The following is a 60,600-nucleotide window of genomic DNA, read 5'->3' as shown; positions in this document are numbered from 1 at the left end:
CCGCGCTCCATGGTGTGCATGTTGGAGTGTGCGTTGGAGTGCGTGTTGCCCATCAGAGAGGAAGGGGAGGGCAGCTGCTCCAGGGCGGCGTGTGTAGATTTAACCCTGACCGTGGCCTCACGCAGCAGGTCGATGGCATGAGGCAGAGCAGGCAAGATGAACTGAAAACACTCCTGGAGAAAACAACACATGGAAAAAGCTAAACTTTAGAACTTTGTGATGATGAACAGGTGATAGTATTGTTGCACCTACAGGATGTGTGTATAACCGCCATAACACTGAAATCACAGACCAGCAACTGGTTTATATCATTGACCTCTGAACTTTTAGTTCCCTCAATTTTGATAACAAAAGACTAAAGATATACTCAGAACCTAGAGGTGGGACTGAACCCATATAATGCCCTTTTTGGGGTTCATATATTTAATCTATGTACCTACTGAAGTATGTTCACAATAGCTAAAGTTATAAAAAAGTGTCTGTTTTCATGTACTGCCGCTCCATGCACCGGCTCGCTTCTGACTCTCTCTCTAAGGCTCTGAAGTGCCCACGTTCAGAGTCCCCACGTGTGCCAAGTCTGATCTGATTGGTCGGCCTGTCGGCTCTGCCGTAATTGGTCAGTCGCTCAGCCACTCTGGCTCCGAGGGCCGGGGAGCAAAAACATTAGCACCTTAGCACTACTGTGCTACAGCAGGCTACGGCATATCGTGGGCGTGCTACAGAAGTTAACGGGCGTGCAACATGAGCTGCAGGGCTTGCCACAACGAGCCAATGGGCTTAGATCAGTGATCTCACACTGACAATGACGTCGGACTGACAACATTTTTTCGAGGGGGGCTAGAACCGAGCGTTACATGCGGCTAATGCTACAGCTAACAGGAGGAGGTAGGAGAAGCTGCGTTTCCGCGGACTTTGAATTTTTGCAAATAGATGTGTCTAAACATGCACAGGACACTTGGAAAACACACTAAAGAGCATAAAAAACCAGAAAAAGCAGAATATGGGACCTTTACATGCCATCTGAATATTAAACTGCTACTTGTACATAACCACCAGGTGCATGATGGGAAATAATCACAACAGGAATCTAACTGTTGTGTTGTAAATTGTTACCCTGCAAAAACTTGTGCTGTCTGAAAGTATTGTAAGTATTGAGTCTTTTCAAGTCCCGGGTAGGATAACATGAGTAGGCATGTATACTACTGAAGTCAGAATCCTACCTGAGAGCCCTTCTTGCTCCCTGGCAGGTTGATGATCAGAGTTTTACCACGGATACCACACACAGGCCTGGGGATGAAAGGAGATTAGATCAGGAGAGGATACCACACTCAATAATCTGGGTAGAACAAAACTGATTAAGAGATTACTGTAGTACTGCACCACATGCTGTAGACTGACTGACTGACTGTGAACGGTGCAGTGAAAATATTTAATCCTCACCTAGACAGCATGCCGAGAGGTGTAACGTTGAGTGATCCCATCAGCATGGCCAGAGCCATACCTGGAGCCTCCCGCTCGATCACCTCTCTGGTGGCCTACGACACAAACAGAGTCCATTAGTTAAATTATAAATCTTCAAAGCTAGTTTTTATCTTTAACAAGGGCTTGCTAATTCCCCCCCCCCCTTGAATAAGTGTAGAAGTCAGTGTCTCTTTGTGTTTGTACCTCAGGTGTAACATCTCGCGGGGCAAAGCCAGTTCCTCCAGTCGTGAGAATGAGATTCAGCTCTAGATCATCACACCACTCCAAAAGAGTATCCTGTACACAGAGATAAACACAAACAAAAAGAATAACTCAATCAAGTCCCCCCTGTGACTTGAATCAGACTGTCGGCTCCCTAACAACTCTAAGGTGCTCGTCTGAACATTTCACTTCATTCAGAGACAAGAAAAGCAGTGGAGTGAGGAATTACAACTGTCTTTTTTTTGGCTGATTGATGGATGGTTACTGCAAAAAACACTTGAGAGTAGGGCTTGACTGATATGAGATTTTTGAGACCAATAGGATACCAATTTCAGAGGGTAAAAACTTCATTATTGCTAATATGGGGGGCAGTAGCTCAGTCTATAGGGACCTGGGTTGGGAACGGGAGAGTCAGGTTTAAGTCCCGCTGCAGACCAAGAAAATACATTTGTCTGGTAGCTGGAGAGGTGGTAGTTGACTTCCTGAGCACTGCCGAGGTGTACTTGAGCAAGGCACTAAATCCCTCCACCAGCTCAGGAGCGCCCTCTGTGGGCCGTCACTCTGACATCTCTCCATTAGTGCATGTCTATAGGATCCTGTGTGTGCATGTGTGTGTAGCATGTTAAACAACAGAGTGTAAAATTGAATTTGCCCTTGTGGGATTGATAAAGTTTATCTTCTATGTCTTAGAAGGAAACTAACATTTCTGTGTGGCTTGCAAACTAATTTTGACAAGACCTTTGTCACAATATGACAAACCAAAGACTTGATCATGTAGCCTTGTTCTAGACAATGGTATGGCCATTTGCCTTAAATTGATAAGAAAGCTGGAGGTTGACAGGACATTTTAGGAAGAATGTGGGGATGACATGAGCTGTTTACACATATGCACTCCTGAAAATGTCTACAAAATGTCAGCCTGCCCCTGAAATCTTCAAAAGTTTTTATTCACACATGTCCCTCACAGCGTTAAAGTTTTCTGTGTTGAACCAGAGGTTGGGGATCCCAGTCGGCAGGCCAAGATGTTAAAAGGACACTGTGTTCATTATATTTAGATAAGATATCCAAGATGGTGGGCAAAGTGGAGTTCAACACTAATATTATAGTTTATCCACAGTATGAACCTAAGAGCCCGGTAGAATATACTGGCAAGCAGAAAAGATTATGAAGCAAATTTATTAAGTGCACAAGTAAGTAAGTGTCATTCGCACCATAACGTCATCCCCCCCACATGGTAATACAGTCGTGAATTTCCTGAATATTATCAGCCCATCCTGACTTAACGGTGAAATTTTACTAGGAGGGTGGCAGGAAAAAGTTGGGGTAAAGTTGGGGTAAGAAATTCATCCGTTTGAGTTCAAACATGCCGCTTAGAGTTTCTGTTCATGTGTGAAAAACAAAACAAAACACATACCTTGATTTCATCAATTTCATCTGGAACGATCTTGTAAGCTGATATGAATCCTCCCAGGCTGCAGGAGTTAAAAGAGTGATGTGAGTTTAATCAACCCATCATATGTGTATAACATAACTGGATGTGTCTGTGCAGACCATAGATGTTATGTAGACTTACAGTGAGGGATCATGGACCAGGTCCTTCAGGTTGACTCCACTCCTGTCCTCTGCCAAGTTCCTGTAGCAGCTGTCACTGACTGAAGAAGAGACAGAAACCGAAGACCGCACACAGGATCCATATGAGGATGATATTACTGATCACTTGTAGGAAATAGACTTGATCATTGAAACACCATGTCGACCAAACAGAGGAAACTCAGTTGATACAAATGAGCAAGTTGTAGCTGGGCAAACTGTAATTGAGCCCTTTTGGCTGCCAGGTATAACATTTCAGCCTTCACAGCCAGTTTGAGCGCTGCCACTGAAGCAATCTAAATGTTGAATGGACTGTAAGTCTGACAACTCAAATTGGATTTTACACTACAAGTCACATTCACCCATTCACACCACATCCACACACTGATGGCAGAGGATACTGTAAAGTGCCCATCAGTACTTACTGCTCCCATTCATACACATTCACAAGCTAATGCCACCAGGAACAAATTGGGGTTAAGTGTCTTTCACTTCAACACTTGGACTGCAGGAGCCGGGGATCAAACCTTCTGATGGAGATATACAAAGCAATATAAGCAATCAAAACATAACTAAGAGCAAATTACCCCATTCATTCCTCCCCAAAAATAAATCATGTTCATGTTAAACAACGTAAAACAAAACCAACAATCCACTTGTTTAATTCCACTCCTTCCCCCTTCTTCTCCTAGGCTTCAGTGTCAATAACAAACCCCCTTGTTTTACCGTTATCTTAACATAAAACGGCAGCTATTTCCATTTTTTTTGGAGAACCACAGCCAAAGAGGCTCAGCAATGGAGGTAGTCCTCCTCCGTGGCAAGCAACAGCAGCAACATCCCTGGTTTTTATTAGAGATTAACAACCTCAGTGGTACATGTGCCCCCAAGTGTTGTTAGTTGTGTAGACAGAAGCTTAAAGTGTCTGCTCCCTTCAGGTGGGTAAGTTTGACCACAGAGCCCATTTCAAAGTCCAGTCCAGCCGCCTCCATCATTTTTGCTCACTTGAATATTGTTTTAGGCTTTCTCTACCAGTAGTGTTCTCTTAGGAACCAGGTCCTAAATAGGTCCTTCCCCACAACAATTATCTTTATTGTGGAGAGCTTAGGGATCAATAAAGTAAATCTTGACCACCACACCATGGTCTGGTGTGGACCAGCTCCTAGTTATGCTGCTATAGGCTTAGACTACCGGGGGAACTGGCACCATGAGCTCCTAGCTCTCCCTCTCTCTCTTTGCATTCATAAGATATTACTGCATGTTGCTATCTGTAAATCTTAGTTACTAAACACATATTTGCATGGGAGCTCCTGAGCTCTCATGTCTTGTAGGTTCCTCGGGATCGGCATCCCCCCACCTCCCCGCCTCCTTCTATGTCAGTTGTGTTAGAAGTCCAGGAGGCCTTGTCCTGGCAGCAGAGGCCAGGCTCTCGAGTAGACGGAGCCGTGATCTGGCACTACTACCACTCGACGTTCCTGACGCCCAGCCACCACCATCGGACTGTGTCGTCCCCACAAACCACCGCCGTCCTCATTCATGCACGGCCTGCTCTGACCTCCACCTCAGCGGCAAGGAAGTGTGGACAACAGGAACGCAAGGAATACATCTTAGCCCATCTCCCCCTATCCCATCTTTCTTTACGAGTATGGTATTTCACCTGCTCTTTTTGTAAAGCGCCTCAAGATAACACTTGTTATGAATTGGCGCTTTACAAATAATGACTGATTGATGGATTGATGGTGACAAGTTGATGTACCCCTAAGCATAGTCACATGATGATCAGATACAGAAGTCTGTTTCCGGTGACACCAGGATGGGTGCAGACTTGTCGAGCTGGGTTTCGCTTGTTAACCTCACTCCATAAGAGGGAGATGGTCTTCTATAAAGGGAATATCCCCTCGTGATGTACCTTTGGTCAGGATCAATCTTGAAGCCGATGGACTCAAACACAGGGCACAGCATCATCACTGTTGAAGGTCCAGCCAATAACTGTCTCCTCCTCCTTAACCTGGAATACTACAATGTGCACAAGTGGTGGTCTATGGTACGACCTGTCCATCTTCATGTTGCACACTTGCAAGAATTCGATTCTTTCATATTCCTCAGTCTTCTGAATCTACTGAAGGAATTATTTTTGTCTACCTATTAATAATCTAGACGCCAAATTAAATTAAAAAGGGGACCAGGTTTTAAAATACTAGAAGCCCCCTTCATATATTAGGAAATTAAAGCATTTTCTTTTAGCGTACTGACAGCAGCAACATCCCCGTTGATTCATGGTTTATATTTTAAAAGACAACTGAATTGCTGAAGTAAAATGTTGAGATTGTCTAGATCCACTTCAAATACAAAGTGTAAACAGAGATTTTAAAAGCCTGCCGAGTGCGTTTAACCTTCCTTTAATCAGTCACAACTCAGACTCTGTTTGAATGTTTCACTGCCTGAAAGATTTAAGGGAATAGTTTGGCACGTTTGGAATAATTCTCCTTTGATTTCATGCCCCGAGTCAGATAGAAATGACACCACTTATTATGTCCATTCAGAAAATATGAAACTACAAACCAGTGTCTGGCTATATATGCTAAGCTATGTGAAGTGTTGCTGACCAGCTGCTGGAACATACTTGATGAATAGGACTGTTATCAACCTTCTCACCTTACAGTCAGTAAAATACCTTTTTAACAGGGATGTAAACCCATATCTCTGAATACATGAAACTTTTTTTTAAATGTAATAACTCAATATGGGAAAGGAATTAAAAAAAAAAAAAAAAAAAAGATAGCCTACTTATGGGTTCAAATCCGTTACACCTCTTATCTTAAACAAACACAGTACGCTGATTTCAAGAACACAAATATTTAGAGATCATCCAGGCTGTCTATGTCAGTCTTTAGGGGAAAGTTTGTGTTTCCTCTCCTACAGATACAATTTCATCTGGCTTTATAAATATGAACGTATAGATCCTCATGTTTGTATTTTACATCATTACCATATTAAAATAATTGACGAGTAACACGGCATGTGCAATAAGTAAAGCTTTTCACTCTCCAACAAGTTCTGTAAGTTTGTGTCTCAGCTTCCTGAGCAATTAGGCAGTTGTGACAAAAACTAGAATGTCTCCCAGTGTTGAAAGTCACATAGACAAAAAGATTGGATTATTAAGACATACAATTTATAAGAGACCCAAAATATGACAATTTATCTCAACTATCCTGCTCTTCATTTCTGTGTCATTAAACAATCCTTAACATACCTATTTTAGAGGGCGCAGGTAGCTTAGTGATTAGTCCGCGCGCACCCAATGTACAGAGGCTGTAGTCCTCTAAGCGGGTGGCCCGGGTTCAAATCCGACCTGCGGCCTCTTTCTTGAATCTCATTCCCCACTCTCTCTCTCCCCAATTTCTGACTTTATCCACTTTCCAATCTCTAAATAAAGGCATTAATTATTCAAATTTAAAACTCAACAACAAGATAATCAAGATAAGACAAATACTGTGCTGCTTGCTGTTTTGTCCAGAGGCCTTTTATTTTGGTAAATGATTCAAAGTGTTTGCCGTTTTATTTTGGCCACAGAATAAGTGCATGTGATGCAGAGGTTGTAAAATCAATGAGTAATCATGTCTAATAATCGTGATCTCAGTATCAATCAAAATAATCGGGATTGTGATTTTTGCAATAATCAAGCATCCGTTCTTAAACTCTGCAAAAGTATTTGTACAATTTAGACAGTATGCAGGAGTCTGCATGCAATTTTTGGTCATTGAAAACCAGAAATTACCCAATATAGAGCACACAGGACTTATATTTATGTTGCCGTGGTATTGAAACAGGTATAGTTTGATTTTTAGTGGTAGCATATCGAAGTTTTCAAATTCTGGTATCGTGACAACCCTAGATATATACGGTCGGCCCATTTTAAGCAATTATAACATTTAATTAATATATAGTTTGGGCGATAACATTTATGTGAACATCAAACACATTTTCTGGAAAAAATGAATTAACATTGTACTGTGCACTCAAAATAGATTAGGATTAGAAAAATATAGGCAAACAGTATTTTGCAATAGATAAATATTTGTTGTAACTTGTAGGTTTTTCAAAGGTTGATGTGGATTGATTGTTCTTGAGGACAGTTTCTGTGCTGCAATGCATACATTACTGAATGTATTATATGAGACAGGACTGTGTACCCACTGAAAGATGTAAATATCTTACACTTTTAATATAAGATAAAACATACTTCACGGTGCCCAACGGGAAATTAAGCTTGGGCAAACTATATACATATTTGATATCCCATAACAGCTGGGCAGTGGGCTTTTTCACACACCCTGCTTAGGCAGGAGAGAAAGTGCATTTGTTGGGAACTATTTTTGGCTGTGGATTAATTTCAAGATACATTTGGTGCACTAGTGGACTCGCATTTGAAGCAACATCATACCAAGTGCAGTGTGTAGCTTTAATCTAGTTCTTGCTAACCCTTGTCCTGAACCACAAGGTAAACAGATGTTTTGATAATATTACAATTTCACTAAGTACTCTATCAGCCTTTGATGCTTTGGTCAGTAGAAACAAAGGTTATGTGGTCATTCTAAAAATGATATCTGATGTCACTCCATTTGTAAAAACAAAAATGTATTTTTTAAGCATTTTGCAAAAATTAAAACCTTTTACATGTATGACCCCACACATGACCCAGCTCTCCTCCTCACACAAGATAAATCACACTGGATATATATGGTTCTGATCGTGTAATAACACATGACGGGAGGTTGTGGTTAACAGCTGGATGGTCACAGGGGTTATCTGCTGTCAGCTGAGGTGCTAGCTCATCAAAACCACGACAGACATCCCAGCAGCTGGCTCGCATCCTCTTAGCATTATTCTCACGTCTTCTCTTGCCTTGACAAGGAGGCAGCAGGGCTACTGGTGACAGTCACACGACTCTAAACTGGTTCCAGTACCCTCCTGCACGATTCACAGGCGATCATCCACCGAGCTAATGAGGAAAGCTGCTCAAACAAACCTGCACTACAGAATTAATTCCGCTTTGACGCTGCAGCCTCGCCATGTAACCAGATTTAATTGGCTACAAAACGCAAGATTTATTATTTATTAATGTATATCTCTGCACCGAGTGTAAACATGTTTGCGTAAATTCAATGACTGCCGAAACATCCATGAAAAAAAATGTTAATGGAAAGCATCCTCAGAAGCAGCTAACATATCGGATCTGCAAAGGGACATGAATAATGCAGCTGGTGTAGGCTCGGTAAAGCTACTTTGCTCGAAAATGTAAAGTGAAGTTAGCAGCAAAAAAGCATAGCTAAACCGGAAAAGAACATTGTCGTCTTCAAAATAAAACCGCCAATTCCAGTTATCAGCCCGTATTCGCTAGGAATAGCCCGTCTTATTTTGAAACTTTTAACCGGATGTTCTGTTTGACAGCAGTTATCTTGACGCTGATTAAAATATCTCGTTACACTGTCGATATCAATCAAAGTACAACACTAAATGTGACTGCTAGTTTTCACATGCAGTTATAAACGCTCCAAATATGTGTACAGAAATGCATATATGATCGTTTCGTAGCAATCTCCACATCTGTCCGACCTGTCAGGCAGCTAACGGTAGAGCAATGACAGTCAACGGAGCCGGTTAGCTTAGCATCCAGGCTAACGGGAGCTAGCTGGCTAGCTCGGCGGCGATGACAGTTTCGTATCGTGACAGCGACGCGCGCAAGCAACCGACGGAAAATGCAGCACAGGTGAACGACAGAGAAGGTTTGTGTCTTAAAATATCACACGGTGTCCTTACCCGTCAGAATCCCCACTCGGGTCTGATGGTCGTGGTTGGTGAGCACCATCCCGTCCGCCGCCATGTTTACAACCTCTGTCTGCACCGAGCCGGCACATACATAGAAACAGTGTGTGCACCTCTGGAGGACGGCAAGGTGTGTGTGTGTGTGTGTGTGCGCGCGCGCGCGCGTGTGCGTGTGTGTGTGTGTGTGTGTGTGTGTGTGTGTGTGTGTGTGTGTCCTCTGGTGGAAATGTCCTCCAAGTAATAAATATTTGGGATCACACATCTCATACTTTGAAACAGAACAAAATATCATTAGGTAGTTATTTTTTACTGTAAATCATGCACATACCTGCACAGTTCCTCTATTGCACATTTTGCACCTTTTGTGTTTTTACGTTTTCATATTCTATTTTTTATATTGATTTTTATATTTAAGTTTGCTGTCAGCTTGAGCACTCCTTTTTTTTTTTACATCTTACTGTTTTTGATTTAGTCCTTTGCTGATTGTTTTGCACCAAAACACAAAGTTAAATTCCTTGTAGGCTGTGGTGATCCTAGATTCTGTTGGGGGCCCAAAGCAAAAATTCATTTGGGAACCGGAGGGTCGCCGGTTCAAGTCCCGGTGCGGACCAAACATGGAAGTTGGTCTGGTAGCTGGAGAGGTGCCAGATCGCCTCCTGAGCACTGCCGAGGTGCCCTTGAGCAAGGTACCAAACCCCCTCCCCACCACCAGCTCAGGAGTGCCTGCCGGGGGCCGCTCCGTCACTCTGGCTTCTCTCCATTAGTGCATGTCCATAGGATCCTGTTTGTGCATGTGTGTATATTTCAGCCTATGTGTGTGTTCATGACTACAGAGTGTAAAAACAGAATTTCCCCTTGCAGGGATCAATAAAGTAAATCTTAATCTTGATTACCCAATGTCTGCCAGGGTCCAGACACTTACTGCTCTTCCTCTTTTTTCACTCCAAGACGGATAATTCCTCTTTGCAAACTTTGGTTTTCACAGCAAATAATGCATGGAACGCTTGGTATGGCAATGAGAGAGAGTGCTGTCCGATGGGGCCCCTTAGGGAGATTTCCTACTGTCATTGCAAAATGACAGAGCCGCTGCTGTGGGGCGGCCCCTATACTGTCCTGGAACTGCCTTGCCGATTGATAGGCAGCGACCTCTGCTTGTAGGCCTATGTGTAAATGTACTTGGTAATAAAAAAACTATTCTGATTCTGATTTCTAAATTGTGTTATTGGTATTAATGGTTCAATCTGAATCCTAATCAGAAATACTTTATTAATCCACAGAGGGAAATGTGGTCGTTACAGTTGCTTTTAGATACGATATAGCAGTAGAAATATAGTTACAGGAATAGAAATATGGATAAAATAAGGAATGTAAATAAGATAAAGCAATTAGTACGATAAAGAGTGTTAAAGAAATACAGCTATGTACCAAGCGCATGTTAATGAAGAATAAACTATGTATAAAGGGCAGGTTATTGAAGAAATTAGCAATGTTCGAAAGTGCATTGAAGAAATAAGCAATATATATAAAGAGCAGTATTACAGTAATATATTACAAGAGTATTGCACAGTATGTTTCAGTATTGTACATCGTGTTAATGGCCAGATAATGGACCAGTTTAGATTGAGAATTTTACACAGTTTAAATAAATAATGAATAACGGAGGAGTTTGCAGTTTTCAGTGTGAAATAGATCAAGGTCAGACAGACTCTTTGACACTCAGAGGGAGGAGTTGTTAAGTTTGATGGCATCGGACTTGAAACCTTTCTGCGTTCTAACCTCTCTCCATTTTTCAAAAGCCTCTCCAATAATGATCCTTGTGTTTCCACATTTGTGCTCGTGGAGCTTATTAGAAACATTTGAGGTTGAGTAGAATCTGTAATATCTAAACTAATGCGCTTCCTCGCTTCCATCTCTGCAACACTTGTTGGTTTACTGTTTGCCTGGCAAACCTAGGGGTGTCCACAACGGCCGTGTGGGGGTGCCTTAAAAACCGCCTACCTTCTCTGGTTAAAACAAACACAGACCATTTCAGGACCAGAATCTAAACTTAGAAGGAGGACATACTGGCTGCTGCATCAACATAGCATGTTCCCTTAATGTCTGATGATATGTACGGTCCTTTTATGATTTAATTCAGTAGCTTACATATGGCTCCATAATGAGAGAAGGCCTTAAAAATGAGCTGTTGTCAATGATATAGTTGACTCACTGATCGAGCTGATCTAGTGACCGATCTGTCTCGCACTGTGTGAATCCTGGTTTTGGTCCTGATCCACGCTGGTCTTGTTTTCCTCAATTTTGATTGGTGTTGCCTACAACACTTGTAAAGTGTAAAACTATATTTTGCACACATGATTGACAACATTACATTTAAAGCAGATTTTCATTGAATTTTAATGATAATGAGAGATTCAATTTTGATAACACATTACATACATACATGTACATTAGAGAAAAGACACAGAGAACCCTGTCGGCAGGATTAGAACTACACAGGAAACATCAAAAAACATTAGTATCATCCCGTGTTGCATAATCAAAGCGGTTACCAAGACAAAGGCACCGCTCAGCCAAAGCTCAGAATGCTCCTCATACTGTAGATGTCCTCAGGTATTTTTTATGTGAGGAGGGGACTAAGGGACGCCTCGAGTGTTTGCTATTCCCTCGCAAGGAAAACGTAGCCTCTGGTTCATTTCAGTGTCACAAGCTTCATTTCTGTCCGTGAGGAAGCAGCTGCAGTGCACAACATGAACCGACAGCCATCAACTCCACATTCTTCTTCTGGGTCGATTGTAGGTCACAGGTCAAGTGCTTAACCTTTGAGTGTGCTTCAGTGTATCAAGTAATACGTACACTGTTACAGTGTTGGGGAGACTGCGGGTCGTTACAGAAAGTCATTTTTCTCAAATCAGAAACACACAGTCTTGACGTTCATACTGCACATGCTCAGTTCGATCCCGTAGGATGACAGAAGATGCATCAAACATCTGCTTGTGAATTTTTGAGGAAAGTATTGATTCTATCAAGTGTACTTTTTTATACTGTTATTTTTCAATGAACAAATCAAAACTTACTTAGTCTGACTGCTTATTTGTTCACCTCTGAGTAACATGTGTCAGAGTGAGTGTGTTGTTCAGTCTCCACTGTAAACTATCTTTATGGTCCCTACATCTTGCTCCTCTGCTGGTTTCGACCGTCCTGGCTCGTCTTTTTCTGTTGAGAAGAGGCTGGAGTTGACTTTAAGGATCCACTCTGTGATCCTCTGCTCCGTGTAATACTCATCATCGTCATCAATATCACGGTCTTCCTGCAGCGTCTCCGGACGACCTTTGTCTACAGAGAGCTCAGATTCTGTTTCAATGGCGGAGTCATCGGAGCAGAACCGTCTTTGTTGCCTCTCTTTGCAGGGACTGGCATCATGTTTAGACTTCATCGTACACCCGTCATTGGCACCGGGATCACCGGCGTCGTTCTTTTGTCTTTCTGGAGGGTCCGCTGGTGCTGGAGAAGATGTTCTGCCTGGATGACCATGCCGAATCAGTCTGCTGCGAGTCTCTGAATCTTTAATGGCTGCTTTGTTTCCCGCTGTAAGAGCAACACTGATTTTATTGAATTTGTTTGACTCCTGATTTATTTTCCCACTCTGTTTAACCAACACATGGAACACCTGATGTTCTTTTGCTTCTTCCGACTTCTTTCTGTTTGCTTTTGCTGCGTCTGTTCCTTTTCTAGAGATGATTCTGGATCCCTTGATAGGTGGAAAATGGATGATTGTGGTTTGTCTTGGTTTTGAGAGTCCTGTGACAAATGTGGACCTGCTCAGGACATGTGCAGTATCAGCTAACTTTGCAGCAGCTTGAAGATAAACAGACGATCTCTTTTTGATGTCAATCACCGGTCTGTCAATCTGATGGACGCTGATCTCCAGAGCTCGACTTTTCCTTTCAGCAAAATTCAATCCCCACCGTCCGAACCTCCTGCTCCTGTTTGATTCCGACCACTCCGGCTTTACCTCTGTGTGACAGGTTTTCTTAACTTCAGCAGCAGCTTGTTGCATCCTCAGTCAGGCAAACACATCCATCTTTTGGGCGCATGGAACCACTTGACTGTCAAACGTCTTTTTATGCGCTCTGTTCATGCAAGACCCGGCCCACTCCACTCCATACCCACACACACCCTGAGCAGTCACTCGACCTGTAACATTACACTTTGTTTTCTGAAGGGAACCAAACTCTTTCACGGTTGATGCAGAGTCATAAATCAAGCGGAATAAAAACACACAAAGGTGACACTTGAGTCCTGACAGTGTAAATGTCAATAGAGAGGTTTATCTCCGACCCTTTGACGTCTTAGTCAACAGGAAGGTCAGTGGGACCAAACCCTCTCCCCCATTTCCACCTCCACCTTATCCTTTACATTGCAAACACATACATGTGTTCTCTTTTTTCAGATAAATCTATCATTTAAAGTATAAAGGAATACTTCATTTTGGGTCACACATCACTAAGCCGTCTGTTAAAGAGTGAAAGGTTATTAAACCTTAGGTCATAAACCCCCGGTCCAGTATAGGTCATTAATGTGTGTTTTCTTTAGTGGACTCTTGTTGCAAATTTGCAATATGTCAGCACCCGTCTCCGGGATTTTCTGGCTTCATCCTGTTCAACGGGAAGAGGCTGAGACATACTGTACATTTGTCTATGGTTTGTGCCAACTGTAGAAGTTAGAGTCTGGTCAGAGCCAGGCTAGCTGTTTCCCTCTGCTCACAGTCTTCATGCTAAGCTAGGCTAATCATGTCCTGACTCCAGCTCTGCACTAAACACACAGTCATGAGATGTGATCGTCTCCTCTTAATCCCTTGAAATAAAAGTTAATTAAGCTTTTTTTTTTTCAAGGGGGAACCATCAAGGTCATTCCCTTTGTTTCTGTTCTCTGTGTTTCGTTTCCTTCACCTGACCTGACAAGTCAGTCTTACAAATAAGCCTCCTGTAAAATATTCACCACTGATGGTATCTGATCTGTCACTGTGGATAAATGGGACCAGATCGTCAGAGCAGGAAATGACTGGTGTGTTCTGCAAACCTAAACCTGAGGTTTCAGTTTCAAGTCACGTTCTTTCTTTAAGAGCTCCTCAGTGACTCCTTCTTAATCCACTTCCTGGTTATTTAATTAAAACTCTGCTCAAATCGAACTGGAAGGGGGCGGGGGGATTATTTAGCAGCTGTAACACACTTTGCATTCATTGCAGCAAACACTGATGGGAATGAAGCAAAAATAATTGACAAGTCAAATATATTTTTGACAATAAACATGAGATGAATCCAGTTTTAAGAGAATCAAAATGTTTGAATATTAAAGCATCCTTTTTAAAGTATTTCTGATTCTGATTTGTCCAAAAGGCCCTGACAAATACTCAGAATGAAGGCCAATCAATCAGATATGATATGTCCCTGTGCTTTGTTTGGACGTATACATCACCAAACATGCTGTTGCTGTGTACAAAACAGATTCTGAGACAGGTTTCAGCTCTACAGTTGCAGTGGATGTATTCTGAGCTGTCTGTTTCAGTTTGTGACACCGAACACCGCCTGCACGCGCCAAACAGACGACCTGTCCAGGTGAGCTCACTTCTTCCACTGACAGTGATGACTGTATGAGTACTGAGTTTAAGTGACAGGAGGGGGCTAAAAACAGACCAGACATTTTTTGCTATTTGAGATATTTTTACAATTAAATGCGAATATTTAAAATATTTACTTTTTCTTTCTAAATTTGCTAATGGTGTGTGTTTACAGACCAATAATATAACTATTCTGCTAAAATGATTCCCATAGATTCAGGGATGATTAATTTGCTAACCAATATCTTATTTCGACTTTCTGTTTTTTCCGGTCAAAAATATGTTCATCTTGCAATCGAATTCCTGTTTTTCTTTCTAGATGTCAATATCCAGATCGTCTCCGTGCCGTTGGAGCTTCAGCATCCATTTGTTTGTTTTTTCCCCCAAAATTATTTTGAAATCTGATCTTAAGAACCTGTCCTCGATTAAGTCACATAACAGCTGGCTTTTAACCCAAATAAGTCCATAATCTAAATGTCTGTGTGCAGCACCTTGATAGTTGTGTGGGAACCAGGGGCAGGGTTAAAAATAAAAAAAAGGGCAACAGCTTCATGCTTTGGGATCAACAAGCAAAAAGTTTTCTAGCATGTGGGGCAGCTTGTCTGCACTGGAAGGGTAGTGTAGCGGTCTATTCGCTGTGTTTTCTCCATTTCAAGGGCAGGCCGGAGGGCATCCATTACATATTCTGCAGACAAAGGGCAGACTGGTAGGTCCTTTATATTATCTCCAGGAACAGGAGCATCCTGAAGGCCATCCCAGATGTCCCTCCAGTGTTTTAAAAAACATCTATTTTGAGTGTAGAGTGGATTTCCTTTCATTGCAAATAGAACTGGTGAGTGTTTAGATTCAGTTCTTGGGTCAAGTTATTTTTTATTTGATACATGCACATGTATTACAGTGAGCAATAATACTTCTAGTGTATTTTTTTTACAATGTTTTAAATGGAGTGTATTCACATCTAACTATCTCATGAAGTAGGTGCATATGACATCAAACTATCACGTTGAAAATAAAATATCCCGCAGACTACTCTTGCTTGGCATTCATTTAAAAAAAATAAAAATCACAATGTTTCGGTCCCTCTGAATTTGGTCAAGTTTGTTCTCTTGACACATACAACGGTTCAGAGGGACTGAAACGTGTTATTTTTTATCATGAATTTCAATGCCGAGCAAGAGTAGTGTGGGTTGCTGTTTCAATGTTGTATTTTAACAAATATCACAAAGTGTGATGTTGATCTAAACTTGTTGTCATAGATGCAGAAGACAGCGGTCACTAACACCAATTAACTTCTATAAAATAAACCACATAATTCAAAGAATATATTTATGATATGATATCATAACTCGGTGCATAAAAGTATAACAAGAAAAGCCCTGGTGCATATTTATTAACATTTTCAATATATTAGGGAAATTCACTGAGAATTTCTTGTAACAATTGTAAAATAATCTGTAGATTATTTCCTCAGTTATTTTTCAGCTACAAAATAAATTATAGGATTTATACATTTCTGTGAGTTACAGGAACAATAAAATCGATTAAAACCTCCACTGTTAAATTCAAGGTTACAATAAAGTCAAGGCCTGAAAACAGACTTTGATGCAATACCTCAGTGTTGACACTAGAGGGCAGTATTGCAATGCTCTAGATTAGGGGGATTAGCTGTATTAAGGCATACTGTATGTATATACCAACATACATCATCCATAATCGTTTCACATTGTATTTATGTGAAAATGAAGCACTTTGTCTTTGGTTTGTAAGTACAGAAGGTGAGCTCAGAGACCGAAAACTTTTATTTGAAGTTGTCGGACTTTTAAAAATGTCTGCCACAAAAAAAGAAAGATAAAACATAAAAAACGTTTTAACAGCCACAGTTTGTTTATACGAACATAAATCAACATTGAAGTTAATAAAGGCAGAAAAAGGCATTACAAGGATGCATATTGGGACATTTTGTCTGCTTTTTTTTTTTTTCGTTTACTGACATGTTATTCCTGTAGTTATTACACTAGATCACTAGAGGAAATTGTCCTCATGGTCACAAACATCCGGACGGAACTGCTTAAGCTGCCTTTTCCTTCCACACCCCACAACATTGGAATGAGCTGCCGGGCAAACTCGACCTGGATTCTTTCACTCCCTCTTTACATATATATTTAAAAAACTTTTTTTTCCCAGAATAATTGGGTGGTTTCTGTCTACTTTATATCTCTGTTTTTGTGCTTTTATATACTAATTCGCTTTGCTTTGTGTGTGTGTGTGTGTGTGTGTGTGTGTGTGTGTGTGTGTGTGTGTGTCTGTCTGTCTGTCTGTCTGTGTGTGTGTGTGTGTGTGTGTGTGTGTGTGTGTGTGTGAGGGGGGAGGAGTAATCTTGATCATGATTCCATGATTCCTTTATAATGAGGAGCATCCTAATATGACAATGATGTATGCTTAATTATTGCCATTATTTATCAATTTGATCACACAGTTGAGACAAAGTAATTCTTCATAGTCTGCTGATATATTTATCTCTCTGATTTTCTTTTAAAAAAACATTGGAAATCAATGCAGCACAAACCCATACCTAATCCAAATACAGAATAGCATCTGTCTTTTATATCTATCTGGTAAGTAAGGTGCAAAAACATGTGCCAAGATCATCCAGTAACTCTACAGTAAAAAACCTGTTCAGCTTGCCATTACACTTAATACCTCTATCCATTCTTTAAATGTGGTGGATGATTTCAAGTGTAGCGTTATCCTACACAAATCAACCATAAAAAGAAGAACGTTATCTGCTCTTTCGTAATAATCTGATAGTTTTGAGTTTTGAGTGGCATAGTAAGTTTTGAAATCTGTATTTTTCCTTCTTTGTTTTAAAACCGTATTAGTATGTTTTTCTGTCTTTGTTTTAGCTCAAATATTACTTTAATTGTTTCTTTGTTTAATGTGTTTTTCTCACATTTCTCTCTGAATTTGTGATGTGTTTACTTCCTGATCCTATTGTTGTTGTTCTTTAATGTTTTTTCTTCGTATGTGCAATAAAAAAAAATGTTTTAACATAAGAAAAGGTTAAAGTAGGGTAAGGATGTTATTGAGAAAAGGAAGGATCATGCTGCAAAGAGCTAATAGATGATAAACCCCCTTCATACCATCAAAACAGTGCATCTGCTGTTTAACATATAGGGAAGTTTAAAAAAAAGACATTTGCTGCACTAGAGTTACATTTGCCTGCTTATCTGCACTTCAATTGTTTTCCAAACTGGGTCATGCCCAGTCAGTCATACTGCGCATGCGCAGATTGTAGGCTGCCTCTCAGTGCCATAGCAACCAGAGCAGACATCGACCATCAACATGGTGAGTGTTTCTGTTGCCGGTGTTCATTTATCCGAGCTTTTTGTGCGTAAATAAGCTCATTTAAAACATCGTGAGTGTTATCACTTATTTCAGAATGCCGTGACTGCGGTTCTGAGAGTTGTCGATGACATTATGCGCAATATTGTTGTTGCTTTAAGCTAATAGGGGCTAACTTTAATTAGCTTGTTAGCTTGCGCTTAATGTGTAAGCTGGCGTTAAACAGCCCGCTGACATTAACTCAGTACTGTGTGAAAACAGCCGGTCCTATTTTGTATATTTTTCTGCTTCTAAATGGAGAACTGGGAAGAAAATGTCTACCAAGAATGTAGAGCCTGAATATGAGAATAATAATAAAGACAGAGTACATTGACAGCTGAGTAGAAAGTGTGTTTTGTGTTGTTTTCTGTACCTGTCTGCTGTTTGTCATCACAACATAAAGCTGTTTCCTGTCTCACTGAATGTTCTGTCTGCAGGCTAAAGCAACGACTGTGAAAGAGGCTCTGGCCAAATGGGTGAGTGAAATACAAATACTGTAATAAAATAAGAATCTGTAACTGAAATAAAATACAGAAAGAATACCATTTAACTCTGCTTTATACATATATTTACTTGTGCTGCATTTATTTCTTATTTAGTTTTAGTCATTCTGTTATAAAGATAAGTTACAATTCTCTTTTAAATGTGGATATTTTAATTAATTATTCTTTACTTCTCTATGATAGCTAACTGATTACATTTGGTTTGTGCTCAAAAAGTAGACACTTTTTTAAAATTTCTGACATTTTCTGCGTATTATAGAAAGTAATTCTTACACAAGTAGGCAATGGTTACTTGCAAATAAAATGTATGTCATATAAGTATGTAAAATTGATAGTAAAATAATAGATTGTAGTTGTATAATTGTGGCATTGGTGTTTTAAATGCATGTTTTATTTGTGTGTGTGTGTGTGTGTGTGTGTGTGTGTGTGTGTGTGTGTGTATGTGTAGGGCGAGAAGTCAGGGGAACAAGCGAGCGAGGCTACAGCCATAAAACTGTACGGTCAGATTCCTCCGATAGAGAAGATGGATGCTTCTCTCTCCACACTCACCAACTGCGAGTGAGTCCTGTACCTGTACTGTAACTGTTGTTATCTCAAAAGGTCGATATGCTGTACAAACATATGTTAACATGTTAAATGTGCTGTTCATGTTCGTCTCGCTGAAAAACCAAACAATTTCACTCTAAATAGTTAAAAACCCCTAACCTAAAGCTGTAAAGATGTTAACAACTTTCACTTTGTTTCACATAAGTTTTATTTGAAATTCTTATTGATACATTGAATTTAAGAAGTATTAAATAATAGGCAATAGAAATGTAATCTACTTTATTAACGTAGGATGTACAGGAAATGATCATCAAGTCTCTTTATTTTAATCATTTATTCCCCAAGTCTCCTCGCTCTAGAAAATATTAAAGATGTCCACATCTTTTCGTACTAATTAAATTTGCCTCTGAGCGTGCATGTAATATTTTTCGGTACTTACACTGAGCCATATATATTTTTTAATCTAGGACCCAATACGTGGTCTCTCTGTTATTCTTCCTTTCTTCATGAGAGATAAGGAGGATACATTTTACTCTAAAATAATAGCCTTTGGGAAAGGGACCAGTTCAAAATAAAAAAAAAATGTTATAAACCAATTAAAAGTCAAATCGTATTATAACTTAAATCTGATGATTTAATTTCTGTCACTTCTTGTAAACTCAAACTAGTGATACACTATTACTGTAAGTGGTTGAGTTATGTCAAACTGTGATCTTATTTCTCACAACATGAACAGAGCCTGTAACTTTAATACTGATAATGATGAAACCAGTCTATGAAATCATCCTTTAAATTCATGTTAATGAACTCTATCCTCCACAGAAAGCTGTCTCTGTCCACAAACTGCATCGAGAAAATAACCAATCTCAACGGCCTGAGTGAGTACTGTCTGCATACATACATACAGTATAACTTTACCACACACATACACACCTATCACATTCATATGACTGCTGTTATGTGATGTGTTTTGTGCTTCCAGAGAACTTGAAGATCTTGTCTTTAGGAAGGAACAATATCAAGGCTCTTACTGGGCTGGTAAGTTGTAAACAGAATGAACTGTCTGTAGTTTTATAGTCCTTGTGTTTCAATAATTGAATAGTAATTACACACATTGAAATTATATTATATTGTCTTTGTATCTCGTTGTGTTCGTGCAGGAGGCTGTAGGGGAAACATTAGAAGAGTTGTGGATCTCCTATAACGTGATCGAGAAGCTGAAGGGAATCCACAGCATGAAAAAACTCAAAGTCCTCTACATTTCCAACAACCTGGTCAAAGACTGGGGTAAGTTGCAATAATCTGGTCATTTTAAAGAACTGTATTTAGTGTATAAAGTTGCTGCTTTAATGTGACACTGAAATGCAGGAGAGATGTTAAGCTTGCTATATACTGTATATGAACTCTTAGTTTAAAAGTATTTCATGTATTGCAGATTTTGTAACTTAATGTGCAGATCTTTTTTTTGCTGTTGGTATCCTCACCTTTGTTTTTTAAGGAGAGTTCGTGAGGCTAGCTGACTTGCCGTGCCTCGTAGACCTGGTGTTTGTTGGAAATCCTCTGGAGGAGAAATACTCAGCTGAAGGAACCTGGATGGATGAAGCCTCTAAAAGACTCCCAAAACTGAGGAAACTAGATGGTAAGAGTGTTTTACAATCAATTTTGGAAAGACAATCCCGATTCAGGAATCATCCTGAAAAAATTAAACAACAACAACAAAATAATTCAGAAAAAAACAACAACTGGTAAATATTTATGGAAATACCTCAAGGGGCTGAGAAACTAAAGGAAAAACACTGAGCTTAATTTTACATGGTCAATTATAGTATAACAATAAACAACTATTTTAAAGTACTCTTCAAAGTTTGTTATAGGAACAAAAAAACAGTAAACTTAAATCTGCTAAAACATGAATTAAAAACGTATGACATACACCCTGATAAAACCAGATGTATGGTAAGATAGAGAAAAGGGAAATAAACAGGCAAACAACAGAGTTACTATAATATAAAAATACATAGAAAGGTACCATGTCTGCACAAAAAAGCAATAATTTTTTACTTTGAAGATGTGATTGAAAGTATCTTATTTTTTGTTGTATCAAGGAACCCCGGTCATCAAAGAAGAAGAGGAAGAAGAAGGAGAAAGTTGAAGAGTGATCAGTAAAACTACAACCCCAATCCACAAGACTCTTCCCTTTTTTTAAAGTATTTTACAGTTTGTTGTGAAGCTTTTCTTTTTATAAAATGATTCTGACGACTTTGACAAGCACAAAAAATTACAAAGAAAGGGTTTGTGGTGAAGAGTCAAACAAATTGATGGTACTTCAGGGCCTTTTGGGTTTTGGGACCAGAAAGAGGATTTAAGGAGACCTTTTTGAGTGTGACTTCATTATAAGTACATTATTTAATGCTTTTAACAGCATTAGGATTTTATCACCAATCCCCTGTGAGCTTGTATGGTACTGAACCATCGGAAGGTAAGACGTGCAAAATCTAGATTTACATTGTGTTTTTACTGTGTTGTTGATTTATACGCCTCTGTGTTATTTGAGCAAAAGCTAAAGCATGATGTAGCACACAAGAGTGAGCAGAGACATCTGATTGGAGCAAATGTTCAGGAAATACTCCTAGCTACCATTAAGCTATAAAGACAAAACACTGTGCTCCCTTAACAACATCCTAATAGAGAGATGGAGAAGGTAATGCTAAAAGATACGTCGGAAAATGCTACATGACTTTAGCTACACTGGTAGCAGAGTGGGATTTTCTGACACAACTTCACCGACTATCAAGTTGCATGATGAGTGAAATGATGACCCTGATGAAGGCCACAAGCCGAAACGTGTCAGTCTAATTTGTACAAGCTGTTTGCCTCATTGTTAAAAAGTTCAGGAATTTGCTGAATTAGGGTTTAAACATTTGACTTCTCAGGGTAGGAAGCAGTGATAGCATTACAAATAAGAGGTCAAGCTTTCTCTACTCACCTTCTCATAGGGCATAAAGGGACCATCTGTGGAGCAAACACAGATAAAAGTAAAATATGTAATGGCCACAAAATGTCTAAAGCTCTGTGTGTGGTTTTTTTAGATTTTCCTTTTGATATGATACTAAGGTCTTAATTACTGTCTAGACATGATTATATTCTGATCTCATATAAATTGTGAAATGTTTGAATGTCCAGTGTTCATTTTTTGGAGGGCAGAAAGAAGACAACTGTACTTTATGACAGTTTCTGATCGATGTAATTTACTGCATTTTCCTGTGTGTAAAAATGTTACACCAAGGTTTATGCGAGTAGCATGTTTATTAATTAACATTGTCTTTGTAAAATTATTTTCATGCCTTTAAATATTTTAGGCACATGTGTTCATAAAAATGTGATATATTTATGTTTGTTTCTTAAATGATTTTGATATCTGAAATGAATAAAAGTTTATCAGTTGAACTTTTTACCTTGAAATATAACTGTGATCTTGTTAATATACAGGAAAAAAATGAATTGGACTGAGTGATAAAAACAGGACTTTTCATGTCTTTTGTGATTTAATCCAAGATATAGTTGTCAACTTTGTTTTTGCAGTATCAGCTGAGGTACATTTGAAGAAGTTACATTTGGCTACTTAGTTTGTTAGTTGTATATGGAAGCCATAGGATTATAAATCTACTCTCTCAATACTTTTCAGAAACCTCACTACGCATATTAAGTCCAACCCACTTCTGTCAGAATCAGACTTGTAATTGGCCAATTTGGCCATCAATCTTCTATCCGCTTCCTTGGCAACGGCCTCGTACCCGGAAGTTGTTGTCTTCGCCGCGAAATATCAACAACTCAAGCACATCCGAGCGGAGAAAATGTCATTGAATATGTCTTCTAAAACATTTTAGAGTATCCTTTAGAACTTAGTATGATAGCTTAGTGAATGTTTAGCTTGTTCGTATAAGTTTAGTGTGCTTTTGTTGTAATGCAGCGGAGTAAAGCCGCTGTTAGTGTGGAGGTGAAGCAGGTGATTGGAGCTCTCTGTAGGCTGTTAGCGGACACCGGCCTGGACTCTGTCCCCGCACCGGAGACCTTCAGGCGGGCGAAATTTGGTGGTGGACCCGAGGTGGTACGTTCATCATCTTGTTTATTTCACTGTCTGGAGCAGAAGCTGAACTGCACATTATACTTGAAGGAGTTAAATAAGCACTTTACCTAAAATGTCAACTTGTTAACAGGTCATACATTAATAAATAATAAATAACCGTGACATACTGACACACTGTATGCAAGTAGAGTTTTGAAATTTAAATAAAAAACTTTGGCCAAACTTTTTTTTTGGAATCAGAGTCATTGCATTTACCATATTTCTTTATTCTGCTTTCCAAAGAAAATAAAAGCCTTTTTACACAACTAGGGAAAGCTTCATTTATGTGACAGCTTAACCTACTTATAACTTGAATATAAAACTAAAAGATACGATTACCTCATTTTCTATTTGTGACTTGTACAATAACCTTTATAAAAAACATATAACTTTATTTCATGATGGTTTCTTGTCATAACAAGGCTTTATAACAAATTATGATTGTATAGTATTCTTTTTTTTAAATACTTTTTTTGCCTTTATTGGATGGGACAGTGGATAGAGTAGGAAGTCAGAGAGAGAGTGGGGAATGACATGTGGGAAAAGAGCCACAGACTGGACTTGAACCGGAGCTGCCCGCTTGTAGGACTATAGCCTCTGTAAATGGAGTGCAGCCTTACTGATAGGCCATCTGCGCCCTGAATGTCGACATTTAATGAAGTACATTCATCGGAACTAGATTAGCGCAATAAGAAGCACCTGTTCTTGTTCTGTACTGTGATGTCATGTACTACAGATATATTCTTGCTTGCTGTGATTCACCAGGAGGATCAGTTTTGGCAACTTCTCGCTCACTTCCTTCAGACAGCTGGAACTGTTTCCTGTGAATCTTGTACACAGCTGGGAGGAGGTGAGTCATGTTGTGGGTTATGTCCAGGGTGTAAAATACATCACAGTAGTACTTTGTGGTTATGAAAATTGAATTAAAAGTTGCAATCTTTTTGACTGTTGTTTTATCAAAACTTTTCAGCATATGTGATCTGGAAGTTGCTCTTGGTTGTAATGTGATTTTGATCGTATCTAAATTAATCCTGTAACTTAGATTCACTTTTACTGTTGTACCTTTATAGCCTCACATATGACAAAAGAGGCTCTGTCGCTCCTTTCACAATAAGCGGACAGGGGGATTAAGATAGTTGAGCGTACTTTCTGAGTGACTGTATGTATGTTTTTTTCTTCTTCCTCTGTTAACAATCACAGAGCAAAAGAAGCTGGTGGCTGCTGGTCTCTGGCAGACTGGTTACCATGCTGACTGGATGTTTGAGAGGGAGGAAGGAGGCGGAGGTGAGGGAGGGCGATGCTCCAGCAGAGAGCTCCTCCTGGCTCTGGGTTGGCTGCTCGCTGCAGGAACTCTGGAGAAACTAGTGACCCAGAGGGTACAGAAACTAGATAAAACACTATGCACATCTACACATGTAAGTACAACCGGTGTCCTGCCATGATGGTAAAGGAAGTATGTATTTGTATTAATTTATCCGTCTAATCTCTCTCCATGTGTTTCTAAGGTGTGCACTGAGTTTTCCAAAGACCTCCAGATAGACTCAGCATCTCTCAGAAAGCTTCAGTGGCTCATTGGCTCGCTGAGACATCAGGGCCGGATTCTGCTGTCCATGCAAGAAGAGCGAACACGCTTGCTTCATGCTGTGAGATAAACTCCCTTTTGATCTTTTCCCTGACTACCATTCTGTTTCTTTTTATTTGTGCAGTGGAAAAACTTTGGTCAAAGTAAAGTTTGAGCAAAGTGACAGAAGAACAGAAATGAACAGAATCAAAAGTACAGTAGAACAAGCTTTGATCACAGCATTTTATATAAGATACTCACTATAAGTAGCTGTAATAATCAAAGGATTGAGTTTATTCAAGCGTAACTGAGAAACCTGTATTTTTCGCAGGTTTTTCTTTCCAGCCTCTCCTCCTCTCCATCATCCTCTGATCAAATCTCAGCAGTGCTAAAGGAGGTAAGTATATCTGCTGTTTAATAAAGGATTATTAGTAAAGTGCTCTGCTTTCAGATACAGACCTCATCTGAAAACTAAACCTCATGGAGGGTAAAACAATCAACGCCAGAATGTGCAACCAAGTGCTGAAACATAAAAAAATGCCTGTAGTTATAAATTGGCTGAAAGATTAGAATCAAGCAGGTCAAAGGATTATTTTGGACCTTTTGAGTAACAGAGAGGATAAAAGATTTTGAGAAATCAAATATTATGAGTCTACGTCAATGTCCCCTCTCCATTCCTCTTTTTGGGAAAAAGTATCCCAATGAAAGAACAGAAGTTAAAAAACTTGGATAACTAAAACTGTGAGATAAAATCATTACCAGGTAGAATCATCATTTCCTCAAACAAAGATCAAATCCAGGCCTCACATAGTTTAGCTTCACCCTCTGCAGTCTGGACAAATACTTGAGAGGCAGTATCTCAACATTATCTTGTTTTTCCTTCTGTTGCCTTAGTTTCTTTTTGCCTGTATCTTCTTTAAAGTTCATTCATATATATTGATTTAAACTCAGTTTTTGGTTATTTACTCTGTTGGTTGTGTGTAACACTACATAGCAGCTTTCCAATATTTTTCTGGAGTTTTCTCAAAATCGATCATTTTAAGTGTGTGTGTGTGTGTGTTTTAGGACTGTGTGTGTATGCGGCTGCTCTGTGACCTCCTCGAATCATACCTGAACTGGAAACAGGTGGAAAAGGTCTTCTGGACCTGGATGGTAAGCTACACACACACACACAGAAAAGTTTGAATGGGCACATTTACGTGTGATTGGATTTGGACGCTTTTGGACGTTTTTGTTTTGTTTTAAACGTTACTGTTAAAAGTGTTTTTTGGGGCCGCGGTTGGGTTTGATCCCTGCGATTTGTACATGGGGTGCGCAACATAACCGCTAGGCTATCCGGCGCTCCTTACTGTGACGCAAAATGTGTGCTTGTGTGCGTAGGACAGTGTGGTGGACTGCCATCTGACAGATCCGGTTGTAGTCGAGAAGCCCAAACACACAGCCAAAGGAAGGTCAAGAGTGTTTCACAACGGTAACCGAGGGCTCATGAAAATGGACGACATGCTCCTTGGACTCCCCACAGGACAGGTGTTCAACACACTCACACAGACACACACACATAAACATATACATAAAAGGTTCATGCCAACAGGGGTCCTTGACCATTTGTTATAATCAGTTGGATGAAAAAGCAACCATGATATAAAGTGTGTACTGAGTCAGGATGCACAAATTGAATAATCAGGGCCAATACTGATTTGATGTTGAAAATTACTTTTGTGTGTGCTCCTTTTTTTGCTGTTTTGAACGAATGTAGTCACTGCTGTAGGAAGGGGTTTTTATGTATATGTGGAATAGTTACATGTTTTGTATGAGCTCTGTTTGTGAACTTTTTAATTCTCTTGCAACTGCAGGACAGAGTCCAAAACAAATTTCCCTTTGGGGACAATAAAGTATACCTTATCTTATCTTATCATATCTTACATTAGAAACAACAACATGTAAATCATGAGTCATTAAGAAGAATAGGGATAAGAATCAGCTCTGGTGCTATTTCCAATCAAAATATTTATATACAATATATATATGTTGTTTAGTGAAAGCAACATTTTACTCTCGGCCAAAACGTGGGACTTGCAGGCTTACTATCCTTAAATTGATGCGATGCTACAGAAATGTATCGGCTAACGAGTTTGAGTGCCAAATTATTTGTCAATAAGCCGATATCTGTGGACAGGGCAAGTATTGAAAGATGGTGAATTCAGCCAATATATCTGTGCATCTCAAGTACCGAGTCATTTTCAGTCCGGAGCAAATCAAACCAGAAAATTAAACAATTAATTTTATGTAATTAAAAAAATATTAACATTTAAACAGATTTTAACAGCTCGAATAGTAGTTTGAAGAATATTTTATAAAAATAGAAAAACAAAATAAGAATGTCTTTTGGATTAATTCAAATATGAAAAGTGTTTATGTTAAATAAAGTTTGAGCGTATTCTCCACCAATGAAGGATTTTGAAAGTTTAGTTGAAGTTGTTGAAACATTTGTAAAATGCAACAAAAGTGATGTTTCAGTGATGTTTGGGTGTGACGAATATGAAAATGCAAGCTATGTTTCATTTCGTTTTTCCTTTGTACGTGTTTATTTTTAAAGTTTGAATGACAGTTGTGTGTTCCTGCTCTGCAGTATGTTATTTTATAATCCTTTCATCTGATGTCACAGAATGAACAGAGGAGACGCAGAGGTGATACAGAGGATGGAAGAGAAGAAGGAGAAGAGAGATCGCCGTCTGGATCTGACTCCTCCTCCCTCTCTGGTCTTCTCGCCTCCTCCCCCTCCCTGCTGACGCTTCCTCAGGTGTACCGAGCCAAATTTCAGACTGCAGGTCCAGGTAAACACGGCAGCCGACCAGCAGAGGGAGCCTGCGTTGGTGCAGAAGCTCCAGACGAGCTCCCAGCGTCTCAGGCCGCTAGGCTGCTCCGTCAGACGGAGGCTCTGCTGCTGGAGAGGAGGGACACACAGAGACTGACCAACAGGATGCAGCTGCAGGAGACGGTCAGCAGGCAGGACGAGCTCGTGTTGATACCCCCGTGAAACTACAGACAAAATAATGTTCATGTGACGGGAGTGTTCTGATATTCAGGAGGCGGATTTATTTATTCATAAATAAACACTATTTGGATTTTCATAATTGAGTTGCCAGATATTCACTTTCTCATGTTTTTACCGTCATTAGCGTTCAACAAGCTTTCGGCTGAAAGTTAGTTTTTATGTTATATTTAATTTATTTTTTTGGGGCTTTTCATGCCTTTATTTTGAGACAGGAAAGTGGAAATATTTGAAAATGGAGAGAGCGAGAGAGAGAGAGTGGTGAATGACATGCAGGGAAGGAGTCACAGGTCGGATTCGAACCTGGGCTGCCCGCTTGGACCACAGCCTCCGTACATAGGGCGCTCACACTTACCACTTCACCACCAGCACTCTAATATTTAATTTTCAATCAAACAGAGTTGACAGGAGATGCTGAATAAATTTAGTAAAAACAATATAATTAAAAACATATTAATTCATGACTTCATTTTTAAAATATAGCTGTGATGGGGGCGCTAATAGCCTAGCGGTTATGACACGTGCACCATATACAGAGGCTATAGTCCTCAGTGCAGCGGCCGTGGGTTGAAATCTGACCTCAGACCCTTTGCTGCATGTCATCCCCCTCTCTCTACTCCCAACATTTCCTGTTTCTCTTCAGCTGACCTATCTCATAAATGCAAAATGGCCCAAACAGTATCTTTTAAAAAAATAAAATATATAGCTGTGAATTTTCAGCCAATTAAAAAAAGAAAAATACTGTCATTAATGAAATAGAAATAAATTTAACTTCTCATAAGTTCTGTCCTGGGGGTGTGAGTGTTTGTGACAACGACATTGTAGTCAGAGATTTATAAAGAAAATACTGAAGTAAAGCGTAAGATTCAAATGAAGGATAAAGTCTTGAGATGAAGACGTGATCCTCTCAGCGAGTCTGTCTGAAGATCGCATCCCTGAAGTCTTCACATCAATACTCATACGTAAAGTAAACACAAGATATACCGATCAAAAACATACCGTGCACTTTTATTTATTTGTCCATCAATAAAATATTTTCAGCAGGACCAACAAACTCACTTCAGATTTTTTCATCACCAATAAATTAGATTAAATACTTTGGATATCAATGATTTAAAAAAATGTAGAATTGAGATAAAATCGAGAAATGGGATTAGAAATTAATTTCAGAGGCTCTGCATATACACTAAAAATAAAGCAGGTGTTAATGTCCACCATACAGTATATCACAACATTTTCTTTCTATTGGTGACCTCGCCTATCTTCACTAAAGACTCGGGGGTATTTCCTGTTTATCACGAAGAGTTGACCACCAGCAGTTTCTGCATGTACGAGTTGAGCCACTTCTGTCTCTCCATGGAGGTGAGGAGTTTACTCTTCTCCCTGAACGCAGCATCGTCGGCCACCACCATGTTCCTCTTCACCACACCGCCGCTGGGAGACGACCACTCAGCAGGCCACGCCCTCTCGTCGCTGTAAAGACACACAGAGCGAGACTTCAAGGTCAGAAACAAACAAATCAACCCGGGTACCAGAGATGGCGACACACGTTTATTTATAGAACACCATTTATACATTCAGCAACACAAAGATTTACAGTTATAAACAGAACATTAAAAACATCGTTAAGCAAAAATAAGACAAAATATATTAAAATATAAGCTGCACAAACATTCATTTTACTATTTTATTACCTTTTAACTGTTTAATACATCACTCCTGTTTAAGACTTTTTCTGCTACAATCGCTTTCTAACACAAAAAAACAGATAATCTACTAATGTATACATTTTTAATAGATTTTACTCAATATGAGTTGAAAGAAAATCATGAAACTTGGAAGTTTTACTTTAAAAAGGAGCTTTTACATCAGGATGCGCTGTTTGACTTTATAGCTCCAAATAGCACCCTTGTGACCGACTGTTTTCTTTTTATTGAAAGGTTTATATTTGGGCTTTTTATGTCTTTTTTACAGAAAGATCAGTAGAAAGAGAGAGTGAGGAATTACATGCCGGAGAGGAGCCACAGGTCGGATTCTAACCCAGGTCGCCCACTTGGAGGGCTATAGCCCCGTACATGGGGCGCACATGCTAACCACTGGGCTACCAGCCCTCCCACGACTGACTTATTTAAAGATAGTTTGACATTTTGGTAAATATGCTAATTTTCTTATTTTCCAAGAGTGAAAGTTTCAGATCAATCCTTAGATATGTAAGTATCCAGCAGCTAGTTATCCTAGCATAGATTAAAAACTAGATCACATGTTTCTAAATAGATTAAATAATAATGTATGCCATCTTCTTTACTGTTTGACTAAGCTAAGCTAACATTTTCTTTTATCCCTTAGTCTTGTCTTTGTGCTAACCTATGGCATCGATCCATCCATTATCTTCCACTTATCCCGGGCCGGGTCTCAGTGGCAGCAGGCTAATGAAGTTCCCCCAGACGTCCCGCTGCCCAGCAACGTTTTCCAATATTTGAGAATGCTAACTAACTCTCAACCAACCGAAACGCAAAAATCTATGTTTTTGACTTATTTTATACTTTTTTTCTGCACTATTCCACAAGTTCTTCTTGTTAACAACATATCAATTACATTACCCACAATTCATACCTACACACAGTTCTGTCAGACACTTGGGAATTTTAAGCTAACAGTAGCTAATTAGCTGAGCTTGATAAGAAGTGGGTCATAAAGGTCTAAATGCCGAACTGTAATCTGACTTTGATGAGTAAAATCTGAGTTTAATGTTTAGACCAACCACCTGAGGTATACACTTTGATGTTGTTTTGATAGCTTGTATAGTTAGTACTAGCTTTGTTACCATAATGACATAAGATTTTATTTTTCAACCATCAGTTTTGACAGGGCCAAAAACATAGATTTAGAGTCAGACATTTTGGAGTTTCCCACCATCCTGATATATGGTTTAAACAATAAAATCTAAACACAATCTTATATTTTATCCCAACCAAATATTTGAACCACATATAGAGCTGCATTTCTAAAATTGCAGCAAGAACAAAATGGTGTCCCAGCTTTGAAACTTCTACTTAATCATTACCGGGCCTCTGCTTCTTCTGGGCCAAAAAGCCACGCCTCCCTCATCAGTCTTTCTTTGCTATTGGCTGCCGCTCCGAGGCTGGACATCATCTGAATGCTCCAATCGTGGAGAGAGATGGAGGGGAAGAGGACGTCCCAGTCGTCTCGTTCAGGCTCCTCTGAATCATCTGAACTTCTGGAATCAGGTCACATAGAGATCAATTGGAAACATATTTTCATAATATCATATAAACAAAGTTATTATTGACTTCCAACTCGTGTTCCATTAACCTTAGTAGTTGCATTTCAGAGATTTATTGAAAGTCACCTGAAATGCAGCCGAGCGTGAGGGAAGCCAGCTGTCATCATGGTCATACCCAGAATGCAAAGCAACAGTGTGGACATCCGTGGAAAAGAAGGCAGCTCAGCCATCCTTAAAAAATGGAAAAAAGAGACTTACTTAAAGGTAACACATTCATTGATCTCAGATGAGCTGTGCATCTACAATCCATGATACTTATTAAAAGTAAAATAGAAAAACAATCGAAACAGACACAATTTGGAATCATCATGAACATTTTAAACATTTTTAAACATTTTTAAAAAACACATCTCAAGGCTGCTGTGTTGTTACATTTCCCATTTGGTACACCAACATGTAATCACAGAACAATTGTAATTATAAGAACAGGTTTTCTCTGTCTTTAAGTTGTTTTTTTATCCACAATATTACGCTTCTTTCTTTAAAGGAAGAAGCTGCCATGGAGTTTTTTTAATGTGCTTCATTATTTTAAGATAAAATAGACTAAGATTTGTTTTCTCTGCTATGATCTCGGAGCTCTCTCCGAGGTCCTGAAAACGCAAAATGTCAGAATCACAATCAGGTTTGTTGCCAAGTAGGATAACGAATACAAGGACTAGGTCTTGGTGTTTAAGTGCATAAAAATGGACATAGAAAGAGAAGAGAAAGCAGAAGGCAAGAAAACAACAATGCCCTTATTGTCAATACATACTGGGAAGTAAAATAAACAATAAAACTACTATATGTGTATTTTTGAGATTTAATTAAAGAGTAGTTTGTTCAGGAATTGCCAAGGGAGTAATCAAAGGTTTAGAGAATTACAACACCATATAACCAGCAATTAAAAGCATTGCATTTAGAAAGCCTTAGCTAGAACCAAACTTATGTTGCTCTGAAACCAATTTTCCAAACTACTTTCTACATTTGCAAAAGTTTAGCATATATAGACCGTCAATCTTAAAGCACTTAATAAACAGAAAAAGAAAAGTAACATTTGCTCAATACAAATGTTGGTGATGGGATTCATCTAATGTCTTACCTGCTTCTAAGGTGAACAAAGTGGTCGGTAGATCAGGTGAAAGTCTCTCCCAGCAGGCAGCCTCTCAAGTCTTCAAAGATTGAAAGTCAAGCGTCACATAAGCAGAGAAATGAAGCAAAGCAAACAACTAACCAAAACTACATAAATAACTTTGTGCAGTCAGAAACTTTGTTAGTTTCTGTTTACTATCTTATCCTGTATTTACTCCTGTCTTTTCTTTGGATTCAAACTTGGATTTCAACTCTGGCTGGTTACTTCTGTTAGCGCCTGTGTGCAGAGCTTCTCTGGTTCAGATGTTGGTTTTTCTGTCATATGCACTTATATACCCTGGACTGGAGTGGTTTTAACCCCCTTCCCCCCAAACACACCCACACGTACACAAAAGCATTCACAGATAAATCAACTTTGACTTCAGCGTGCTATGGGAAAGCCCAAGAGGAAGAGGAGTTAGCTTGTTAGTGTCTCATTTCAAAGACTTTTGGTCATATTGTGGTTGTGGAGAGCCCACCGTCTTATTACTGAAAATCATTAGTGTAGTTGTGTGTGTGTATATGTGTGAATATGTTCATTCAGACCCTGCAGCAGATCAAATAAATACTGGACTTTTTCCCTCCAAGAGTAAAGCATCTCTGTCTCACTTTGTCCATACAGGGAAAAGGGTATTTTTAGTCCATTTGTAAAAATAAACATCTAGATATCCATGATAGACACAGTCATGACAAACTACAGCAGATATAGCTAACAGTCTTGGTGACTGCGTCATGGCAAATACATATTTTACGGCATGGTGCCGTGGTTACTTTCACATATAAAGTTGGGTGGACTCGGTGCCATTCAGGGGTGAAGTTGCAGCGCACCAAAGCCTGTCAAATGTTGTGCACCGTAGCCACCTGTCACTAGTTGGGGCTGCATTCCCCTCTTTAAGTCCAATAGTCCTTGGTTTTTTGGTCCCTCTGAAAAATATGGGACTCAAAAACACAAATCTCATGAGCTAATGGAAAGATGTTTAAAAAGATCTCACAGATATGAGTAATGATCCAAAGACTTCTGATAAAAGGCCAACATCAAACCTGACTAAAAAGGACTGGCCTTCACAAAAAAATGTATGGATCAGAAACACCAGAGGAGCGATCATGTCAGGAATGTAGAGCACAGAACTGCTGATTAGTGTTAAAATATCAATGACATAATATCATTTTTCCCGGATTCTCCTGTGGGTCAGTTAAGGAGTAGGAACAGGCGACCTTTGTGGTTGTATTGGCTGGAGGATTTTTGAAGAGGTAGCCGTTGTTAGCATCATATTTTTTCTTTTTTCAAGACCTGTCAATATCTGATGACAAATGTTTGGATTGGCTCAGTTGTTTAGTTTCACCTGGAGGAAATCAGCCAATAATAAAACATATTTGAATTGCTGAGAAGATATCCATCCATCAATCTATCCATTCATCCATCTTTGTCTAGACAGGTAAAGGGTTGAGTTCCTCATGTTTCAGAGATTTGATGCGTGACTAGGGCCTCCTTTTCAGCATCCTACAATAAACTTTCCTACCCTCCAGGTAGGGTATTGTAGTACCCCTAACACTAGCCCTAGCCCTTATGAACCAGCCTAAATAGTGTTCGTTGTGGCCAATCCATGGCTGGCACAGAAATCCAATACCAAAGCACAACTCAGGTTCAGATCGGGCAGACCATTCCTCCCAATTGCCCACTCCAAGTTTCTCCATGATTGCCCAAGTGGGCGTTGAAGATTGATTCCTGAGATGGATTCCTTTTCAAGACGACCAGAGACTCAAAGAAAAGCTGCTAATTTGTGCTAATGCACAAACAACAGTAACATCTGACTTTCTTTGAATTGGAGTTGCAAAGATGCAATACTCTCGCTCTTAGTTAGGACCCTCCCCTGGGACCAATTTGCTGTGGAAGACCCCACCAGGGGCTTGTGCCCTGGACAAGACGGCTCCCAGTTGCACAAGGACAGACAAACCCCTCCACCACATTAAGTTGGCAACTCCTTAACAGGCAAGACATGCTTAGTGATTTGTAGGTTTGAAACCAGGCTTGAAATCTATGAGTTCAAAGGCTAAGTGATTTACAACAAAGCGTGTCCTACAGGATTGGGATGATGGCCAACAAGAATCCATTATCAGGACAAAATGGAGGCCAGAGTTTGCCTCCATGTGATCAATGAATTCCTGATTATGATCAACCTGAAGGGCAGCATCATGCCTTTACCATGGCCATTTGATAAAATGTATGCCTTAAAACTGTTTGCAATCAGTATCGAAGGTTTTTCAGAGACATAAATTAGTTTCTAAAGTAAAACCTGAGGGTATAATACCTTACCAAACATGACTGTCTTATAAGGCTAATGCAATGAAACATTGCGCTGGATTAAACAGAATGGATCTTTACTTTCACTTGGCACTTGGCATGGAAAGCAAATGTTACCAAGATTAAAAGTTAAGAACATTGTGCACAGTTTATATAAAGAAAATACGATACAAGAGTATGTTAAACAACAAGCCTAGCTAGCTTACCAGCCACGTCATTGTCCCAGAATCAACATCAAGGTTTTCACGATGTAATGATCGCCATCAGACGGTGCACTTTATGTAGCTTGTGTGCAACAGTATTGGAACTATCAAAAGCTTCACCCACTTCTGATCAATGTCTTCTTGCGTCAGCCGCACCCTGATCATCAAAGTTGCCCAAATTACCCAAACAAGGTGTTAAGAATTGTTAAAGTCCCTTATTGTTGTAATCAGGTGTCTAGGTTAAGTTATATAAATTGTGAATGGATGTTGTACTGCCCCTCTGTGCTGTGGTTACCCATTTTAGAAAGCTGAGTATGACAACTGTGGACAAAAATAATTCTCAGTTGGAAACCCTGAAATAGGATGGGGCTGTTTCCAGCACAAATCAAGGTGTGCGAAGACATCTTGTTAGTATGGCAACATCAAGAGACCACCTCCATTTCTAAACATAGAAATGGGGTCTGGATCTGGATCTGATCTGGATCTGATACAAAATCAGATGTCAGTTTATATTTGATTCGTCGCTCCTGGGACATGAAATGGTTTCCACATGAGGATCCCAACCAACATGGAAACAAGAAAAAGGTTAAATGTGGACATTCTGCAGTTTTTTAGCATACAGGAAGCTTGTTACCGGTTAAGGGCCTCGTTATGGGCATTGTGGGAAATAATGACCATGTGGACAGGAAGCAGGTAGCTCTAACAAGGACCTGCAGCAAACTGAAACTTTTAAAAAAGGATAACAAGCATCAGACAAAAAGCTTCAGTCACCTCACACTACCTGTGTTCGCATTAGAAATACAGTCAACTCCCCTCAGGGCCTTCGTCACTGAATGGTTCATGTATTTATCAGGTCAAATAGAAAATAAATAAATGCTAAACCGGTTATTAAATTCTGTTGAAATTTGAGCAAATCAAAACAGTTTTACGTCTAAGCTTGACTTCAACTTGGGTCACGAACACTTATAGGTGGAAGAAAATATTGATATAGCAATTTATCCTCATCAATTACGGAATCACTGATGCCAAATATCGATATTTCAATTATAAAAAAGGGTGCTTTAGACAGATTCCACTATACCAATTTGACTGGAGATGAATGAGGGTAATGTGAACAGAGGTTAGTTGGTCATCGAAGAAGAAGAAGTTCACAGCACAATAAAGGGAGAAGAATGGGACAGTGGAAGAGGTGAAGAGATGAAGACAGCAACAGAGTCTGTTGGGGCCTGAGGCATAATCATTTAAAAGGGCGATAGAAGACAAACCGGGACACTTGATACCAATGGTAGAGTTGTGGGTTATCAGTTATTATAAAGCACTGCAACCTTTAGTAAAGAAATGTCGCAATAAACAAGAAACAGCGTTAGCAAATTGTAAAGCAAGTTTATTTACAATCATGAGTAAAAAAAATCTAATGTAAAATGAAACTTCTTGATGCTTGCTGCAAATATTTAAAATAAAAAAAGAAACTCTTGGTCCATAAAGCTGCTTTGATACTTGAAAGTAATACTGACAGTAAATGCTGCGGGCAGCCATAGAAAGTACGGATTTGTTCTGATATAATAATGTGTAACCATTACAGTCCATGTGGTAAAGTAGCCTAAAGCTAATAATGTACATTCTCCTTCTGCTTGAATGCAGAAGTCTTGAGCACCAGAGGAGGTAGCATCAAGTAGCAAAGAGTATAAACAGTATAAACAGAGTCATATATATGTGCATGTTACAATTTCATATTTCTGTACATTGTGTAAATCCCTCCACAGTCTCTGAGGTTCCAGACCCCAAACAGCCAGACACAATCAGTCTTTTCTCTGCGTTGTCTCATTTGAGTCGCTCCTTTAGTGATGCTTGTTTCACGCGCCATCAGATCAGTCAGAAATGTAAAGGCTAATTTCCTTCCTTCCTTCCCTCGAACCACATATTTTGGGGTCTTAATGATTATCAAGTATATAAAGATTTGGAATTGCTCGGGTAGATTGCTTGAGCCAGCAACCATGAAACTGCTGTAGTGACTGCTACATAATATGTGCAGAAAAAGTATGTTAAGTCGAGCATGTTTTGTTACTGACAAACTAAAGTTGTTATTGTCTGTGTCTGAAAAACTTAAGTGAAGGTATCTCTGGAGAGAAACATCTTTTTTGCAGTTGTTTCTTGAGGTCGAGGTCGGATTTGAACCCACAGCCGCTGTGACGAGGACTACAGCCTCTATACATGGGGCGCGCAACATTACTGCTAGGCTATCTGCGCTCCCAAAATAAAGACGTTTTATTGAAACTAAAAACACCTGTTACTGTACATCTCTCTCTTGAAAGTCACCAGACACCAGACAGTAACTCATCTGCCTTAGTCCGTCCGTTTGTTTGTCGTATAACTGTGTCGGTGTTTTTATTATAAATGTCGATCCAACACAATATATATTGCTTAAAACAATGTTTCATCTAACTCTATTGAGGCGACAGTAGACTAACAACTCCTGTGCCTTGCAAGGTTTTTGTCAGAGGAATCTGGTGGCTTTGCAGAGACAGAAGAAATAGCTGCTTTTAGTTTGAAAATCATCTTAACCCTTTAAGAAAATGGTAATTTTTTTAAGTGTCCTTTTTGTAATGTTGGAAAAATTACAATCTGTCCCCCTTTGTAGCATATTGGAATCACTTTAATTCAACATTTTCCCACTAAGGAAAAGTTTGCAGCCAATTTGTTCTATAGAGATTCACTGGAGCTATCCAAAACTTTTTGTACTATTAAGTTAAAAACTCAAAATATGTTCAAGTAAGGCCTAAGTTAAAAAATGTGGAATAATAAAAACTAATTCAAAGAAGGGAGATGATCATTTTATATCCGATATATTCCCTAACCTTACATTAAAACATTTTAATGTTTAACTTTTGAATCAGTTCTTTCATGATGCACAGAGATGCAGTTATCAGCTGCCACTGTGATGCTGAAACCGCTACAAGCTAATCAGACTCTCCTCCTCCTCCTCCGCCTCCACAGTATCGACAGCCTCGATGTCAGCTGGGGAAAAGATCTGTGCCGGAGGAGCTGGGGGCGGGTCGGTGGGGCAGCTGCGGACCGGCTGTTTGATTGGCTGGTTGACGGGGTGATAGACGAAGCAGTAGGATCCGGGCTGACAGCTGTTCTTTACACTGACGGCCAACTCTGTGGGGGCCAGGGGCCGCTGAGCACCATCCGTGTACACACTGAGCATGTAATCGTCTGAGGGAAGAAATCATCATGTTACCAAGGGACAGCTTTAATAAGAGTGCCATGGAAACGCCATGCAAAGAACAATTTATTTACTTAAGACCACTCCACTGAAACACTTGTTTTTTATAGATCTAGAGTTTAGGATTCATACAGTCATGGAAAACTAGAAAGACACAATATTTTTAAGTTTTTGTTATTTTAGTAAGTAGTTTACTTAATGCAGATGAGTTTGTGTAGTAATAATGTTATCGTATTTACTAAATTACTGTAATTTACTGTGTTGGTTTGTTAAACTTTGCTAAATGTTTAACTTGAGGTACTGAATCTATAGAATATCTTGGATTGATTATGGATTATTCTGTTGATTTTTTTCTCCATTAATCAATCGATGGTTTCTGTTTGAAATAATAACTGATTTAAACAGCACACAAATGTTGCAAGTCATTCGCTGAATAAACAAGTGAAACAATAAGTGACAGTTATCTTTCACCTTGTTCAAAGCGAGCGGCACATTGCTCAGCGAGCTCCTCGATGGTCGTGGTCGGGAGGACGCCCAGAGTCTTTGAGTTGGTTCCAACTTCAGGACAACACACTGTCAAAAAGTCCTGTACAACACACACACACACACACACACACAAGCACAAATACGCACACACACATGCACCCACAGACACACACACAAAAAAGCACACAAAAGTTAACCTCATGTTCACAGCACTGCTTGTTTGTCTTTGCGATCGTTTGTCAGTCGGACACTTCTGTACTTTTCCAAACAGAAGCTGTAAACTTTGTGAATAATTTCTTAATGTACTTTTTCTTTATTTTTCTATTGCAAAGACTGAAAATGTAACATATTTATTTGAAACATACACATTAAACAAGGGAAGTTAAGGAACGGGACATTCAGACAAGTGCCTCTAAAAGTTACATGTTTTGTTGTTTTGTTTCAAGGAATCATCAAAAGATTCTTGTTGCAGCTCGTAATTGTTTTTAAATGAGTCATGCAGAAGATGGTGTTAAGTTCAGTTATGACTTCATAGTATCCCACAATCCTCCTATCTCTCCTTACAACAACAACAACCAATAACCCCAGTCTGCCTCTCTGCTGCCATTATTACACCTTTATTGGATTTAATTAATTTAGTTTTATTGATTTTTAACAGCTAATGTGTTGTCTTTTTGTAATAATATTTAGATTACACAATGTTACTTCAGCCACAGATAAGACTAAGACTTAAGACTTAATCTTAATGTTTATCATGTTTTGTGTGTGTATGTGTGTGTACCCGCACAGATCCCTGGTTCATGCGCTCCTGGTTGAGCGTGCGTCGTCTCTCCCAGCGGTGGATGGAGTCCTGCACCTCTCTGCTGAGCTGCCGCGTCGCTGACCTCTGCTGGTCAAACGTCTTTATGTGCTCCAGAGCTCCGTACGTGGTTGTCAGATAATAAGATCCTACACACACACACACACACACACACACACACACACACACACACACACACACACACACACACACACACACACACACACAGAACAAGAGGGCATGATCAATAACAGCAACAGAAGAAAAGTATGGACTGTGCTTTAAAGTAACATGTGCACTGCGTGTGTGTGTACCTTCTCCCAGTGCTAAAGACGGATCCATCAGCTCCATCATGTACTCCACGTCCATCTGCAGGGCGGACAGATTACATCTGGCCAGGACGTACATCATTACTGGCAGGAAGTCATCAGCACCATGGGCCCGCCCTAAACGCACACACAAACACACAAATACACACAAATACACACAAATAAATATTTTGACAGTGAAAACTCTGGAGAGATTTTGGTTTGAGGTGGAGAAGTTTAATTATGTTGTGAACTTGTCTCAAAGTTTTGACATGCAGACCAGCACTTAGTGTGTTAGAGGTTTGTAAATGGCTTTTGTTTTCAATATTCAAGCACTGTTTTTGTCACATTGTAACTGTAAGAATATCATTTTAGTACCAAATAGCTCCACAAAGTGGTGCCTGCTTTATGTTTTGGATCTGTGACAGTGAAAGTAGTTACACTCTGACAGCCACCTCATGTTAGATCAGTGAATATAGTGCATAGTTCATTCTGTAAAGCACTTTAAACTGCTCTGTGTATGAAAGAGGCTTTATGGATAAACTTGTGTTGCCTTTCTGTTTTCCTCACTCTAAAGGGATAATGAAGGCTATAAGAAGAGCACCAGTGGTTTGAGGTCTTGGAGGTTCTGACCTGGGCTGCTGACAGCCATGGAGTCGTAGATGATCTTGCAGGCCTTCAGCAGCATCTCGATCTTCTTCTGCGGAGAATATTCCAGATGGAGGTTGTTCAGTTTGATGTTGATCTTCTCCATCGCAGAAGCCTCGGGGACGGCTGTGGTTATTCCCAAAGCGGTGGTGGTGCTGCCGAGGACTACAGACTGACACACAACAATTAGTACACTGGTAACTTATAATGTTTTATTCTTCACTATGAAAGTCCTCGTCGTGTCCAGCAGGCCTACCTGGTTCTGTGCCAGTTGTTTGAGGCTGCTATTGTTGTTGTGAATTTTCTCCAGACTCTGATAAATCGGCTCCCTCAGTGGCTTCAGGACACTCTTACACATCGCTGCTTCTGCGATACTCTCTGCGGAAACACAGGTATCCAGTCAAATGTCATAGTTTTCCAAACAACTTCCCCTTAGCCTGATGTGATAAAGGAGATTTTGTGAAACTATTGGCAGGACATCTCAAACTGCAAACAAGGTCAGTGATGATGACATCAATGTTTTCTTAACAAAAGCTATTTGAAAATCTGTGTTGTCAATGTACAGCAATGGGCGTCGAAATCCTTGTTTTTTTTTTAAATTAATACTTTTTCTAGTGATTGTAATGAACCCCACTGCATAATACATAAACTGTTGTGATTGGCTCGACAGGAAATTAGACAGGATGTAAAATATCCATATGAGAATGAAGCAAAATAAACATGAGCTGTCAGATTTGTTTTGTTTCTCCAGGATGCAATTAAGAAGTGTCCGTTAGATTGTTCCATGCCTGAGAAATGCCAACACATTTCAAAAACCGTGTCCCGACCTTTTGGTACACAGACTCGCTGTCAGAGCTTTGGAGTTCTTCTTAACACCAGAACAGAGGTTTTGAATTGATCAGAGTTACTCTCACATTTTTCAAAAGCTCCTTTACAGCCACAGTAGATATCAACATCAGTTTGCACAGGCGTATTATCCTAACATTTATCTGAGAAATATGCAAGGGGAATCTGAGTTCCATTTAATTCTAAAAATACATGTGGGGAAAAAACGTGCAGAAAAAGTATTAAATAAAAGGTAAAAGAGTTGAAAAGTTACCCAGTTTGTCCTGTGCATACTGATGCTGCGGCTCCAGCATTGCTTGCAGCTCTGTACTCTGCAGCAGGTAACTCTTCAGCTGAGTCACCATCTGTCTGATCTCCTGCAGCAGCTCGGTGGAGGAGGAGTGGTTCGACATGGTCTCCAGGGTGAACGCACGGTGCTCTTTGACCTTAAAATGAAAAGTATGAACATTAAACATCAAAACAAAATCCACATAAATCCGCTGAGTGCTCATCCTCAATCTCCAAATCCGATGACTGTACCCACCAGGTTTCCAAAGTAGCTCAGAGGGTCCCTGGCGAGCTCCACGATGCGTTGTGTGAGGCGGCGGTCGTGGCTGATGAGGCCCGTGAGGACGGTGGAGAGGCGATGTCGAGCTCGGTCCAACATGACGGTGGTGGGAGTTCTCTTGACGGTCACTTTGGGGCTGCGGCTCTCTGCAGTGCGGCTAAAAGGAAAACATTAGTATTTCTTCAGCCCCTTAAAGATCTAAAGATGATTTGTAACGCTCACAGCCACAGTGTTTGATTGAGTAACGCTTTGAGAATCATTTAAATATAGAAACATTCTGCGATGACTCGTGACTGAGAGTCCTTTGCTCTACATGGTGGTACAAATTGATTCAGAGAGTGAGTCTTTATTTGTTTGAGGCCGTCTGTGCAGAGAAGTGGTGTGACGCAAAGATCTGTATGAGCAGCTAAAAACATTTATATGGTTTGAACTTTGTGCAAACTTCCTTTTTAGCTATTTATAAATGCTAAGCTACCTTGCACGTTCAGATATTTTGCATGCATGATGTTCATGTACCAACAAGTTTTTAGTTTCTGTACAAAGAATGTGTTTCCATGTATGTTTAAGCAAGTAAAGAAATCTCTTGATTTAACTTTGCATCATCGTGACATACTGTAAATAAATATCTAGTAAAAACCTTATACATTAGGATTAAATCTTTACATCTTTGGTGTTTATTTTATCTGATTCAGAATAAAAAAGAGTTTCATCTACACAGAGATGTGTAATGATGTGGGCGAGTGGGACGCAAATGCGGATCCCGGGTCTCTTAAATTTATTCCAGAGGGATAACCACTAAAATCACAAGTGGGGGTGGGGGGGGGGGGGGACCAAAATAGTTACAATCCAAATAAATATGCTCCCTTTGCTGAGATGATGGGAAACTAAACCACCTCTGCCGAGCAGCTGATAAGAAACTAGATTCAAGGGAAACAACACAAACTCACTACAGCTGAGACACAAACAGGCCCGTGTTTATAAAGAAACCAAAAAGGCTGGGTCAGATATTCCCAGCACCAACAGACTACACTTTGTAGAGCTGCTGGAGATAAAGCAAGTCAAGTGGTGCTAATGCAGAATCACACACTTCTAAAAGACCCAGGAAACACAGAGAGAAGCTCTCACAATCTCTGATGGTGAGACAACGAGTCAGCACAGAGTCGCTGCAACTCAAGGGGATATATAAACTTAACACACCTGGAACAAATCACACACACACACACACACACACACACACACACACACACACACACACACACACACACACACACACACACACACACACACACACACACACACACACGACACTGCACTGAGATGATTACCTCCCACAGTGAGCAAAGTGAAATGTTCGGCTCTCTGTTTCTTCGAGGTTTTGCCAGTTCAAGGTAGTTTTACATTTTCTAATCTTTGTAAAGAGCCACAAAAATCTGGTTAAACAACTTCAACTCAGTTAGCTGGTCAGACTGCAGACAGGTCAGATGAAAGCCTGAACTGCTCATCAGTCTGACACCAGTTTTAGGATATCCACAGGTTACAGAAAAACATCTAAATACTGCCGGGATGCCGTCAGCCTTTGAGTTCAGATATTGAACAAGTGGATAAACGGATAATTTGTCTCACATTTTTAGAGTTCAGATTTGTATTGTTTGTGGACTTAACATGGCCGATACTCTTACTGCATAACTAATTACACGCTTGTATTACAATAACAAGAAAGCTGTTTTCAGTTCCTCTCACTTTAGTATAACTTTTACATAATTTCACACAGCTGTGTGAAAGCTTCTGCGTAATGCCCCAGTTTTTCCCCCATGAGAGTTCACGTGATACAATTGGCTGCTCTGTGACCTTACGAGCAGTCTCTCCCTGCATCTCAGGTCTCTTCTTTGATATTTCCTCACTCCTCGATATTCATGCGTAGTTCCAGACTCACTATCTTCACCCTCCCCCCTCTTCCCCCGAAGGAACAATACAGAGAATAAAAAACATGTAATACCACCTTCATCTCAGATTGAGATGCTTTTAGGATTACTTTGCTACATCAATGTAAACGTCTAATAAACTTACTTTTCAAAATATAATGAAGCTTAGCTGATGAACACTTAAAGCAGTGATATACGACCTGCACGCACGTCTTAGTGATCTTTTTCTCTGTAACTCTATTGTCCTCTGTCCTCTGTCTATTCTGACACTCTTCTTCCTCTTGGTGTCTTTTTTGTTCATCCACACAGTCACATGATTTACAGAGCCATGATTCATTACAGCGCTATGAAGTAAGTAAGTGTATGTGCAGTAAACTCTAAAGTGTCTACACCTAAAAAGACAGTCTGCATGACAATTTGTTAAGGATTCGATTAAAGATTATACATATTTGATCTAACTGGAGCTGCAAATGTTAGCATACTGCAAAGAGACGTATCATTTTATTCTGGTTAATCTGGAGCAATGTTATAGCCTTTTTTTAAATAATTTTTGTAGGGGAATTATTATTTAGTCTTTTAAAATGTTTACTTATTTTCATTCTTTAATTTTCCCATTTTGTTGCACTGCTATAATTGTATTTCTTCTAAATTTGATCCATGTATTGTTCATCTGTATGCTTATAGCGATGTATAGCAATATGTGCTGCATATTTATTTTTTTATTCGAGTGGAAGCAACTGAATGTGTGGCGGCACTTTGAGTCCAAGACAAAGCGGACAATAAAGTGTATTGTGTGTTTGTATAGAACTTGTTTATTCATTTATTTTGGTTGTATTGTTGCATTTCAATGTAGCACATTTTTTGATGGTACGCTTTACAGTAACTTTTGGAGATGCATCTTTTTGCACCCTTTAAAAATGAAGGATGGATTATAACGATATATACTCAATACATGTCTCAGAATTTAACACTATAGGAAACCTTATTTGATAGTTATATAAAGTAGGTTCAATTAGTGAAACAGAAAGGGTAAATAAATGCTTTTCCGACTTGTGTTTGTGTGTACCATTGACTGTATATTAATATGGACAAAACATCTCCTCCTGTTGTACAAAAGTGAAGTCAAGATACCCCTGTGATGGTCACTGATATATTGCGCTGGTGATGTAATTTGGAGTCGTGCACAGATTGGAGCTTGCTGGTAGAACCAAAACACTCATGTAACTTATCAATGAAATGTCAAAGATCCCTCGGGTCAGTGCGATTCTTGTGTCAGTTTGAAGCGGACTGTCGATCATGACGTTACATCTGCTCTTTTTTGCATCAAATAACTAATTTAAACTTCACTTTTCAGAAGAATTAAGGACATACATTTAGTGTGGTAATAATTAACAATCAATCTGGTACTGACAAAAATGTATGTGACATATTGTTTAACTTGAGGCAGAGATCTAAATATTTTGGCTTCACTCCCGGGCCGCTGTTTCTCTGTCCATCTTAATATACAGTCTATGGTGTGAACATGTACTTTATGCCAGCTTTGTTTAAATCAGTTCTCAAGTTGGGCCATCCCAGGTAAATATTCTGGACACACTCCCAGCTAAAGCGGCATAGCAACAGTAACTACGGAATGCAGAGCTCAGAAACACTCAGTCTCTCTATGCCAGCCAATCCAGGCTCACCTGTGGTTCTGCTCCTGCTCCTGGTTCTGCTCTCCTTCTTCCTCTGTGCTGCTGGTGGAGCAGGAGTCAGGGTCTGTTCCGAGCACAGCTCCCCCCTGTGGCGAGTACAGGGACACATCTGGGCGCCGTGCTGAGGGGGGCGGGGGGACTCTCATCCCTGCGCTCTGATTGGTTGATCCTCCTCCTGCCTGGTTGGGCTGCACAGGTGCTTCTGGTGAGGATGGTTTCCTCCTGGGTGGAGGGACTGGACGGGACGGTTTCTTGATTAATGGTGGACACGTTGAGCTGGGTTTGTTTTTGTCTTCCTCTTTATTTTCCTGCTTCTCATCCTCTCTTTTCCCCTCCTCCTCCTCTTTCTGTTGGCCACTGATCTCATGTTCAACACCCTCACTCTGCAGACCTGATTTACTTCCCATTTTCGCCTCTCCTTTCTCTCCTCCCTCCTCTCCCTCTGTTTTCTTTGCAGGATTTTGTCCCTTCTCTCTCTCCCTCCCCTCGGCCACATCTCGGTCGGTGCTCTTCTTTGAGGAGGTGCGACGGAGAGGAGCAGGAGGCAAAGGAGGAGCAGCTCGGCTCTGCGGCGGGACAGGAGGCCGTGACGGAGGAGGTGATGTTGACATTGACTTCCTCTCTTCTCTCTCCCCTACTCCTCCCCTTCCTTCCTCTTTTCTCTCAGCTGCTGTGTTTACAGAAGACGAGGTGTTAGGCGGAGATGAGAAGAGGAGTCCCACCCCAGACCCTGAGCTCAGACTGGGGGGTCTGGGTGGGGGGCGTTTGTATTTTATCTCCATGTTTGGCATGTTTTTAGTCTGACTGTTGGGCTCTGTGCTGACTTTCTCTGGAGCGTCTCCGTTCTGCATGGAGACAGGGATGTTCTGACTGGTGATGATCTCAGCTTTAGAGATAGATGGGGGGTTCAGGTCTTTGTTGGGGGTCTCCTCTACAGTCACCGGGTTTACATACAAGAACAGGTCATTGGGGTTTGGATCCAAATCCAGATCCTGGTTCTTTGCCTGCTGGTGCAGATCAGACGTCCAGAAATCTGCAAGACATGCAGTTAGTGTTAGAAAAGTTTCTTTGTACTCATTATCTGCGTTTATCACTCAATAATGACTCTTTTGTTTGACCTGTGAGTCTCTCTTTTATTGAGATTATTTAATTTGTTGAATCTTTAATGTGAGCTTGATGGATCTCTTCTGACCTGACAATCTGACAGACAGCTTAAAAGATATTTTTCTCCAAATGTCTTTTGAGAGTTGACCCACATCGACTACCTCAAAACACCAGGAGCACTGTCGTTGGATTTGCATCTTTTTCTTTTTTTTTTGTCTTTTCTTCTTCTGTGTTTTTAGCTTTGCATTGTAATTGCAATTGCAACTTTTTTCAATCCATTTTTTGGACTTATGCATGTGTGTTTGAATTTGCATCTTATCTGAATTGGCTGCATGTTGTTCTAAATCATTTTGGCCGGTGCAGGATTGTTGTCCTAGTTGTCCATCTTATAAAACAGGCCTGGATACAGCATTAAGAGATGTCTTTTCATTCCTATTAAAGTTGAGAAAGTTGAAACTTGTTTGGTTGGTGGATTTGGCTAGCTGTTTCCCTCTTCTTTCAGATTTCATCTAAGATTTTGTTTAAAGAGTAAAACAGTCTAAAGAGACACAGATTTCAACTCTTTAGTCCCACACACCTTTCTATGCCCCTGATGACTTGTTAACGTTGTGATGAGAACACTACACATCCTATATGCCAAATAAATCTTGATTTGCTTTATTTTCTTGCTCTTTTTATATGAACAGTGACTGTCTGTATCTTTTCTATTTTGGATGTGTTCATTCATACTTTTAAATGTATTCCCCACACACACACTTCTGGTAAGAAATGTTATTTATGTACTTCCTTTCCTCTTCTACTTTCCTTTGCTTTACTTTGCTCTTATCCTGCTACAGAAATAATCAAACCTCCATGCACTAACAACATAGATTTATATACCTGCTCCCATAGTGGAGATGACCTCCAGCTCCTTTCTGTTGGTTGCCGTGGTAATAGCCTGCGGTAACCTCAATGGGATGGAAAGGATGTCCCTGAACAGCGGATCCAAACATAAAAAGCAAGCATTAGGTTTACACAGAGAGCTTCATAAAAAGAGACCTTACATGATGCTCTTATGGGGTGTGCATGTTTATGTATGTCACTTTTAATATGTATGTTATATCACATACACACATATATGTATGTGCGTATGTATGGTTATTTAATCATATGCATGCTTGAGTGTTTATATTTGAGTTTGCACAAGCTATAATCATATTTTATAGTTATGTAGTACATGTGTGTTAGTAAGCGTTACCTGCTGGCAAAGTAAAAGGAGATCAGTTTGAAGATGTCGTCATCAAAAACCAGACTGGAGCCATCTAGGTGGATATCTGAGACGGGAAAACAAATCTCTCACTAACAGCTTATAATCACTCAATAATACAAATGTTGCATTTTGTATTGCTTGTAGCTCTCTGAGCCAGAAGCTGCACATCCGTGTAACACGTACATGTTTTGCGCTGTTTGACCCGCAGGTTGTTAACAAGTGGCGCCCCCTCTTCATCAGGCAGCCGCACCGATAGGGTCATGGCCTCACTCTCTGTGCCGTGAACCAGGAACGCCTGAAACATGAGCGATCAGGTCAGACTGGAAAGCATTAGTTTCAAATATATTCTTAAAGTATTTAATATTTACATGTGTGTATGTTCATATGCCTCATGATGAGCAGCAGCAAAACAACACACTACTCTCTATTCAAGTTCAACCATTATTGCTTTGAATGGAGATTTACTGTACATCTTCAGTCAGGGGCATAGCCAACTTTTTTTTTTTACTTGAACTGCAGAGCCAATCATTTTGGGGTGGCTACTCCAATGCTGCCCTGCTGGATCCAAACCCAGGATCCACCCCTGTCTGCAGCCGCCAATATTTTGTGTCGTTATCATACAACACTTTATTGACTAATTCTCTTTTATCAGGTCTTTTTTACTTTGCAAAACCACTGTTTTTTGTTGTTGTGTGTGTGCATGTGTGTGTGTGTGTGTGTCTCACCCCTGCTGCCTCTTTCTCCAGCATACTTGTGATTTTCTCTTGGCTGAGTCCTTTGTGCTGCCACACCGAGGTGCTCCCAACCAACCGATCTATCAGACTCAAATTGCTTGGAGTTTGGGAAGATGATTGGATGACAGGGGGAGAAGGTGGAGCAGGTGATGAGGAGGACGAGATAGCTGGTGATAATATAGGAGGAAGGAGAGGAGGAGGAGTAGGGGGGGTCAGATCGGAGGAGAAACTCGGCTGAAGAGGGGACAGGGGTGACGGCGATGCCGGAATTGGGGAGAGAGGAGGAGGAAGAGATGGAGGAGGAAGGGTGGATGAAATAGGGGAAGGTGTAGGAATGGAGGGGGGAGGAAGGGGAGGTCTGGAGGCAGGAGGGAGGGATGGAGGAGTGGACGGAGTGGACAGAGGTGGAGGAGAACTGGAGGGGAGCTGGGAGGGTTTGGGCGTAGGAGGAGGAGGCGGTTTGGGTCGACATGGCCGTGCTGGAGGGAGGGAGGAGGGCAGGGAAGGTGGAGAGAGGGGGGAAGATGGAGGGACGGAGGCGATAGAAGTGATTGATGGAGTGTCGAGAGGTCCTGTCAGAGGGCTTGCATGGCTGCAAAGAAAAAACAAACTAAAGGTCAGAGATAATAACACACTTTGAAGATTGTCTGCTTTGAGAAACAAGCGTCAAGTCTGCAGAACTTTTTCTTTCTAACCAGTCGCACATACTGGAGTTCATGTTCACCCTCTGCACTGCATGCATTTTGTGACACATGATGAGGTCCAACAACGGGAATAATTGACACCATTGTTAGGAAGATCAGTACCCATGACTGTGCTGGATTGTTTTGCACCAGAACTGCACATAAGTGGGAAAAGGGGAAACACTTTCTGGGGCTAGAAATAACCTTTTTCATCCTAATTGTGAGAAATGATAATCTCTGAGAATCTGAGAATGCATTATTAGCTGCTCTTTTATGCAGATATTTGTTGATAGACATTAGTTAAAGCTAAACTGTTATAAGATGACTGCTAATAAGTGTCAGGATTGCACTACAGCGGATCCATTTCTGCTTCGTTTGCTCACCAAACACTGTTTTCCTGCATACATCAAAAGCCTGCTGAAACAATGGAGGGCGAAGCTCTTCATACTGCAAATGAAAGTCAGAAGACTTCAGATAACAGAATCCAGTCCCTCACATGAAGATGCTGATTAAAAAAGCAGAATCTGTTCATTGAGATGACATGTTAAAGTGAGTATCCAAGAGACGGTTAGCTTCAGTGGAGGTGCTAAAAACTCACATGTTGCTCGATTTCAAAACTAATACATGTTCTCCTTACAATTGGAGTCTGTTCTTCGACCATATTTAGATTTATTATTTGACTCATACATTCTGCATCTATTTAATTTGTGAATTCTCTGCGTGCATCCTGTGGTCTCATGTCGTTTTATTAGGCTTTTGGGGACATTTACCTTGAGGAACAACTGGCTCAAGCACCCAACAATGCTGCATTAATCAGTTTAAGACCCCAGGTGAAAATGACTCCATCCGCTAAATTAAGATGATGATTACAGGTTTTGGTATTTGCTAAGACATCAGCAGCATTCTGCTTTGTAGACTCAGTAGTGTTGACCACATCAGGACATGGGAGCAGGCTTTGGTTTTATGCAGAAAACTGACACAGAGATTGAAATCATAGCAGGCCTTTATCCAATCAAAGAACCCCACTGTCTTACAATGACTTAAATCATCTCTATAAAGACTTTTCCTCAGTTCGAAGTTCAGTGATTTTTTAAAAACAAGAACCAACACATGACTAAACTTCTGGGATTTCATGTAAAGCACATGCAAAAAAAAGTGAAAAAACGTTTTCCCCGATGTGTTTGGGGAAATATTCCCAGCTGCTTCTAACATGTGTTGAACAGCCTGAACAGATGATGTCCATGCTTTAGGGTCTTTTTCTGGTAATCCAAGAATTCATTCAGGTTTTTGGAAACGTCACTCAGCCTGCATGTTAGGGCATAAACACTTTGAATCTGAACTAAATTCACCCATTTTTCACCAACTTTTTCTTTGCGTTGCCTTGAATTGAAGAATGACAAATGATAGTTAAACTTCTGTAATCTGTCCATGGATTTAAACAATGCAGTTAAATATTATGAACAGCAATCCACATCTCTCTAAAGTGTAGTTCACAAGCAGACATTATGCAATGTAAGTGTGTGTTTTTTAAGATTTATTTCTGGGCTTTTATGTGGGGAAAGGAGCCACATGTCGGATTCCAACACGGGCAGTCTGCTTTGAGGACAGTAGCCTCTGTACATGGGGTGCGTAAACTAATCACTAGACCACCAGCGACGTAGGACATGGCCCTGCACATAATATTAGTGTAACACAGAGGGTCCTTTTTGTCTTTTTACAGATGATGTTCTTCACAAACATTTATGCCACAGTATTTATCATGAATCTTCTTCAGGATTAAATTACGGTTTTCTCTAGACGATACAAGCGATAGATGACGGATGGCTTAAGAATGATGTCACATTAATGAAAACCCCGCAGAGGTCTGGTGGTTTAACTTAAAATACCTCAGAAATCTAACCAGCACTGCAGGAAATGCATCATGTTCACATTCACATTCAATGTCTGATATTCCCATACTGCTTTTTCAGACCATTTGTTCCTCTCTTGAAAGTTAAGCTGTGAATTAAATAATTGTTGACAACTTTATGTTGCACCAGAAAGATGCAGTAAGCTACATGTTCCTTTTTGAGCTTCTGCTTTATCTCACTTTATCTACGTACAGGTCCAGCCTTGTGTTTCAAAGAAATATCCTGTGAATGTGAGGAAATCTTAAAGACTACAGAGTGAGTCCTGTGTGGACGCCACATGTGATGCTAACTCACAGGAAAGAGCAGAATAAGAGTCGGGTCAGCTGAATGTGGGATAGCAATGGAAACTGCAGAGCTCAGTAAAACACTCACTGCTCAGACAAACTGGAAAATATTGAGTTTGACAAATAATGAATTCAGATTGTTTTTATTTGTAATGTGAGCTGTCTTTGCACTCTGTCACTTTTCATGCTACTTTATACTTCACTCAAATCTAAAGGGAAATATACTTTTCACTCCATTACATTTATTTGACAGCTTAATTGTTTGATACTTTACAGTTCATTTGAAGAGTTTACATAAATAACCTACAAAATGTACAATAGTTTAAACAAAAATACGATGCTCTTTTGTGTCTCAATCAAACAAACCTTCATGAGAAAGTTAAAGTAAACTCCAGCACTCAACAGAAAAACAAGATACATATTTCAATTACCCATTAGTGCGTCATTGGATGTAATTTAATGATTACATAGTGTTTATTATCAGATTAGAAATCTGCATAAGTTTTGCAATTAATTTGTTTTTGTAGGCTTGTACGTATTACTTTAAAGGTCTAATCTGTAAAATATCTACTGAATGAAATGATAAAGTGATCTTACTATATGATCAGACATTAAGGAAACATGCTATGTTGAAGTGCTGGCTTCTCTGACAACAATGCAGCAGCCAGTATGTCCTCCTTCTAACTTTAGATTCTGGTCCTGAATGCTCTGGATTTGTTTGGACCAGAGAAGGTAGGCGGTTTTAAGGCACCCCCACACAGCTGTTTTGGACACCCCTTGGTTTGCCAGATATGAGAGCAGTTATCAGGTCAAACCAACAGGTGTTGCAGCGATGGAAGCGGGTCAAGAGAAGTGGTTCAGATAGAAGTGATTGTACCCGACCTAAAAAGCCTCTGCATGTTTCTAATAAGCTCCATGAGCAGAAACGTGCTCAAACTAGGATCAATATTGGAGATGAAGAGATAAAGGAGATGAAGTGAAGCTTCTGTGTCTGTGTCATGACAACCTGAGCATCGACTCTAGAGAGGAGGGGGCGGTCAGAGACAGCTCTCTACAATGTTTTGAATTTGGACTGCAGTACCCATCATAAACACTAGGTGTCAGAGTTACATATTGCTCCTTTAATATTTACTGTTTAATCCTTGTACCTAGGGAGCAAAGTTAAACCGAGTAAAATTCCTCATATTTGTACAAATAACTGTCCAGTGAAGCTGATTCTGACAAGTTTGAATTTAGACAACTGTTGGACACTCAAAGAGGTCAGCGTGTGCCTCATTTCAAAGGGTAGAGAAAAGCCAAAATACTCAATATAGCCTATGAAAACATGTGTGTATCATTACTGTTTTTTAAATTCTATTCTCTCTTATTAATAATCCCACATCCCCTCAGAATAATCTTGTGACCCTTTAAATCAACCAAAACAAGCGAGCTGTTTAAAGAAGCATAAACTAGTAACTACTAAAATAAATAATCTGGGCTTGATATCTCGTAGGAAGATCAACTAAATAAATGTTCTGAACCAGCTCGGGGCTTCAGAGGAAATTCTGTCAGCGTAATCTGATCAGATATTTGATAACCTGCTAAATTAAATGTGTACAGATGCTGATGTCTGAAGAGTGTTTGTAGGTAATGTGGTTAACATCTGGAAGGCCATTTTCATATATTTAAGAACTGACCAGAAATGTGTCCATACTGAGGTAACACGGGCGATACAAAACATTTCTGTTTTCAGGACTTTCTGTTCTCACTCTTTAGTTCAGGATAAAAACTTATGAGAGATGTTATCAGTAGCCCGCAAGAAAGCAATAACACGAAAACAGTCGCAGTCCAAACCTCAGACAGAGACTGGATGACAGATATGATGACTAATAGAGGCTTGAGACGTGATCTGCTGTCGTAAGTGTATTTCCATCAGGAACTGTGTTGTGTTGATTTTATATGTTAACTATAATCAGGCCCGCCCACAGAGGTGACTGGACTTCTCAAGGTTTGGTGAATGGGCCCTCCACAGATGCCATTTAATAACTTCCATAGATGTGTGTTGGATCAGCAGCGTTAGCACCGGCCTCCAGGCTAACATTCGCCTCCTCAGCCTGGCTCAGATCAGCTTCAGAGCTGACTGAAAATAAAAGCTTGTCAGCAGATTGTTTGTTTGGGGTCACATGTCATAGCAGTCTTTCTTTTCTGGCATCCTAACTCTCATACAGGTCTTGGCCTGGCAAAACACAGTCAAACATCACTGGCCTGATCGTTAAATTCAATGGACTGTCCACAACGTAAACATTACAAAATAAAAGCCTCATCCCATTTTAAGAATAGAGAGATTACATTTTGATACAGGCAACACAAAGTGAAATATGTTATTTTGTTGTGTTAATAAGTAATGGTGATTTTGTTTGGGGGTAAAATAAATGGAACTTGATTTGGGATGGACAATGTTTTACCTCACCTTAATGGGCCCCACAATGCGGCAGAAAGCTTGACCTCTTCCCCCCTTATGGGCGGCCTTAACTATAATAAAGTTCTAGAAGTATCTAAATGTAGCTCTACTCCCCTCTATGAGTTTCTTTAAACATAAATGCATTTATTATAATAACTACAAAACAATTGTCAGGTTATATTTCAGTACCAGGGTTCAGGCAGATGATAATACTGGAGCACTTCATTCACAATTCCAATGCAATGGAGTATTTCTATACGGCAGGGCTCTAACGTGAGTAAACAACCTGAATACCTGATCCAACCTCTGACTTTGTTGACCTAACTTGACCTTTAGAAAAAACACACATTCTGCAGAGACAAACACAACTGTGAAACAAAGCAAATACACAAAATACAATTCATCACAACCTATAATTAGCTTTTTAATCTGAAAAGCCTCAAACACTAAAGCAGCACTGACTCCTAAACATTGCACTCTAGATTTAAGTGTTGCCTTCATCTACACGGTGTGACACAACGTCCCACAACTTTGTCGTAGGTTAACAAATAAAAAGGATCTGAAATCAAGTTTTTCTTTGGCATCTTGCACGTACTTTGTTCCCAATTTAGGAACTCAAACTCTTAGGTGTGCACACTGAAAAGTCAAAGACTCTGACATGAATTATAACGGTCTGATCTGTCTTTCTCACGTAGCAACTCTCAACAACTCACATCCTCAAATACAAACTCTTCTTACTGTGACAACAAACTCTTTCTGCAACTAAAACCTCTCTCTTTGTGTGTTTCATGTGAAAGAAATGTAACTTGATTGGACAGCGTAAAGTCAGAACCTGGCATTTCAAAACCTCAAAGAAGCCATTGACCTATTTATTAGTCACTGAGTCATCACATCTGCTTTTCCTGCTCTGGCTGCCTGACTTTCGACCCCCTTCTTCCCCTCCTCCCCTCCATGATACTACACAACAACACCCCCCTTTTCCTTCACTAGTACTTATCCCACTCTGTAGTTTCACATTATCACAGACCCATCATAAACTCACCCTGCGTCTGTAGAAACAACGCTGGCCTCCATCATATTTCCAGACTGACTGTTCGACTTCTCTCTGTCACTCTGTCTCAGCTCCATTGAAAGCTCCGCCTCCTCTCTGCTCCACACTCCTCCTTGTTTTTTTTTCCTCTTCCTCCTGTTGATCTGTGTAGGACTGAATAAGGGAAAACTAAAAGGCAAAAAGAAAAAAACTGTTTCTCTGAGTCAGCCCTCCCCTCTCTCTTGTTTCTGCCTGCACTTCCTGAGCCGATTGTGAGGCAGGAAGAGGCTGAGCACTTTGGTCAGACTTCCCCTCCTCTTGGCTGTCTTTTCTTGTCTCTTGCACACAGTCTTACAACTTCTGTCAACATGCAATCACACCTTCTTGTCCTGTATTCTGTACTCTGTTTACAGTCATTACTCTTTTCCTCAATAAGTAGATCAGATTTTCCCACTTTTGAGCATCGAAAAGGCTTTAAAATCCAACAGAAATATGACCCAATGGCCTACATATTCAGCAGATGCTCTGTGAGTCTCCTCCTTTCCTTTTTCTCTCCCCTCCCTCCCTCCCTCCTTTAAAGATTTCCAGATGCTCCCCCTTCAAACTGAGGAATGCACAACTTCATCTTCCCCTCCCTGCTGTCTCCCCTCTTCTCTCCCTGCCTCCTCCTCACTCCTCCCCCTTTATGTTCACAAAACTGATTGTCTTGTCTTCCCTCCCCTCTCTGATTTCTTATCGTGTTTTAACTTGATCTCTTCTTTCAGTGTTAACTCTTCCCACTGATTAGATTACAGACGTTTATCTACCCTGAGAAGACTCAAAATCAAGTTGAAAGATTTTACCTGAAAGTTTGAACACAAAAAACAAGCTAATATATTGGAGCAAAATAAATGTTTATCAAGGATTACCAATATTAAATCCTAAATCAGCTAACAAATAAAAACCTGTCCTTTTTGCTTTATTTAAGTCCGCAAGCAAAGGTAGTGCTGAGAGAGATGCCTCACCTTCTATAATTAGACATAGTAAAAAAAAAAAAAAGCTGGGTTGTGGTTTAGCTCAGTTGCTGTAGGCAATCCCCCCGCGTGCAGAGGACACAGTCCTTGTCACATTGGTCCTGATGCAGTTTGGTGCATATCATCCCCCGTTTCTCTCTCCACACATTTCACTCTACAGCTTTACTAATAAAGGAAAATGGCATAAAAAACAAGCTTATACAAATGTTTCAACTCAGGGTTTCCTTTTACTGAGATAAAATAAAAAGTTTAGAACCTAACCTCTGGTGTTGCAAACATTAGCCAGTGTCGATGTGCAAAAAAGTGCTGTGAGCCGAAATAAACATGTTTACAGCCAGATTCAAAAACGGCTTTGGTCTGAATAGCTCGATGGTTTATTGGTAAAAATTTTAGGATAGGTGATTTTTTTTCCCCATAACTTTTTCATGCATACATTTGCATTAAACGGGGGCATGGCTAACCTGACTGACAGGTAGGTATGTTGTTGCTGTTTTTCAGGCTTAAGGCCCAACTCAGCATCACCTGAGTTACAGGTTACATCACCATTATTAGCCTCACAAAATCGTTTCAGCAACCAATGGCTGACGTCACTGAGACTACAATCATGTTTGATACAGGTTTGATACATGTGTAGAATGCTGGTACCTATGATGTCTGCCCTCATCTTACCCTCAATAACCTTTACATACCTCCTGTAAGGTGATGTGACTCAGCAGCAGGGAGCATGTCCTCTGCCCACAAACACAGAGGAGTGGTGCAATATCTGCAATATCCGGGCTGTTAAAAAAAACCAATAACACCTTAAACACTATGCAGCAAAAGTATCATCATGACTTTAACACCTCGAGCAATGTGTGAAATCAAGCACTGTTGTTTAAATCACTTTTTCATTAAATCTCAACTCATTTAAAGCAATGTGTTTTTAAAAACACACACACTCTGTTCCGATATAGTGGTCCTGTTTACTGCAAAACCCACAGATGTATATGGACATGCGTGTGTGGTCAAGCATGCTGACTGTGCAGCTGCTTCCTGTGCAAACCATGTGCGATCACACATGTTCTGCCTGCACACTCTCTGCTCATCTGAACGTGACAAGTAGGTCTGAAGTTGCTGTCAGGAAAGTTACAACACTGAGCAACCACCGGGGGGAGCTAGGGTACAACGCTTTACACTCAATAGTTACAGCTACAGAAGAGGACTGAAATAGAACAACAATGTCCACCACACACCTTGAAACATGGTCAGTGTGTTTGTAGGTCCTCTGTGTCATCATGGGGGGGACTTGGCTCATTAACACAGAGCTAAATATACCAGAGGAGGCTAAAAAGGTGCAACAAAAACAAGTCTGACCCACAGACTAAATAGAAGAAGTCAAGCTCAGCTGACTTTTTCAAAATGTGTTTATGGTCTCAGTTGCTTGCTAAAAGTCTTCTTCAATACAGCCTGATGCTCATTATAGATTAAAAGAAACAGGGTTTGCTTCATAAAGTGGCTACCTCATGATTGAATAGTTGCTTTTGTGTTGACATGTTGATAAGGATGGGGTGCAGCTTTACTGCTAATGTAAGCTAATCAACAGAAATGCTAATTGTTTCTTAGCTGTTGAGAACTAATGAGTTAAAAACCACACAAACAAAAAATCACAACTCAAACCAGCTACCATCATAAGCTAGGATTTTCTTAACGACGATGAGGGACATTTTCACCTTCGATTTTGCTTGTTTTGTCTTCACCAACTGTTATTGAAAATCTGTCTCTCTTTAGCTGCTCGTTGTTTAACCAGCAAGTTGCTAACTTTGTCGTTCTAAACTATTTTTTAAATTGTTGTTGCTGAAATGTGTTGTCTTCGCTCTTATCCAAAGCGTTATCAAATACCGCTTTGGATAAGAGCGAAGTTTGCACATTGTTAAAAAAAAAATTTGTTAAAGAAATTCTCAAATACTTTGAAAGTTGGGAGGAGTGATAGTTCACTGTGGCATCAGCAGTACGAGCAACCATGTTCACATTACATATCGTTGTTTGATCCACTGTGAATATATAATAAATATTGATGATACAGATTTAAAGATCCTCTCTGACAAGTTGATCATAGTTTGTTGATCCATATTAGTCAATGTTAAATACGGGTTAAAGTGTCCTAAAAAGCATTATTATCATTCTATGTTTTATTAAAGATTTCTGTTGGATCAGAGCTCTTCTTGGCAAGCCCACTGCACTTACTGTGCAAAAGTGATTAGTGGTATCTGTGTCAGATACAGGCCACCATATGCTGTGCCAGAAGCCTACTGTGCTGCCTCTGAATGCATTTCTAACCTGGACATTGTGCTCTCTAAAAACAGCCACTCGTCTCTGTTTTAACTGCAATAGACCCTGAGCATTTGGTTTAGGTGATTCATTTGTTTACCAGCAGCAGGCTGATGGATTTGATGGTCTTTCAAAGTCCAAACTGATGACAATAAATGAGGGGGAATGAATGAGTGGAGCAGCTGTCTGTTAATACAGAGATCTTTTCATGACGGAAATCAAACAACTAATGGAGCAACTAAAAGGAGAGGGTTTATTGTCCATCCACACAGAAATGAGTAATAGGATTTTGTGATCAGAACAACACTTCTATATTATTACCTAGACTATAAAAAAAGGATATGAACCAGTGCTGCACATATGGAAGACTAATGGAAATGTTAGGGATAATGACAAGCACTGTCAAGGTCAAATGTAAAGGCAATCCATCTGAAATAGTCCACATACTTCTGTCTAGACAAATATTTTCTCACAAGCAAAGCTGTGCTTTCTTCAAGGCAACACACTGTAGATAATGCAAAATGAGATACAACGATACAAACTCGATATAGAAACGCTGGATTTCACTCGGATGGGATGGTTTTGAAGGATCAGTGGTGATTCTAGAGTCTAGTTTTGGGCCCTATAGGTAAAAATCAATTGGTAACTGCTTGAGGCCCTTAGACCAGTAGTGGGGCTACTGAGGGCTCACAAACTTAACCCAAAGCAGTGGCCCAAAATGTGCAAATTCTGCAATGAAAGTAGGAAACCTCCCTAAGGGGGCCCCATCTGACAGCACTCACTCTTGTTGCCCTGCTAAGTTTTTCAATTAATGTCACAGAAGGAAAAGGGAGAGGAATTAATTGTCTTTATAGGAGTAAGCGTTGGCTGGCAGACATAATGGTGATGAACACTGGTTGGAGGGCCCCCTACTGGTCCGGGGCCCCAAGTAATTGCCTGTTGACAAGCTGCACCTCTGTGCTGGATGACACAGTGGTAGCTTTGGTAAGAACTGTGACCGTCACAATGAAGCTCTCTTACTTTATTGCTTTTGAGTCACAATTTAAGTGGAAATACAAAAGTTGGGTGCAAACAACTCAAATGTACTCGGCTTGTGAGGGAGAGAAAATCTCTGCCATGCTCTCACAGCTGTCCATCCTGTCAAACACGCTCAGCTGTCCAATGTAGACACACGCAGCTGTGCAGTCAGCTTTTTTTTTATAGTGTCGGTTTTTTTATGTTGACTGAGATCTCCCTCCCTGTGCCTCTCTGTCTCCTGTCTCTCTTCTCTCTAAGACACAGACTCAGAGTCAACACTGCTTTAGCTCACATAATGAACAAGTATAATACAGCAGTGTGTGAGTCAGTCCTTCTTTCTGTCAATCACAGAAGCCATGCTGGAAATGACTGGACCAATTTAAACAAGACTGTGGTGAAGTGTACAGCTTGAAACTGAAACCAGGAGTTTCTCCGTGTTACAGATTTTATTCAACCCCTTTTGAATACAACCATATTGTACAGTGAAACAAATGCACCTCTAAGTGGCATATAGCTTTACTGTCAAAGAATCAAGTGGATGTATTGCGCCTTGGTTGACAGCTGTATGTCACATTATCATTTCAGCTCCTCTTTTCATTCTTAAGAAGTTTTACGTCTAGTGTTTGTTTAGTTGGTTGGATATTTTATAATCGTATTCGTAATCGTCATTTCCAAGAGTGATAGAATATGGGCCAAATATTTTGTATTGTTTTTGGTCACTGATATAGCGCAGCGATGTGGCCAATTTATGTTGTTTTTGGATTTAATGGTGAGCTCCTTTAACCTCTAAAACTTGGATCGCGGAGCTGGGAATGACGTCACATCCCAGTTTACCGCGTTCCAGTAACGAGTTGGCAACAAGTCGGTCAAGCAACATGGACGCCTCTAGGAGCTTTGTTTTGTAGCCATATCTTTAAATGAGAATCAGCTGTGTTCAACCACGTCTCTCTGCAAGGTCTGGGGTAGCTTTGGCTTTCTCGCTCCATGTCCTTTTGTTTACTGTGAGAAGGCAGACTCAGAGGGCAGAACAAACACTTAGCTGTGGGAGTGTCACCCACCTGGGGAGGGGTTACTGCCCGTTGTGATGTCATGAAGGGAAAATCTCCAAACAGTCTGTTTGAGCACACATTTTATGAAAAGTGGAGCAGGCAGAAGACGAAGAGGATGGACTTTTCTCATCATCGGGGGTTAATACTAGGGACACATATTCATGTTAGAAAAACATGGTAAAGTGTATTTACATAACATGTGGCCTTTCAAATAAACAGGTTAATGTGGGACCTATAGGTGGGATTCCTTGGCTTTTGCAGGCAACCTCAAGTGGATACTCCAGGAGCTGCAGTTTTTGTTGCACTTCCTCATTGGAGGTTGCCGCCTCCTTAATTTATCATTGAACCATATGGATGTTCAGTGATTATACTAAATTGAGAACTTGACTCTATTTGAGGAAATCAGGCAACTGTAACTTCATCACATGTTCTCACCTTTAGGGTGAGACAAGACCGCTTTGGGGTCTTGTTGGGGTTTTTATTCCGCTATAACAACCTGATTACTTTAC

At 40.1% G+C, this 60,600-nt stretch overlaps 5 protein-coding genes across 8 annotated transcripts in view; 2 read left to right on the top strand and 3 right to left on the bottom strand.

Annotated features, from left to right (window-relative positions):
- The window catches only part of gphna (gephyrin a), a 27,766-nt gene extending 18,533 nt beyond the window's left edge, over positions 1-9,233 (bottom strand). The window contains exons 1-7 of one of the 2 annotated variants that reach the window (XM_061063846.1): positions 9,091-9,233; positions 3,257-3,335; positions 3,098-3,155; positions 1,666-1,758; positions 1,441-1,535; positions 1,221-1,287; positions 1-173 (exon numbers count right to left, since the gene is read on the bottom strand). The exon at positions 1-173 is cut by the window's left edge and continues 121 nt beyond it. In XM_061063846.1, coding sequence (XP_060919829.1) covers positions 1-173; positions 1,221-1,287; positions 1,441-1,535; positions 1,666-1,758; positions 3,098-3,155; positions 3,257-3,335; positions 9,091-9,154 — 629 coding nt within the window. In that variant the 5' untranslated portion in view covers positions 9,155-9,233. The remainder of the gene's footprint in view (positions 174-1,220; positions 1,288-1,440; positions 1,536-1,665; positions 1,759-3,097; positions 3,156-3,256; positions 3,336-9,090) is intronic. The other variant, XM_061063845.1, reaches the window with a different exon arrangement.
- An 8,763-nt stretch (positions 9,234-17,996) lies between these two features.
- Positions 17,997-22,594, top strand: dnal1 (dynein, axonemal, light chain 1). 2 transcript variants are annotated; one of them, XM_061063279.1, is made up of 8 exons: positions 17,997-18,058; positions 18,532-18,570; positions 19,046-19,155; positions 19,966-20,021; positions 20,126-20,181; positions 20,304-20,430; positions 20,642-20,782; positions 21,249-22,594. In XM_061063279.1, exons 1-8 carry the CDS (start codon positions 18,056-18,058, stop codon positions 21,293-21,295), a joined length of 579 nt encoding a protein of 192 aa, XP_060919262.1. In that variant the 5' UTR covers positions 17,997-18,055; the 3' UTR covers positions 21,296-22,594. The 2 variants fall into 2 exon arrangements, with proteins under 2 accessions (XP_060919262.1, XP_060919263.1); XM_061063280.1 differs by lacking the exon at positions 17,997-18,058 and adding an exon at positions 18,104-18,128.
- A 337-nt stretch (positions 22,595-22,931) lies between these two features.
- On the top strand, positions 22,932-27,891 carry tedc1 (tubulin epsilon and delta complex 1). Its single transcript, XM_061063331.1, has 8 exons — positions 22,932-23,251; positions 24,035-24,119; positions 24,470-24,684; positions 24,775-24,912; positions 25,162-25,227; positions 25,896-25,982; positions 26,211-26,357; positions 27,496-27,891. The coding sequence occupies exons 1-8, from the start codon at positions 23,108-23,110 to the stop codon at positions 27,865-27,867; spliced, it is 1,254 nt and encodes a 417-aa protein (XP_060919314.1). The 5' UTR covers positions 22,932-23,107; the 3' UTR covers positions 27,868-27,891.
- Positions 27,892-28,878: 987 nt separating this feature from the next.
- pth2 (parathyroid hormone 2) lies at positions 28,879-32,534 on the bottom strand. The gene is made up of 4 exons (XM_061063332.1): positions 32,265-32,534; positions 31,253-31,357; positions 30,947-31,120; positions 28,879-29,355 (listed from the first exon to the last, which is right to left on the bottom strand). The coding sequence occupies exons 2-4, from the start codon at positions 31,354-31,356 to the stop codon at positions 29,178-29,180; spliced, it is 456 nt and encodes a 151-aa protein (XP_060919315.1). The 5' UTR covers position 31,357; positions 32,265-32,534; the 3' UTR covers positions 28,879-29,177.
- A 3,627-nt stretch (positions 32,535-36,161) lies between these two features.
- On the bottom strand, positions 36,162-55,249 carry rin3 (Ras and Rab interactor 3). 2 transcript variants are annotated; one of them, XM_061062352.1, is made up of 14 exons: positions 54,718-55,249; positions 48,350-48,950; positions 47,808-47,919; positions 47,613-47,688; positions 47,255-47,346; positions 45,263-46,304; positions 41,635-41,815; positions 41,365-41,536; positions 40,522-40,643; positions 40,251-40,437; positions 39,624-39,755; positions 39,298-39,458; positions 38,496-38,610; positions 36,162-38,014 (listed from the first exon to the last, which is right to left on the bottom strand). In XM_061062352.1, the coding sequence occupies exons 1-14, from the start codon at positions 54,801-54,803 to the stop codon at positions 37,749-37,751; spliced, it is 3,345 nt and encodes a 1,114-aa protein (XP_060918335.1). In that variant the 5' UTR covers positions 54,804-55,249; the 3' UTR covers positions 36,162-37,748. The 2 variants fall into 2 exon arrangements, with proteins under 2 accessions (XP_060918335.1, XP_060918334.1); XM_061062351.1 differs by having other exon boundaries at positions 39,292-39,458; positions 54,718-55,248.
- Between the last annotated feature and the right edge of the window lie 5,351 nt (positions 55,250-60,600).

This window comes from Labrus mixtus, chromosome 18 (genome assembly GCF_963584025.1).
Source record: "Labrus mixtus chromosome 18, fLabMix1.1, whole genome shotgun sequence".
Taxonomy (NCBI): domain Eukaryota; kingdom Metazoa; phylum Chordata; class Actinopteri; order Labriformes; family Labridae; genus Labrus; species Labrus mixtus.
Note: the sequence above shows the minus strand (reverse complement) of the source record. Positions and strands in the feature narration are given on the sequence as shown.

What these genes read in the sequence shown, in the direction of transcription:
- dnal1 (XM_061063279.1), top strand. An exon ending in AAGAGGCTCTGGCCAAATGG is followed by an intron (nt 18,571 to 19,045) that starts GTGAGTGAAATA and finishes GTGTATGTGTAG; the next exon opens with GGCGAGAAGTCAGGGGAACA. An exon ending in TCAAGGCTCTTACTGGGCTG is followed by an intron (nt 20,182 to 20,303) that starts GTAAGTTGTAAA and finishes GTGTTCGTGCAG; the next exon opens with GAGGCTGTAGGGGAAACATT.
- tedc1 (XM_061063331.1), top strand. Translation starts at nt 23,108, where the DNA reads ATGCAGCGGAGTAAAGCCGCTGTTAGTGTGGAGGTGAAGCAGGTGATT. An exon ending in CACTATGCACATCTACACAT is followed by an intron (nt 24,685 to 24,774) that starts GTAAGTACAACC and finishes TGTGTTTCTAAG; the next exon opens with GTGTGCACTGAGTTTTCCAA. An exon ending in AGGTCTTCTGGACCTGGATG is followed by an intron (nt 25,983 to 26,210) that starts GTAAGCTACACA and finishes TTGTGTGCGTAG; the next exon opens with GACAGTGTGGTGGACTGCCA.
- pth2 (XM_061063332.1), bottom strand. Translation starts at nt 31,356, where the DNA reads ATGGCTGAGCTGCCTTCTTTTCCACGGATGTCCACACTGTTGCTTTGC. An exon ending in CACGCTCGGCTGCATTTCAG is followed by an intron (nt 31,121 to 31,252) that starts GTGACTTTCAAT and finishes ACCTGATTCCAG; the next exon opens with AAGTTCAGATGATTCAGAGG. An exon ending in CCAGAAGAAGCAGAGGCCCG is followed by an intron (nt 29,356 to 30,946) that starts GTAATGATTAAG and finishes GTGTCTTTACAG; the next exon opens with CGACGAGAGGGCGTGGCCTG.
- rin3 (XM_061062351.1), bottom strand. Translation starts at nt 54,803, where the DNA reads ATGGAGCTGAGACAGAGTGACAGAGAGAAGTCGAACAGTCAGTCTGGA. An exon ending in CATGGCTGTCAGCAGCCCAG is followed by an intron (nt 39,756 to 40,250) that starts GTCAGAACCTCC and finishes GTGTGCGTTTAG; the next exon opens with GGCGGGCCCATGGTGCTGAT. An exon ending in TGAACCAGGGATCTGTGCGG is followed by an intron (nt 38,611 to 39,291) that starts GTACACACACAT and finishes TGTGTTGTACAG; the next exon opens with GACTTTTTGACAGTGTGTTG.